The sequence below is a fragment of the Pseudopipra pipra genome, chromosome 3 (assembly GCF_036250125.1).
Source record: "Pseudopipra pipra isolate bDixPip1 chromosome 3, bDixPip1.hap1, whole genome shotgun sequence".
In the NCBI taxonomy this organism is placed as follows: Eukaryota; Metazoa; Chordata; class Aves; order Passeriformes; family Pipridae; genus Pseudopipra; species Pseudopipra pipra.
The window spans coordinates 100212331-100284419 of NC_087551.1; the positions used below are offsets into that span (position 1 = coordinate 100212331).

A 72089-nucleotide genomic window follows, 5' to 3' on the forward strand; every position below is an offset into this window, starting at 1 on the left:
CTTGTGGAAGACACCATCAAGATGGTTTCTACACACTTGATACGAGCAGAGTGTCATATAAGTTACATCTGTGGATTCACCGTGTGTTCTTCACCTACCCTTCAACATCATGACTTATGAAAGAGTAGTACTAAGATTCTGGATTACACTTTTTCCTGTTTAGTCGAAATCCTTCTTCCTACTTTAGCAAGTTCTCCTATAGACTTTAGCCTCACCCTTTTTTCCTCACAAACAATAGATTCCTTTCTCTCTATTCATATAGAAGGACATAATTTCTGGATTGCCCTATCACCTGACACTTAAAATACATAATGTGAATTTGTATTTATTCTCTCCCGGTTTCTTCACAAACAGCAGCAAAGAAAAGGAACTCAGATGTCCTGTTTCCTCTCCTTGCACTCTTTTTCCTCCACTTTCATAGAACACAGTACATCATATATCAACCAAGAAACATATACCAACATTCACAATTTGAGAGTCCTGGAGAAATGAGAGAGAATACTTTCTAATGTCCTGCTACATTTTTCTACCCCTGGCCAGGTGTTCTCTATTCACTGAGCTACATCTCTTTTCCTGGTTGGAGTGAAAAATAGGATCAGTACTGTGTGAAAAGCTTTTCTCCACAAAGGAACACTGGCATTTATGTATGGTAGAGAGTAAACTCATTTTTGCTACCTGACACAGTCAAAAGAACTGCCAAGTGTTAATAAATGCAGAATTTTCTTATTACCATCCAAAGAAAAATTATTTTTAAGTTGTCAAGTAAATACACTGCTTGCTATTTAACAAGTGAAATATACTGGCCCCATGGAGGGACTGCTGGGCAGGAAGATCTTAGCAGCTTGTACTGGAGATTGCCCAGCTGCATCACCTCTTACTGAAGGACAAGCTTACAGACCAATCTGTCCTACTGAAAGGAATTCAGGAGAGGAGCACTTCAGTCACAGTCTTTAGCTAACCTGCTTTACTGGGGTCCTATCAGCACAGCTGTAATTTATTTGGGTCATTTAGAACAGATTAAGTGCACACAGAAGCCCTTTCAAGGCCACAGATGGAGACAGATTACTCAAAGGAAGATAGGCATCTGACAAACAATGTAGTACTAATGGATATCCATAAAAGAAGAGCAAGCAAGGGAATCTCTACATTTCGGGCTGCCTTTCCATATGCTTGAAGAAATGTCTGAAGAGACAAAAAGGAAAACAAATAAACAATCGGGGAACAATTGGGACAATTGGGAATCCACCTAGGATTCCCAATTTGATCAAGGTTCAGGAAAAAAGATCCCTTATTCCTTCTAGCTTTTCTCACAAAAGTATCCCAAACTGAAGAAAATGTTATAAATTTTCAGTCCCACCTACTAGAATAATTTCCAGAAACTCTTTTACATGTCTGCTTTAGTACTAGACCAGCTGCAGATGGGTACCTATTGGTGACATTGAGAGTAGTGTGTTAATACTTCTGGTCTATCTTCAGCAGGTCCAGTCTACTTTGGCTTGGACATACAATAAAATCCCTGCTGAACTAGCTCTCTAGATGCCTATCACTGCAGAAATACCTGCCACCAAAAAAGGGGAGCTGTGGTAACATTGCAGAGTCATGAAAATCTGGCAAAGTCTTACCCAAAGAGTTGTTCACCATCAAAGATGAGTTTTATCACTGGTGTACCTCTCTCCATACCTAGTTGGAGTCCTAGAAAAAGACTGGATATTCCTCATGGAATTGTTGTCTGTCACTCCTCTCATCCTTGTCTTTCATGATTCGGATGGTGTTATCCCACAGCTTCTAGACGACAGACAAGTCTTGACAATGCAAAAATGTTTATCTGCTACCTGTTCCATTGCTGGAGCATAGCAACAAAGTGCTCCTACACTATTATAATGGGAAATACTGGCTGCTGAAGTGCCTGCTTCTTTTGCGGAAGTAAGATTTTGAAAAATTGCAACGATAAAGCCTTGTTAGATGGTGCTAAAAAACTGGGAACCTAGTAGAACTTCAGTACAAAACTTAGTCTATAAAAAAAACTGAAATAAACTGAACCTGAAATCCCACAAATACTTCCAGTACATTCATATTATATGGAAAAACTGAACAAAACTGAATAAAAGAGACCATCCTCAGAGATTCATAGGATGTTGAGAACTAAAACGATAAGAAAGATGGTATTCTATGTTCTATATCTCAAGTTCTTTTTCTCAAAGAACTGTCATCTGAACATTCCAGCAGGGGGCTGTATAGCAAAATAACTGCTTAATAGAAACAGCAGTAGTGATCCTAGAACCTGTTGAGGTCACTTTTGCACATGACTTGTTGCCAAGAAAACTGTAGAAATAGAAATCTTTTTTAAAAAATCATTTCAGAATTAGATTTTAAAGAATAAACTGAGATAGTTGAAGCAGATTATTTTCAAAAAGCAAAGTTGAGAATTTCATTGGCTGCATACAAGAAGGGAGGCCTGAAATTCTTCTGGAAGAGTCACTAATACTAATCTGAACTGGTGAAAACAAATCTGTGATTCAGTCCCAAGGAAAAAATTACTGATTGAGAATTATTAAAAATTATTAAAGTCCAGGGATTAGTTTCAGATAATTCTTGTATTCCATATGTATTAGTGCCACAAAAAGAACAAGGTGTAAACTCTTGTTTACTTCATGAAAAATGGTATTTATCAGCATAGATAAGGTGAATTTAGGGCCAGAGGGGACTGTTTTGATCCTGTAGTTTAACTTATATAAACAGGACAAAAAAATATAAAATTTCTGCTGCAAGGGAAATGCTCTTTGACTGTACATATTTTATTTAAAGACCTACAGAGTATTTAAATGTCAAAATTATTCTTCATGGCAATAATTATTTTTAATGATGTCCCGCTTCCTTCTGAAAGAAATAATAAATTAAGTTCCCAAGGATCTAGTGACTTTGAACCGTTAAATAGTGTAAGTTATTACACATTCTAAGGAACTGGGTTAAAACCAAGAAGGTTTGCATAAAAAGTTCATGGATTTGTGCTTTTCATGCTCGATCAGAGTTCGTTCAGACCATAAGTTTCCATGTAGCTCAATGCTAGCAAGAGCTCAGTGGGGCTTATCTGTCCTTTTTTACCATAAAACTGTAGGACAGGCAGCAGCACCGTGCAGTTTCAAACACTAAATTTGGAATTTGTTTTCCAAAGTTCTCTTTCAAGAAATTATGAGGAAGTTCTGTCACTCGCCATAAAGCAGTACAAAGAAACCCTTCTCTTGTGATCCTGTGTTAGGGCAAATAATTAGGGAGTCTTGTCATTTTAGTTTCAAAGTACCAGCTGCAGTTTGCTACCTCTGTTTGCAGAAACCATTCAGCCATACTAAACAGCAAAAATGAGAGGACTCATCCTGTGGTTTACCTTCATCTGTGGTTTTGCTCCTTTTCAGATAGGATGAGTCTTAAGAACAGACTGACCAGTCCTTTCTGACGAGGAGGGGTGTTTATTCTCAAAGCCCTGTTTAACCCCTTTTCCATACAAAATACTTCCTTCCACTGTCTTGTGAAGCACTCTGAAAATTCTAATGGGAATCTGTAGGCAAGATACTCTTTAGAAATAATGAAGTTATCTGCAAAGGAGAAAAAAAAGAAAGTCTTCTTATTTGTTTGCTGAAAGAGGAGCTGTTTATTCAGTACATTTTCTCTCTCCAGGAGAATTGAGATGGGATTACCTTCACCCCAGTTGTGCACAATTTCTGCCTCATGTAGGTTAGAGCCTAACTGCTGTAGATGGCATCTACAACTCTTCTCTTTGATGTCCGTTCATTGCGTGTCTCTTCTTACTGAAGATTTGCATCCTGATGCACTTTTGGCAGGATGAAGCGGCTCAGCTCTGTGATAGATCCACTATCTCAAGGCCAGGTAGAGATTCTTTGAAGTGGAGAGGTATAAATAGTGATGTTCATAACACAGAAGAATGGAGGATCAGATAAACAGCATATGTTCAATTGCTCACAGGCTCTGTCATACAGAGCTGGAGATGACATACTATTTGTTTTGAATTCTCGGAGTCAGGAGCTCTTTCTCTGACTAAGTCCTACCTAAGCTTCCTGTTCCTCACGCTTACTTCCTTTGTTAAATCAATTTGTAATACCTGAGAGGAATAAAGTTTTAGGGCTGAAAATACAGCCTTTTTTTTCTTTAAGAACTGTATAAAACCAGAATCATTTCTCACTTGTTGTCTGTCTAAATGCATTTAGTTTACATGTAAAGAAACATTAATTCAAATTATTATGTCTACAAACTCCAGCTGGACTTAGAAGATCATTGCCATTTGTTCCCTGTCAATATTAATGAGGGCTTCAGAGCTCCAATGAGCTTGGATACAATCAAGTTGGTTTTGATCGAGACGAGATTTTCCTCTGCTTGCCATAGATTTCTGCAGATATAATTGAATGGAATTAGCAAACAGTTCAGCTACGCTATTGCACAAGAATCCATCTCCATCTTTCTTAAGCATATTGTTTTGTCAAGACTAAGATAATGGTACACTGTTTGAAATGTATATGTCATCCTATAAGTGAATTTAAAAGATAAAAGCTGGTCAACTCAAGCTGATAAAACTAAATTGCTCCACACCACAGCTGGATCACAGTTTTCACTAAATGCAACCACAAGTTGTTTGTGTGTTACAATTAATACAAAAAATTATTTTGTGAAGTTGAAAATAAAACTGCCTTCTTCTTCTTGTTGGGGTCTTTTAGCATGGTAATGGGCTTCCTTACACTCTAAATTTAATTTTCTAATTCTAATTTTCTGAAAAATAGAAAAAATTTTAATGATAAAAAAATCAGATATAAAAGAGTAGCATAATGGTTCAACAAGTACATTTTACATAATTCAGGTTCTCAGCATATGAAGCCAGAGAGGTAACTCAATCTATCATGCTGAGACAAATGTCTAAACAATCCCATGCATTACTGAACAAGGTAAACAATTCTTGAGAGCAGACAGGAGGTGCAAAACCATAGCAACAGAATGCCTGGACAATGGGGTACAAATGCAAGCAGAACTCTCCATATATATTGTTTTGTCCTCTGCCTAATGTAAAATTCTACTTTAGCTCCAGAGTATTTAAAATTTAAATTATTTTGCTTGCACTTGCCATGTCATCTCTTCATTCTTCGCACGTGTTTCCTTCCCCCCTTCTGGTTTCGGTCAATATTTAGTGATGAGATGCTCTTCAATCTCGAAACCAGGACCTGAACTCAAACCTATTTCCCTACCAGAAAGCCCTACCACTGCTTTTTCTCCCATCAGACCTGCCACACACCACTGTGTACTTCCAGAGCAGGTGGCAGGCTGCTGCATTTTTATTCATGTGCCCCATTTAATCAACATAGAGTGAGAAGTGCCAGCAAAAGACTTTCAGAGGAAAATCTTGTCCTCCTCAGTTTGTCTAGTGAATTGATGATCTGGCAGATCTGAGAGATATGTGCTTTTCACCAATTCCATCAGGATTTTAGGCAGTTATGTCAAGAGGACTGTTTTGTTACAATGTTAAATTTTATATGCAAACTGTCTGTCTTAAGCTGCATTTACATTAACATATTGGTTCAGAGCAGTTGTGCAATCTTGAAATAACTCTCTCAGTCATCCCCATTTATTGCACACTGGCTGAGTTCACAGAGAGGTTTTAGTGTTTACAAACCCCCCTTCTAGGGCTGTGCTATAGATGCACACCAAATGGGCTGTGGTACTTTGGGGGGATATAGGAATCTCAACCAACAATTGGTTCTCTAGTGAACTTGGAAACATATTCATTGTTGGGTGTTTAGTTCAGGACACTACACTAAATCTAAGTGAGGTAAGATGCCAAAAGTATGTACAGTACAGATATAAAGATCTCATATTCATTGCTTTAATCTATATGTTCTGCTGAGTTAAATTATTTGCAAATATAGAAATATCTTTCTGCTAACTGAACTCAGACTTTCTTGCCCCCACCTATCATTTAACTACTTCTGCTTTTCTTCTGTTGCTTCAATCTAGCATGCAGCTCCCTTGATGTTACTTTTCCTGTAATAGCACTCTTTTATATTTTTCCCACCCAGAATCTTTCCATTTTAGTAATTTAATACATTAACAGTTACCCAGCACATTCTTGACTAGCAACAAAAGTGAATGTAGCTGTCTACAACTGGCCCATTGTCAAGGCTCTCCTTATAGTTAATAGAAAGAAATAGGTATTTTAGGGTATGATGCATCTTAACCTACAGTAGACACTGAATACGGGTCAGATGAATCCTGTCTCTAAAGTACCTACTTCTCCTTATTGAGTCTAAAGGAATCTTGATGTGACTAGATCAGATTTAGATCTCCACACTGCAGCCATCTAAGATCGGTAGTTTTCCAGGCTGTCTTTTATCTTTTCCAGCTTGTTTTTCATTTAATAGAGTGACAACAAAAGCCTGGCAATCTGGATGAAAGTAGATAAAACAAGGGAACTCAATTACATGCTTTTCTGGGGAAAGAGGAGACTTAGACCCTGAGGAATCAGTTTCTGAACATGTTTTCTGTAGTAGGAGAATGGGTGGATTCATTTCCAAGTGATGTATATTCTAGGTGATGTTTGTGTTAACTTCTTTTTCTTGATTCAGATTAAAGAAGGAACAGCTCATACTTACTTTTTACTGTTTTCAGATGAAGCAACAAGTAGTAACATTTATATCCCACCTAGATTCAGTACTGGCACCCTCTTAGATAAGCCAACTGTCCAACTGTGTGAATGGAAAAATAGATTAAATCAATTAAAGTAATCAGCAAACATTGCAATAATTAATCACTGAAAATCAGAGTATTCACCTCTTGAGGAAAAGAAATTACTTCAGATTTACCCAAAGGTGATCCAGGGCACTATTTAGATGCAACTATATGTCACTCTATGAAATGAGAATTGGGTAGAGTGTGGGGATTCGGTTTCACACGCAGATTGCATTTACAGGGCGTGTTGAGTACTTAAGTATTTAATAACAAAGCAATTAGTTATTTGCACAGAGGACAATAAGACTCCTTTGGAAATATCCATCTCATTGCCATTAAAAACAAATGAAGTGATTATGAACACTGTAACCACACAATTAACTGATTAAATCCACACTCTTCTCTATACTAAACCTGCTTTTCAATTTGACTTTTATGATTAAAAAAATAGGCTTGTACATGGTGACTCATACCTAAGCCTTCTGAGCATAAGTGAAATTTTTAATTAAAAATGTATGTTTCAAGATAAACAGCTTTCTCAAATATAGGATAATGAAAGAATAAGTATTCTGAAAGAGGTGTAGAGCTCACAAATATGGCTTTAGGAAGAAGGAGAGGTAATAAAATGCCAGACGATGCTTAAATATTTGAATATTACAAAAATAATTTATTTTAAAAATACTCTTTTTCCACAGATATGATTTAATTTTGTAAATACAGTCAACAATCTACAATTTATACAAAGTAGAAGGGAGAGAGGTTCTCAAGTTGTTAGCATAAGTTTCCATGTCATGCATTAAAAGTTATTTTTTTGTTCAAATGTATTTTGGTGTAAATAATTGAGATTCATTTTCCTGAAAAAAACACCTAAGGAGAAATATATTTTATGGTTGTTGCATAAAGGTAAAGAATTCCATTTTTAGTATTTAAAGATCACAATTTCCTCCCTCCCCGCCCAAAATATTTCTAAATATTTTATTTCTATACAAAATAGATGTTGACACATTGTTTATACAGAACAATGCCTGGATATATAAGGAGACTTGTTCATGCAGTAAAATACTTATTGTTTTCATGTCTTATGTTTTAGTATATGTTTTAGTATAGTGGATAATTTAAATAAAGACACAGTTTTGAAGGTGTTAAAACCTAGCAAGACACCAAATTTGTTGAGTGAATGAGAAACACATTCTAAGTCAGCTGCGGAGAAACTAAAATTTTAGAGGTAAGACTTTTTTCATATTGTATTCACTATAACAAAAAGAAGAGTCTTGTGATTGCTTTGCCTAAGAGCTTCAAGACTGATTATATTCATTTCACAGAAAATAATCATCAAATCTAGCAATGAAAGATGCAGGATATGAGAAAAACCTATCTCCTGACAGGGCAGGATATTCTTTGCTAGAAGTATATTTTTCATGCATCAGTTTTAAATTTTACAAGCAGCATTAATAGAGATTGCCTGAAACTTATAAGTTTAAAAAAATTTAAAAAAAAAATAAAATAGCCAATAGCAAATTGCTTGAGATATCTGATAAAATAATAAAATAGTTCAGGCTTCCTCTCTATGGAAAGCAGGTCTGAATTCCCAAACAAAGTGAAATACATAAGTGGATTTTCAAAATGTGTGTCAGAAGAATTGATATTGGTTGAGGAATGAGAGATTTAGAAATATTCAGCTGAAGAGCAGTTAGTCTTGTTTTCTGATAAGCTGTCAGAAAACAGCTTTATATTTTGAGCTTGGATGGGCCTAATAGTTTAGTCACCATGTCAAGCATCAGTAAAACTTCATTCTGTCAGCAGTAGACTTAGAGTGTGCCACTACATTTTAAAATGAAGAGTTGGCGTGAACTCTGTAAACCATAACCTCAGGCTCTTCCTGGAACTGTGATACACCCACGCCATGCAGCCTTCACTGAATATCATGTTAACACTCCTCCCCCTCGCACGGCTGTTGTACTGTATGTGAACAGCAACAGTCAAATATAAGACTAAGAACCAGCTGCACCCTATTATTCAGTTCACTTTCAGATTTGCATACTTACCAAGTATTGCCTCAGTGGGATATTCGTTATTTCTAGTATTTTACTTACCGCCAGTGCAAAATTTCTCACTGAAATAGGTTTTCATCAGAAAGGATGTTTATTCTTTGAAAAGGCATTGGATTGAAGATATATATTTCTTCCCATGAATTTAAACTGAAGCACAAGGGAATTTGGCCTGGAATTTCAGAGACTACAGTTTTAAGGCAGTTCTATCATGTGTACTACTTTAAGTTCAGGAATGTCAAGGCTTCCAGGGAACTTTCATACAGAACTAAGAATCTGCATCCTAGAAGCCCTACCTTTCTCTCTTTCACCTAAAGAGCGTGCTGGAGCTTAGGGACCAAAAGCTCATGTTAAATTAAAAAAAAAAATTCTGTTTCTTGAAAATCTGTGAAAATGTAGCTTTTTTTTTTTTTTTTCCTGGAAGTATAGTAGGCTTGGGACCTCATTCTCTGCTTCAGTAATGAAAATTCTTTGTTTGGAAGACCTCTACCTCTAGGCCAGGAAAAGATACATTTTTTGATTGGAAGGCCTTAAAATGAAACCAAAAATGTTACTAAAATCCCTCAGACTGTACCCGGGGAGCTACAAAGTTTGCTAGATTACATAGTTCACTACACTAAAGCAGTACTATAAGCTACATTATAAAGTCAAGACACTTCCTGTAGCAAAAGAACTTTTGTTGTTGTTGTTGTTGGGGGGTTTTTTGTCTATCAGAACAAGAGGAATCTGCAAACTCCTGGGACTTACAACTTTTAAGGCAGTGACCTATCTTTCAGCACTGAGACCAGTAGTAGCTGGGGTTACTTTTACTTGTTTCCTTTCTTTTGGGGGACTGCTAAAGATACTCATACACTGACAGACCTGGAGGTCTCCTATGTCACCATGACATCAGCTCTTAGAGCTACTGTTGCAGCTGGTAGGATTCACAACAGAACTAATCACCTTCAGTTTATATCTGCTCAAAACCCATGAGACTTAATTTGACCACTGATATAGTAATTTTTTTCTTAGAAAGACATTAGGCTGGGGATAAGTGAAAATTAAAAGAAAGCAACAGCAAGAAAAAAGTGAAGCCATGGAACAACTGAAGAAAAAAAGTGAGAGAAAAAGAGTAGGAGGAAGAGAAAACAGATCCCAGTGACACAATAAAATAGCACTGTTATAATGCCAATCCATTACCTGCGACTCCCTATTAGACAGGATAGTCACATCTATTCTTGCAGATGATGCCTTAGTTTTAAAAAGTGGAGTTGGGCTTGATAAAGTTAATCGCTCTAGAGGCTGAAATGAATGAAGGATATAGGTGGTTTAAGAGAAGTAAAAATAAGGATTCAGTATACTACAGCATATGTATAGAGGAGGGAAAGGTCAGGAGAAGACTGCAGTAGCATCTGTAAGGGATCATGCACTTCCCAAGTGATGCTAATGGGATAGCTGCAGTCTCCTTTGACTCCCTGCTAAGTCCAAACGTGGCAGAAATACAATAAAGGCACTGAGCTCTGATACATAGTCATTAGAATCATATCATAATAATATCGTCATATCAATACATCAGTTCTGTAAGATAATGCAAAGAAATAGGACAAGTAAAACAGGATTCCCTCGGGTTGCAAATGTAATGCTTCCATTGTTCATTCTGAAACAGTGTTAGAGGCCTGCAGTTTTGGTTTAATCATTTTAATCTGAATATGGCTCAAGATTTGTAGGTCACTTTAGACACACATGCATATATATAACACAGGTGACACACTGCTGAGAATTACATGGCCATGGGAGGCCAACTGGCTGCATGCAGAATAGGAAACAAATGCCAATAATAATACAAGAGCTCTCCTATATGTGGGAGTGACAGCTCACCAGATGCAACCCCCAAAGGGAAGACCCGGGAAGATGCCCAACCTGTTTGAGCTATGGTGCCTCTAAGCCAAGAGGTTGAGACTGGCCTTTCCAGAGCAAGAGTCAGACTTTCATGGGCCGACTCATCTTCTGAGATTGTCTGTCCCTCCTCATTGACTGCAGAGGGAGCCTATCATCTCACGCATAATTTTTGCCTTATTTCTGGTAAGCAGCAAAGGCTCCATAGAAGAACTAATCACAGAAGAAAGCTTGCATTAAGGATAAGCTGACTCAGTTTAAATGGAACAAATCTATGGATCCAATTTTAATTCAAGAAGAGGACTGTAGAAAATTAAGGTAATTAGTGAGTGATGTCAAGCGGACTGAAGAGCTCAAAGCCTCATGTGTGAGGCTTGGAATTTCTTTGTCAAATTCATGAATTTTCCTGTCATTCATTATCCAAACAAGGAGAAAACATGTTACATATAAATGGATAAATACCTGAAAAGGGATATTGGAGGAAAGCAAAGATTCTACAGTCAACTAAAAAAAAAGACTGAAGATACATATCTTGAGATATATACATATATATATATATAGAGAGAGAGAAAGTGAGAAAGTGAAGGGACAAAGTGAGAACTGTCATAGTATAGCTGAGTTACACATAACAGCAAAAATTAAGACAAATACCATATAAGCAAGAAGAGATAAAGAAAAAAAAGAGTTCCTCGTCACTGAGAGCAGAAGAGAAATTAAACAATCTAGATAAAGTCCAGGTAGCAAAGGAATATTTTGCCCCAGTTTTCAATGAAATTAATCCAGAATGGGAAGAGGTTCTAAGAAAAGAAGGCAAAGAAAAATGAAAGCATTGCAATTAAAATTATATTCAAGATAACACAGAACTCAGAGTTCAACCTGAAGACGGTATGGAAGGGAGGGGAAACAATACGAAATATCCAAAGACCTGACTTGTGTCAGTTTAATGTCTGGGATTTTTATAGAATTGTTCAAATCAGGTAATACATAAGGGAAGACCAGAAAATAAACCAGTAATATTTAAGAAGAAAAAACTAGAATTCCATCAGTGGGGCCTCAGAAATGTGTATTGTTTATATTGTAATCAGAAAGAAATAATAATTTTCCACAGAATTATATTGAAAATAGTATAAATGCAGTAACAGTTTACCAAGAAATATTTTTAAAAATAATGGCATATTTCTTCCTTAATTTTTTTAACAGAAAATTCAGAGTTAATCTACGATATAGCTGATTTAGCCCATCTCCCTAAGCTTTGCCAAGTCATTTAATCTTCTTTTATATCAGCAGTTAGTTAACAGAGAAGCTGAGTTTTAAGTAAAAAATGTACAGCAAAGAAAAAATGGAGCTAACTAGGAGAAGGCAACGGTTTGTACTGAGGGTGATTTGAGGTACAATATTCTTAAAGATTCTTAAAAACCTGTGAGAGAACAAATGATTGAAAACTTTCACAAATAACAGCACAAAAATGTGGGAACCTACAAGTTCAGTTTGGGTGCTGACATAAAACAGAGACACCATCAGTATGGAAGAGAACTGGAACACCACACATTAGATATGTTATATTGACCCTGAGGACTGAGCTAATAGAAATTCATGAATTAGCTAATTAATGAGACATATGGAAGCTCATGTTATTGCAGGTTCATAATAAGTATAATTCCCATAAGTCAGGAGCTCTTAGGTGTTAGTGATAGCAAAGAGGAAGGTCAGTGTGATCGTTTCAGTATTGATTGATCAGGGATTCATCTAACCTAACTTCAGATGTCTACAGTGTAGACATACTTCCCCTCACTGCTCCATCCAGACTGCTTTTGCAGTCAAAGGAGACAAACAGGCACTTCTAGACATTATTGATCTGACCTTTTTCAGATCTTTACTTCAGAATTAGATGAATCAGTTATTTCTCTCTATTGATTATGAGAGAAGTCTAGACAAGTGCATCAGTTTGGGATGTCTACATTGTCAATATGCTTGAAATGAACTAGGTAAGTAAAGCCAATATGGAAAAGACAAATGCAATTTTCTGATATGTTACTCAAAATCTTTCTCTGAAGCAAAGAATTTTTCTCCATCTACTAAGCACTATGAAAAACTTTGTCTGGAATACTACATAAAAGCTTAGAAATTCACATTCCAGGAAGATACATTAAAGCTTTTCAAAAAGAAGGGATAATGGGATGATCTGGGGAAAGGGAAGAATACTATATGACATGAGACTAAAGGAGCTTGTATCGTTTGTTTAGCAAACCACAGCCTAGGATGAAATATGATCGCTCTCTACAAAAAAATTGTAATGGCAAAAGCCAGCAAAGGAAATGATGCTGCCAAAGCTAAAGTCTGTGGGTACAAGTATCTGATATTTGATGGATATCTGAGTCTGTGCCTTTCTTCCTTTATGCTCGTTGCATCCTCGTCTGCTTATTCACTTCCAGGACCTCATTGGGAAGAAATCAACCAGTTCGCACCAAAACAGAATGCAGGAACCCTCAAGCATTCCCAGCACATACATGCTACAGTCCAGAGCATGCAACATCCACTCTCTATTTCATGCCATGGAAACGCCACTCTGTGGGCTGCAACACAGTCCTCACACGTTTAAATATGAAAAAACCAGTCATGTTTTAGATGTACGTGAGTACCATGTGGGCAATATGGTGTGGATTGGGTTCATCTGCTCCTCTGCTCTACAAAGGACTAGCCTTGAATATCAGCCAATCTATGCTACTTGGGCCAGGGAACTAGAGATCATTCTACGAGGTGGGTGTGCTTAGCAATGTCGCCATAGCTGGTGTTGAAAACAGATGGGTTTATCAGGACCATACTATACCATAGCAAGGACATGAAGAGATTCATGATGGAAATAAGATTGTTTCTAACCACCACAGGAATGAAGCCAAGAAAGAGTTTTCCCATTGCTGATGCGAGGATGAGAAATGAACCAGCTTCAAAAAGAAACTGATGTGTTTTGTGATGCCTCCCAAAGCAATGGATGATTTTTAGCCTGTCTCCAAGCTATCGTGTCCTTCTCCATGAAGCACCTATAGTTCCATCAGATAATACTTTTACCTTACTCATTAGTATTTGCCAAATATTGTCTCAGTGGAATTAGTCAAGTACAAAATGGAATCTGATTCACCTTTGCATCATTCCCTTTGCAATGTTGTGTGTCTTTGAGTTCTGTTTTCCTACATACTATGTTCCCACTTGCTAGGAAGTTTTACGAAGAGCAGCTTTTTGAGTTTTTTTATGTGAAGAGCAGTCTGAGAGGTTCAAAGAGCCTCAGATGCCAACAAATCAGCCCTCACCTAATTAAGAGCATGTTTACTCCAAACAGAATTGCTACAGTGATCTACAGACTGTTTCTGATCTGCTTGGAAAACATCTTTTCTGATGATACATACATAACATTTTTTTCGGGCACATATACTTGGTTCTCTTTTACGTCTAATGAAGATAAAAGCTCTGTCTGCACACAGGTTTTCTGAATATCTAACCATATGCACTTGTCTACATCTATATATACACAAAGACACATATATATGGGCTATATTAGCAGTCCATGAAGAAAGTAAGTAAAAAATATATGGTTTTCATCCTTTTTTTCTTTTGTTTCCCTTTTTTTATTTCCTTTTCACCATCCCTTTCCTCCCTGCTTTCTGAGCCATGTTTCCTGCAACCCCGGTGTAACGAAGTACTTAAGTATGTGCTTAACACGATAAACCTATTTAGCTTATATAGAGAGCACATACTTAGGCATGACTGCAGGTTCCTAAACACACACAGCATTTCACATTCTCCAGGGCAGGATAAGGAACAGTAGCCCTCTGCCCTTCCTCTTTTCACATCGTCTACGCTGTCCTTCACAGCATATTCCCATCAAGGCGTGTGATGTGGGTGCAGTAACACGAAAGTATGCCCTTCCCTGCTCACACTGCAGCTTGCTGAACATTCAGCTTGCCAGTTACAAGAATCATCTGAGGCTTTGGGCTGAAAGTGGTGTCAGAGCATCACAGTGCCTTGCATTTACTCTTCGTAATGAATAGTGTCTGGTATTTACTCGCAACTGTCACGGACAAGCTACTACTAATGAAACCTGAGCTAGTGTCAAAAAGGAGAGGACTCCCTTAGTTTATTTATCACCTCATTAGCAAAATTAATTAACAAAAACACTTCACCATGACAATCACAAATGAATCCCCAGGCTACCTATCTGTAGATTTTGGGATGAAACCTTTTCTGGAAGGACTATTTTCTCCAGAATCTGAAGTTAACTCAAGTACTAGCACCTTTAAGGCTTTAATTTTCTGTGTGTTCATGAGGATATAAGGAAGCTCTGAAAACAATTCCAAGGGCTTAGTGTGTTCACTGTCTGCAACACTTTGCAGATCTTCCTCAGAACTGTGCATTTCAAACACAAGGATAATGTTCAGCACTATAAAATCTTCAGGAACGATTAACTTCTAAATTTTGTAGTCAGAAAAATATTTATAATCCTCTACTGAATAAACGATAGCATGATCCTAAAACCACAAAAACAGAGAAGAAATTTATGGATTATGGATTCTCTGGGCATCCTTAAAAGCAAAGCTTAATTACATTAATAAAATAAAAAGGGAACTCGAAAGTAGAGTCAGGATTCACACAGTAAAACCAAACAAAAATGTGTTAATTAAATGCCAAATCAAACTAGTGCAATTTTTAACAAGATTTTAGGTTTTGCAATGATTTGCTTATTCTGCTTAACAAAAGGAAAGGAGTTTCACAGCATGGGAGCTGAGAAGAGAAACACCCTAAAACCGACATCATCTATTTAACAAACAGAGCTAGAAAACAGTTTTTATTCAGCTAATAAATAGGTTTGTTTTTTTTAACTACTGGTGAATGCACACCAGAAAGAAATCAAAAATATTTCAGTTTTACTGCCTTATTTCCAGCCCCTTGCCATTCTGTTCTGTTCCAAAAATTTTGGCAGCTGCTAAGCAGCCAGCAAATACAAGTGAGTGACGTTCCAGAGAACGGGATGACCTTGCCACCAGTAAATCCATGTGGACAGGTTGGAAGAAAGCTCATGTCTACAGGGCAAGACAGACAGATGACAGTTTTTTCCCAGGGTAAGACAACTCACTTGGTGGACACAACAGACAATCTGGCTACTGCATCTGTAATCCAGATGGTCATTAGTATTTGAGAATGGCTCACTATTACCGAGCCCAGTCTAGTTCATTTAATGTAGATGACCTTCTTTGCATCACCTCCAAACCAGACAGTCGCTTTTTGCCTAGAGGACCCCCAGCTTTAAATATGATGAGCATTAAAGAACACTACTGCATGCAGACCGGGCATTTAATTTGTGCTGGAATTTATGCAGTTTATAAAATGTACATCAGGAATAATATGCTGTATTCCTACGTGCATAATTTGGGTATAGAAAGGGGGTTTTTGTTTTGCTTTGTTTTTTTGTGAAACCATTTGAAGTTCAGATTTTCAAGAGATAAAAATGGGCAGGGTTTCTCTAAGATTATCAGCTGAAGAGCTGAATCTTAAAGCTCTACTTTAAAAAATATGCAGAGAGCGAGCTTTCAGAGGGCTGTAAGAATGAATATGAAAAGACTGTATTTCAAACAGGACCTGGTCTATTCTTGATTTTTAGATCATTACTATTTGAAATTAAAATATATATTATGTTTTGGGCAAATAACACATTGTTAGAAAATTTGGGAAGGAATTAAAACAAAATTTACCTCAACCTGTTCCCCTAATAGTTTTCTTTGTATGTAGGTAAAGTAGAAACAAAATTTGGAGACTAAAACTCTGAAATATTTTTCTTTGTTTTCCTCTGATTTTACAGTTCATCTGAGCATTTCAATATTTTAGCAGATTTGAGAGGGTACCCTCAAAATACTTTATATCTGTAAGTATTTGTGCATGTTTTTCTTCATGCTTGAAATGAGAGATTTTTTAAAAAGAAAAATAGTTGTAACTGGGTCAGTGTTTACAATTTACAGTGCAGATGTACCAGAGAGATGCTGCAGATGTCCAGAAGGTGACATCCATCTGAACAATTAGATGACACTTAAAGTGGCCTAGAATGGATACCCAAAACTTGACATCCTTGTGTTTGCCCATTATTTTAAAAGTGCTATTCATTGAATTTAGGTGAAATATAATTTTATGGTTAAAACTCTTGGGAAGAATATGTATAATTTCCTTCTATTTCTTATAGATTTCCAGGATGACTTGAGACAGGTGTCATAAAATATTGAAAGTTATTTTCATGACTAAGATTTACATTGGATTTACATAGGATTCAAGAGACCTAAACAACTAAGCTGTATCTCTCCAAGGATGTATTTAGGCTGCTCAGAAAGGTTTAACCATGATTTTAAGAACTGTAAAACTTCAACCATTTGGATTATATGAAAAGTGAGTAAATGCCACATCATTTGCATGAGAAGGGTATAAACTCTCACTTCTACCTCTAGCTGTGATGACTGCTCCACTGTGGTTCACTGAAAGGCAACAGCTATACACAGCTCTTTTAGCTGATCCTTCCATACCCTTGAAAATGACACAAATCATCAAATTCAGTCCAAAATCAAGCTAGTGGCAGTCTTCTTCATTTTAAACAATCGACTTTTATCCAGAAAATTGGTCACACTATCTTCAAACTACAGACTTACGAATTACTTCTGTCCCTACCCAGAAGAAATCTCACTTGATTATATATTAGTCTTACTCTGTCCTTCCTGTTGAAAGTGGGCCACTCTCCAAAGGAATAAAAGACTCATGGCACCGGAGAGAGGAAGAAGAAATGAAAAGAGTCTGAATTTATAGCTCGCTGCCAGCAAAACCCTGGAAATGAGGTGTCCTAAGTTCTGTTCCCTGCTTTAGGGATGGCAAATGTTTTTTCGATTAATAAGGCGATGTATGAAGTCTGAGTGCAGCTCCCCATCTCTACAAAGCAAGAAGACTTCCCTTCTCCTGCCTTTTACTCATTCTGACATTACATTAACCTTTTCAGGATGGGACTTTCCAGGGCAAGGACAGCTCTTTGTAAAAACCATGTGGAAAGAGCTCCATGTAATGAGGCCTGTTGTACACCAACAACGCCTTTTTCTCAGACTCATATATCTCTTCATTTGACGCCCAATAACAGAATCTCTCTTTATATCTAATATCTGTTCTAGAAAAAAACCAGAAAATACAGACTGTTGTTACCTCCTGTGTTGATAACCCTGTTCCCAGCAAAACCATGCAGAACTGCAGCACAGCTGCCACCTCCCCACGTCAGCTGGGCTCATTGTCGGGCGGGAATGCCCCAGGAGGCACAGCTGATGTTTGTGTCCTGCACAGATGGGCGCTTCCCTCCCTGCCCTGGTGTTTGCTGGAGTCCCCGAGTAGGGGCTGCTGCAGGGTGGAGCTGAACCATCATGTCCCATGTCCCCCAGCCATCCTTGTCCTCCACCATCCCTCTCCAGTGCCCTTCAGCTGGGGAGTTCTGCTGCCTTTCTCCATTGGACACTGGCACTAGGGTGATCTCCGCAGCCTTGAACTCCTTTGCAACAGATACCAAAACCCCTTTCTACATTCTTACAAGGTCAGTTCGGAAACCAGTGGTAGCAAGAAAAGGACATTCCCCAGCTGTCAGGGTTACATAAAAAAAAAAAAAAAAAAAAACAAAACAAAAAAAAACCACCAAAACACAACCATTATAAAAATGAGTGAACTCCAACACTGATGGATTTCTTTACATCCTGTGACTACCTGTCAAAGTTTCTGAAGTTTCAAGAGGGGGAGCTAGTTAGCTAACAGAGTCCAGGCTGTTAGGGAAACTTCCCTTGGCAGCTGTCCACAGCTTTCAGATTTTAAGTGAAGCAGAATGAAAACGGAGTTCACAGCTTCAGATGCATCCCTGAGAAGCACTTTGTATAGCATTGCTGCTCCTGCTTTCCCCATAAACCTGACTGATTATTGAAGATATCACATAGTCACAGCATGAAAGCTGATTATGTCTTGACAAGCGAAAAAACATAAACAGAATTTTTAATCATGAGATACACAAATGAGCTTGTAAAAAGCTTCGAAATGTATAATATATAGATCTAAATAACCAAGGGAATATAACCATACATACAGAATGACCTGTGATTGAAATTCTTGCATCAAAGATTTTAGCATAATACAGAATTTCACATAAGAAATGTCAGGGAAGAAAAGTCATTCATATCTGTGCAGACAAGAACTTTGCTCCTAGCAAAATGAAATGCATTCATTTGTCCTTAAGAAGCATGGAGAAATCCTGGGCCTTTGCAGAATCTTTTACCAGTTTGCTCATTACATGGAACAAGTAACTTTTACAGCTCTTGCTGTTTCTGTGTTTTCAGAACAAAGCTCAAACATAGTCCCTTTGTGTGGTTTATCTCTTCATTTGCTATTCTTCTTTCTTGGTTATACACTCCCTACCCACGCACACACCTGTGTGCTCATCTGCCTTTTGAGGTGCTGTCAGTGGCAGAGCCCTGGCTGCTGCTCCTCCCTGGGCAAACACTCACAGAAGTGTGCAGCATGGGCTAAGGGATGTTGTATCCCCTGTAAGAGCTCACTGTGAAACGTCATTCAAGGCTTTGTGCAAGATCACTGTTCTACTGTACCTTTTTTATTTTTTTCCTTAGATATACTCTTTTAATTGAAAACCATGTGGCGAAATTGCCAGTTATTACTTCAATGTCTGAAAGCGTTCAGCAGGCTACAAACATTATACTGCATTTGCCCCATCCAACTCTATCAAACTAGGCAGTTCAAATTGCCAATGACTTCTGTAACCCTTTTTCCCACCAAGCTCTTGCTCTAAACATTTAGACCTGGCAGCTGTGGAGATGTAGAAGGCCTGTGCTGTGCTGTGAAAGTCACACATGGTGACTCTTGTTCTAAACTCATGTTTATTTCTCATTCTTGCTACGAAACGATACCGTGACAGGTCAGGTCCCACCACATATAACTGCTGCCACTCTATTCCCCTTTATTCCATTTCTGACTCCAGCTTTTCTAAACATTATTTGATGGCCAAAACCATTTGCTGTGCTGAAGCAGGTAGGAAATCACACTGCTATTGTCAATGTCTCTCCACAGTTCTGCAAGGAAAATCTTCCACAGCTGATACATTAACTCTTGTTTTTGTAATACTACCCTCCATGAGGAGACAAATGTTCTGCTCCATGATAAAATTATTACATGTCTCTTGCTAAGAAGGAAATATTGAAATCAATGGAATCATTATCATTGGTTTCTTTTAAGTCTTGACTTTGAATTGTGAAGCTAGGGATTCTAGGAGTACAGGGAAAATCCCAGAAAACTCCATGATTTCATACTCTGGAAACACAAACTAACTTTTCTTTCATGTTTGCATTATTTTATGTTTTTCTTTCCATTCTATGTTTTGAACCTTATGATGTAACTTTCTTTCTGCTTTACATGTCAACTGCTTTACAGATCAGCCTTCGTCATTTAGACAGATGTCAAAAGAGAGTAAGAGCTGATTGTTACTCCCAAAAATGGTAATACTTTTTTACATGTCTACCAACAAATCCCACTCCTGATATACAAAGGTATAAGAAAAGTAGATCAGTTCAGAATAATCTGGCCAAGGGTAGCCACTGTATTCATTGCACCCTAAATGCCTTTGTGACTCTCAACTGAAAGCATAAAAGGTGATAAAGCTTCCATTACCCTTTAGCTCATTCACAAGTATTAGTCAGAAAGATTCTAAAAGGAAAGGTGGGGTAGAATGTTATATGACATCTGCAAAAACAACAGTAAAGTGAGAGTGATTTAAATAAATTACATTAGTAATGCAAAATATATGTTATTCATTTTTAAAGTATTCTACCATTTACACTTTATTCTTAGAGACAAAGAACTAAGAGTACTCAGTGATCAGCTCCTGTTAGGGTGATGATGGTTTGTTGCAGACTCAGAAGATGTAAAACCACTAATGCAATTTTATTCAGTCTTGATGTTTAAATTTAAGACTGCTTGGCTCTCCTAGTGGATGACTAAACACAATTCTGCTCTTCATCTGTTGGTCCAATGCATGGTTGTATTGCTGTCCATGGGCACTTGTGTAAGTGCTGAATAAGAGACAGGTGTCTACCTTCATCTGACAGACACTTACTTACCAGACAGCCAAGTGGATTGTATGACAGCCTTTTCAAGGGTATTACGAATGCAGAACCAGAGGGAAGCAGGTATCAGCCAAACCTTTGCAGATTATCTTGCAAACAGATATACTGCTTTTAATCCCTTTTTCATAGCAAATTGCATCACTGTGGTTGCACACTATGGCTCACAGTTGAGAAGCAAACTCTCCCTGAGCTCTTCATGAGTTTAAAATAGACAAGTGATCTGAGTCATCATATTGTCTTAAACTTTTCTGAAATAGAATTTAATATTGCTCTTACAAACACCAAGTTATTGGACTGAAACCAGTGTGTTATTTTCTTTGCTGTTAAGAGTTTCTTACTTTGGGAGAATAAAGTTCTCAATTTCAGCTGAATTGTTTCTTTCAAGATACAAGATAAGGCTCATCAAATCACATTGCTTTATAATTATTTGATAGTGTTTTCTGCTTTGATGGAGGTACTTGAAATACGAAGCTAGCTGTCAATGAGGGTAGAGACACAGCTCATCATTCACTGATGCCATGAATGAAGAGAAGCTGTATTTAGGTTCTGCAAATAAAGGGCACAATCCCTGCTCAGAACATGAAATCTCAGGTGAATTAGTTTGGTACCCAGGAGATAAAGATCTTTTGATCCTTTGGTATGGGAAAGGCATCTGAGTATCTGCTCCCAAGTCTCTCCTTCCAGGTCTCAAATCATTGTGCTTGCCAAACGCAGTAGTCACTGATACGAAAAGAGTGGTGTCCTTTGCTCACAATGTGGTGTTTCAAGGTGATGTCAGCCCTGGCTTCAGCAAATAAAATTGATGAACAAAGCAGGGGAAGCAAAACATGACATGTAGAAAGAAATAAACTTTTGGATAATTCTGTCTCCATCTTGCTATACCAAATTATTCTTTAATTAATTCTGAGCTTGCCTGGCAGTAGCACAGAGAAGATGGGTTTGACAATAAAATAAACCAGAAGGGCATCTTCTAAGGCCAGGTTGCTCCTTTCCAAGACTGCGTGCCTCAGGAAGACCTGTTTGGAGTCATGAAGAGAGGGCTGTAGTAGTCGCTCCAGGGGCGTCTCCTAGGACACACTGCTCCAGGGTTGTTTACCACCCCATTTCTCACTCCTACAGTACTCACCATGATCAAAGAACAGATGCCATACCACATAGTCCACTGAAGCTGATTCACTTCAGCAATTCCTAAATACTTATTCTATCTTGTATCTAGTTAAAGTTATCTTTTACCATCACATTATCATTTTCTTCTGTGATAAAAATAAAAATCTTAATAACAGCATTTGACTTGCCAATAGAATCTTTACTTCTTTATAGAGAATTTTATAACTCTTTTGTTTTCTTCCTTTTTTATTTAAATTCTGTGGCTTTTACAATTGTATCAGAATGGGATCCTCAGCTGAACAGCAGTGGACTTGATAGCTGAAGCCTACAAGCTTTGTGGGACTTGTTTACCAGGCATGTGAATTCTGGCAAAGAGGTAGCTGTAGAGTTTCAATTAAATTAGCAGATTTGCACAGAGCCCTAATACCTGACCTGAACTGCTCAGTACTAGGAAAATTACTGCATTCCTTTTTTAATTCCTTACTTTGCTTGGCTCTTAATATGAGCAGATAAGAAGAACTCATGGGCTACATTTGTTCCTCACGCACCCATCATAAGATTTCCATGGGGCAATTTAAAAGTCATTCTACAGAGCAGTTTACTTGACCATAGAAGGAGCACGTACAAAATCCAGTCTAGAAAATTCAATTGATTTATGGTGGAAATCTCAAACATCAGGGAGTTAGGTATCATATGTTTAGATATCCAAATTCCTCTGTTCGCAAGTTTGGGCTTCTGACAGCCACTTTCTGGCCTCTGGGAGTTGTGAATTCATCAGAACATCATGCAACTAAACTGTTTCAGTCAAGGAACTTTTTTGTATGCCAATTGTCTCCATGCAGTTCAGGGCTGCTTTCTTTAACTTGGGGATTTATGCTACTCTGGAAGAGTCATGATCCGTCACAACCTTAATTATCTCACTGACATATTTCCCCTATGCTTACCTAGCCTTTACCTATTAAAGAGATGGCTGAATACCCCAAACAACTCAAAAGCCTACTGGCATTTTGCAGTCTCCTTCCCACTGCAAAATCACTCTATAGGCTCAAATCATCATTTCGGTTTCAAGCTGAGCAGTCCTAAAGAGGATTGGGGGAATCACAGAGTCACAGAATCATCAAGGTTGGAAGAGACTTTTAAGATCATCTGGTCCAACCATCAAACCAGCAGCACCATAATCACCTCTAAACTATATTCCCAAGTACCTCATCTAGACACCTCTTGAACACTTCCAGAGATTGGGACTCCACTACCTCCTCGGGCAACTTATTCCAGTGTCTGACAACCCTTTCAGTGTTTTATTTTGGTTTTTTTCTCTAATATCTAATCTGAATCTTCCCTGTTGCAATTTAAGGCCATTTCCTCTCATCCTGTCACTTGGGACACAGCAGAAGACACCAACAACTTACCTGGATACAAGCTCCTTTCAGGTAGTTGTACAGAGCAATAAGGTTCCCCCTGAGCCTCCTCTTCTCCAGGCTAAACCACCCCAGTTCCCTCAGCCACTTCTCATAGTACATGTTTTCTAGAATCGCTATCAGCTTCATTGCCCTTCTTTGAACACACTCCAGCACCTCAATGTCCTTTTTGATGTGAGGGGAAAAAGTCAACTCTTCAGATGACACTGCCATGGTTACTATAAGATCAGTAGTCAGTCCTATAGCACATTCTGTATGCGGAGTATGAAAGGCAGTTGGCTGTTAAAGAAATGCCTCATGGAGCATGTTTGTAGGCACAGTACCACGTTTCCAGCTGCCTGGGTGGCATTGTGCTAATTGCCAGCTGGATATTGGACTATGTACACAAAAGGTGTCTTGTGACTGTCTGCCAATGATGTCACATCTACGTCAATAATATTCTGTAAATATACAAAGTTTGACTTTTATCCTTTCCCTTACAATTTCCATTACATAATACCTAAAAGACTCTCCAGGCATTGCATTTCTAAGGCGATTAGTGCATTTCTTGAGAAGCTAATGTCACTTGGGCTCTGGCTTTGTGCCTCAGAGTCCCAAAACTGTTGCAAGTGTTAACCCTGCAAATGGTACTGCTTGTTGTGCCCGCTGCGTAATCAAACTGCTACCTACATAAATGTCTTTCATGTAAATTTCTTTAGAGTCACTCTAAACTGAGAAAAATATTGTGGAATGATTAGAAAAAAAAGGATTTTCACCCTCTTGTCTCCTGGGAAAGAACATGGTTAACCTCCAAGTCAAAGTTAGTTTTGCTGAGAATTCACAATTAAAATCTTAAGTCTTCTCTGTGTGAAAAAATAATACTTATTTTCTTTTTCACAGAGTGGAATTAAATTGACCATGTTTACTATATATCCTTGTAGACCGTACAAGCAGACCAGAATCTGGAGCAGTAATAGTAAAACCTCAGAATAAAATAATGGGTTCACTAACGGAAGCACTGGATGACTCTCTGTGGTAGCAGAAAACACATATTCCAATTCACTTACTGCCAAAAATATGTACATAAAAACAATGAGACTAACATGCTGTTTCAGCTCAGTTATGGGGAAAAGATCTGCAGTTTCCTCATCCTCACAGCCACCTTTCTGCCCTGTCTTACTGCTTCAGCAAGCATTGGGTTTGCTGTGAGTTGCCTTGTCACAGGTGACAGGCTCTCCAGGGCAAGAGGTGCAAGATGAGCAGTTCTGAGGTAGAAGAAAACACAATGCATCATAACACCTCAGGTCTTTGTAAAGAGGCTTTGAATGTATTATAGTACAAGAAGGTAGCCAGGGAATTTATTAACCGTGATTTTAGAAAATTGCAACTCTGCTTTATAAGGTGATTTTTTTGGTTTTTGAAGAATAAGTCAGATCTGAGTTCAGTGCTCGATGACTGGATCCTCATTACAAACTAACAGTGCAACTTCATGTCATGAAAGAAACATTTTTCTCATTCTCCTCCCAAATCTCTCCTATCTCCTAAGCCTGAAGTTTGAGCCTGGAGGACACAAGGAGTTTAGATGTGGAGGAAAATAAATGAGCATTGATCTTGAAAGATTATTCCACACTATGTGTTCTGAAACATTGATGCTCTTTTTCCAATATTGTAATTTTATTCCTTTTATTTTTGGGGTGACAGTCTAAATTTTCACAATATGTCTTTCACAGTAAGTAAGTACATTTCAATTTTAAAAATATTAATCTTTTAGAACTACAATCAGCCAAACCAACTGCCATTTTGTTAGATAAAACTCTCATTTTAACAAAGAAACAGAAGCTGAATACTTTTACGTTCTCAGTGGTAACTTCCCAGGGTTCTGGTTTTCTTCAAACTCTTATAAAGCAGCACCATGTGCTTATTGTTGGATGCAATTCCATTGATTTTAACATATAGCATTACATGTAAGGATTACATCTGGTAGCAAAGGCTCAAAGGATTAGTCCTGGTGTTTAAAGAGGTGAACACTATTTATTTCAATATTTTTTACTGTATTGGGCTTGCATGGCAAGGTTTTAGTAGCAGGGGGCATACAGGCTTCTCCAAAAAGCTGCCAGAAGCTTCCTCCATGTCTGACAGAGCCAGTGCCAGACAGCTCCAAGACAGACCCACTGCTGTCCAAGGCTGAGCCCATCAGCAACGGTGGTAGCTCCTCAGGGATAAAGTAGTTAAGAAGAGGAAAAAGCTGTGCAGCAACAGTCAGAAGGGAGAAGTGAGAATATGTGGGAAGAACAAATCTGCAGATCCCAAGGTCAGGGAAGGAGGAGGGGGAGGAGGTGGTCCTGGAGCAGGACCTAAGATTTTCCTGCAGCCTGTGGTGCAGACCATTGTGAGGCACCTTTGCCCCTGCAGCCCATGGAGGTCCATAATGGAGCAGAGATCCACCTGCAGCCCATGGAGGACTCCACAACAGAGTAAGAGGATGCACAAAGGAGACTGAGACACCATGGGAAGCCCATGCTGGAACAGTCTGCTCTTGGCAACATCTGTACCCCCATGGAGAGAGGAGCCCAGGCTCAAGCAGGTTTGCTGAAAGGATTTACGACCACACAGGGGACCCACACTGGACTAACCTGTTCCTGAAGGGCTGCACTCTGTGGAAAGGGACCCACTTTGGAGCAGCTCATGAACAATTACAACCCATAGGAAGGACTCACATTGGATAAATTCATGAAGGACTCTCTCTTCTGGAAGGGATCTCAGGCTGGAGCAGTGGAAGAGTGTGTGGAGTGCTGTCCCTTCCAGGAAGGAGCAGTACAGATGTGTGATGAACTGACCACAGCCCCCATTCCCCATCTCCTTGTGCCCTTTGGGGGGAGGAAGGAGAGTAAATGGGAGTGAAGTTGAGCCCAGGAAGGTGTGGGGGGAAGGTGTTTTAAGATTTGGTTTTATTTCTCATTACTCTGATATGATTGGTAATAAATTAAATTAATTTCCCGAAGTGGAGTCTATTTTGCCCATGATGGTAATTGGTGATCTCTCCCTGCCCTTATCTTGACCCACGAGCCTTTCCTTATACTTTCTCTCCCCCATCCACCTGAGGGCAGTGATAAAGCAGCTTTGGTGGGTAGCTGGAGTCCAGCCAGGGTGAACCCACAATAGTTTCTTGGTCAATCACATTAAAGGAATCGTTAATTTGTATTTTATTTCCTTAATGCACTATTTAAAAATTATATTATATTCCAAGATAGTTCTAAGATAAACCAATTAAAGATAGTGAATCTAATTCTTCCCCTTATTTAGCTCCGCTTAATGCTCCTCTGCCAGAGATAATGCCATTTTGTAGGTGACAGCTATTAACTACAGATGTACAGGGATTTGGAGTAAAAAGAGCCTTCCCATTACTAGCTTCTGGTATTATTACTCTTCTGCCCTTCCCTCACACTTTTGCCATGCAGATCTCCTACGAAATGTACTTCAGGAGCACAGTGTTGCACTGGCAAATTTATCACTCTGTGTTCTGTACTAGATTTTTGTGGTTCAGTGCAAGTGGGTATCCCAGTAGTTGTAGATGCAGAGGTCATCCTGATATCCTGGCAGGCATGCAGCATTGCCATATTACAGACAATTCTAGTATTTTGAGGATAGCTAGAATGCACTCACAACTGTAAATTCCCACATATCCAAGAGGTTACTTCCATCCAAGGAAGGGTGGAAGGTTCAGCTGGCCAAAAAATTATGATCAAACATTTTTACTTTTAAATTTTCAACATCTCCTGTAAATAGTGGTCTTCAATATAATTCTGGTTGCCCTGCATCACCCAGACACCTCCATCATTTGTACCTCATATGCAGATTTATTCTATTAACAAACAAGTCCAAATCTCCCCTGAATCCCAGGGTAAACATCCAGACAAGCTGCCTTTAACACCAGTTGTTCAGGGCTTCCCAAGGTTCGGTAGGCCTGGTGCTCACATGAGGTCCAAAGTCCTAAAAGTCAGCCAACAAAGGTGCTTTGGTGCCAATTACACCAACCTCTTACCTGTTCTCTAGGCAGAGTCACTCTTCAAGAGTTTCTAAATCTGTGTCAGCCAGGAAAATGCAAATGTTTCATTCTTTTCCCTTCTCCTTTTTACTTTGTCAGCTCTATTACAGACAAAAAGCAAGCGAGATTCATTCTTGGTGGAAAATCTAATGATCACAACGTGCTATGTTTTGATAAAGAAATTAGTCTTGCTGGCCTAGTTTAGTTCATTTACTTTATACTCTCTTCCAATTTGCTACTTTACTGCAAATTAATATATAATCTAAGTATCCAAACATCCTTCAGTCTCCGTAATAGTCTATGCTGATAAACTGACATAAGAAGCTTCTTTCTGCATAACAGCTAAAATAAAGCAACTTCAAGCAGCAGTACATTTGTAAAAGTAATTCTCAGATCTGGTACCACTCGTTGCAGGAACTGCCAACACAATTTGCATAGAAATAGAAGGCATTATGTGTCCCTCATAATCCCAGTAATACACACCTCAGTAGCAGATTTCTAGGGAACATGGAGGAGTTTGTTCCATATAGATCATACTCTTTTCCATTTACACAGACCAGTTTCCTTATCAAACAACAGGCTTGATCAATGTGTGAAATCAGAGTGATCTGTATCCTAATTCCTCATGGTTTAGGTAAGGCAGTGCCTGCTTATTTTATTAATCAAGTTGGTTTTTTTCTCTGCTAACAGAGGTACTATATTGGATGCAAAGAGCAGAGGACAAATGTTAACTTCATGAGACGTAACAAACAGAAAATAACAGAGTGGGGCAGGAGTGAGGATATGTGACATACTTCTGCAACGTCCATGAGAGCAGCTGGCAGCTCATGCATTCAAGATTTTACAGCAGTTTCTGAACTGTACTAAGATGATCCCATATTTTTTACAATTTAGCTTTCAGAATTCATTTTCAAAATCAGATACAGGCAATGTATTGCCTTGAAAGCACATTACATAACTGTTTCAGTAATGACTGTAGGTAACTAAAGTGAGATCCACAGTGACTCAAAGCAGCTAACAAGGAATCCATTTAGAATACCATCTTTCCAGTTTCACAAGCATCCATGGAGCTATAAAAAATCTGTACTGTAATATGCTTGTCAGGTGACTAATGACCAGAATTAATTTGTTTTCACATCCCAAGATTCCTTTTCTGTTTTATCAACATTTAATTAAAACCATTCAAACCCCTTTGTAGAGTGCAAGTAGCTCCACAAATTCAACTACTATAAAGACTGTGAAAACAAGTAGTAATGAATCTGGTTATGCAGTGATATTTGTCACAGCACTGAGATCTGGTCTTGATTTGAGCTTCCAGCTTTGGACTTATCTTTGAAAACAGCAACACTTTTCAAGATAGACTTGAAACATAGGTGAATTATCTTGTTCAGCTCAAATGAAAAATGATTGCTAGCATCTCTGGCCTTACTTTCTGTTGTGAATTTCAAAATATTTTTTTTGTTTTATTTCTTTACAGGAAACAATTTCAGTTTAGATAGAAGAGTGAGAATAATAAACTGGTTAGGTGATGAAGGTCTCCTGGTTCCATTCAATAATCATCCATGTTATGAGGATTGTGATGTGATGCAAATGTTGTGACAAAAGGTTGCTGTCCAACTTTTTCTTGGTGGTAGCACTTAGGAAGGTAAATTTTCTCTCCAGAAAACAGTTTGATATAACAGCTCTCATAATGCTAACCTACTTGTCCCTGTGTGCTACCCATACTCTAGCAACATGGTCTGATCACAATGAGGATCCTGTTGTCTCAGTAACGTAGAAAGAAAGCCTTTGTTCCACTGATTTTGTGATACAGTGATCTAAATAGAAATCATTTTCAAGAGCATCTGAGTCAGAATAATGAAGATCTTTTTCCATATGTCAGCTTAAATAACTAAATTTAAATGACGACCTAATACTTAGAGAATATACCGGTTCAAAATGCTTTATTTGTTGCCATGCCATTAGCATACAATACCATTTTTGTACAATAATGTTAAAATTACCAACTTGTTAAGTACTCATCCAGTCATCTATTCACTTTTTAAGTTCCTTTCTGTACTTTTATGGGAAATGAGAGAGGTGAGCTTCAAGTCACATAGGTGTTTCGTAGGATGTTCCCCAAGGAGGACAAATTGAATATCATCACCTTCAATTCATAAAGAGGGATTTAAGGCAAGTACAGACTAAATCAGTTCTCAAAGTTCAAAGCAGAATATCTACAGCATAGATGGGATTTCACCAAATTTTTTGAGTTCTCATCCAAAATATCATTCTTCCATTGTATTTTAGTGATTTAATGTCTGGATTAAAAGATCTTGTAAACAAAAGTTGTTGTATTCCTGATCACATAATAACACACTGGAACCTTCTGCTTACAGCTTTAGGAAAAAGTCTTATAAATTTGAGGTCTTTATATAATATGGGAAGTTATATGATTTGATTCAGACAGCTACAGCCAACATTTATCTCATGGGATATTTACATCCCGTTTTTCTTGCACATTGTTGCAGCTCTGTACAAATATGCTTCCAACCAACAATGATGTAAAGTGTTAAAAGATGCCAAGTTATTGCTTAAAATGTTGCACCAATTCCCAACATTTGGTCTTCTAAATACAAACATCTTGAACAAATAGTCACAGGGAAGCACTATGATTATTGTGATGTCTGTGAAGCTATTATTACAACAGAATAATAGGATCTCCAAGTCCACAGGTTAGGGTTATATCAATCCAGTAAAGGTGAATGCAAAGAAAGATTCCTGCAACAGGACAAAACAGGGATTTGTTTTGGAGTACTCACATTTCTGTAAGTCACTGAAAGTCGAGTAAATTAACGGTTTCCCAAAATTGCCTCAGAAATGTTGAGTAATTTACAGCTTCTTGTCAAATTGGCAATTTCATATCTTCTCTAAGGAAGACCATGTAATTTTTTCTGAATTCTAGATCAAACAAAAAAATACCACTTAAGGATGCAATACATTTTACATTGCTAAAACAAATTTTTATCAGAAAAACTGAAGAATGCAATCTGATTTAAAATTTTTAGCTATTTAGCTAATTTTTAGCCACCTGATGAAATGACACAAAGAAAAAGCAGGGAAAAAATCTGACCATTTACACAAAATATGGGTTTTAATGTTGATCTGAACTTTATTTATGGTGCTCAATTTCTGCAGAAACAATCCACTCTACACTTCAAAAAAAAAAAAAAAAACAAACAAAAAAAAAAAAACCAAGAAAAAATCTTCCTAATCACAACCAATTTGGCCTCAAAAAAAATTGTAACAATTAACATAAAGTGCATTGTCTTCAAACAGAAGTTTTCCAAAAGTTTGACATATACAGACAATTGTCAACAGCTAATAATAATCATATTTTAAACAAAAAAAAATTTTGTTAAAAAGTTCAAATGTCTCACTGGAGTTAATGGAAAAGCTTTTTTTATATTTTCCACAATTTCCCTTGGAACTTTTAGCGATCTCTAACTTAAGAACCATTTGGTGAATTGCTTTCAAACACCAAAAAACATTTATCTTTAGATTTTACCTAGAGTAAACCCAGCAATTTGCAAACGAAGTATGTTTTCCCAGCCTAAACTAAAAAGATCAGGAGGGTTAAAATAAAACTTTTCATACGTTGCTTTGATGCATACCTTAATATTGGACAGATTTTTCCTCCTCCATGACCTACAGAAAAAAACTGTCACATCTTTCTTGGCAAATGTAGCACTTTGTTTAATGCAGCTATGTGACAGTGACAGCATTTCTACAAAGTACAGCTCTGACTGCCATCATCTACTGGACTCCCATTGTTATATCATGTTCATTTTCAGTGAAACCTCACACAGGTACCGAGTCTTTTCATGGCGAATTTCCTTTTTACTTCCTTTGCTCTTTTCAATTAATTTATTGTATTACTAAGACAGAACATATAGGGTTTGATTGCTAATAAATTATTAATCACAACGCATGAAATAGTTTGAAGCAAAATTGTGTCTGTCACTTGCAGACAGCACTGAAACAGAAATATTTTCTCTACCAAATATCATATCTAATGTTCCCACAATTTCCTTCCGAACTCATACATTATTCCGCTCCTGGAATATAAGTGCAATGCAATGAGAATATAAAACTGATTAAGGAATGCCTTGAATTGTTCCCTACAGAGTTCTGCAGAGCTGTCTTCACATGTAGGCTGTGTCATTTTATGCTTCCCTTTGTGTCTGCCGACTCGCTGTTCACAGGCCAGGCTGCTGTGGGGTGCCAGGTTCCTTGGGTGCCATAGAGCAGTGGCTGCTGCTCCCTCAAAGCCCTCCTATTATCCATGTAATTAGTTCATGCAGACTGATTAGGAACAACATCCCTAAGCCAGGGTAACTTGAGTTTGTTTTCACTCTAGTAGATAATAAATTCAGCCAGTTAGGACTTCTAGAAATTGGGATAGTTTTGATCCATGGGCTATGATATAAATACAGGAACTTAATCATTGACCTGTACATGGAATTGTTGCTTTAAGACTACAGCAATGCTATTATGAAAAGAATGAAGAAAGAAGTGAGTAATAAAACCATGGAGACATCATGATTTTCCCACAGTGAATTTTGTGACTTCTCATTACAGGTTTATGCAGAGGAGTGAAAAATTAAATCATTACATTTTAATGTTTTGTGTTCTTAATGTTCCAACATTAAGTACAGGGGCACAGATACAACAGAAACATCACTGAAGCTGGCACAGTGATTCAGTCAAACATCAAGGTACTTTTAGAAATAATACAACTTGTATAGAAATATGCCATAAGCATCTTTTGATCAAACAAAATTTACCTAGACATTTATCTAGTTACAAATACTTCTTTTTTTCAGAAATGAAATTTTAACAGAAATTGTAGGCATCAATTTTAATTCATTTCTTCAATATCCTTGTGTGGAAAGTTACTATCACTGGGGTTATTGATCAGTGATTTCTTTATCAGTCCACATGTTTGAAAAGAACTTGTTACAACATAGCAGAAAATACAAAAATACATGACATGGAAAACAATCAGGAGTAATGGTAACAACTTTGGCATCTTTTTCCAGACAGAGGTTTTTCTTCTGTATGAGACAGACTAGGAAGTTCTGACGGGTTTTAATATTCAGATTGATGCCTTAAGCCCCTAATGTTTTTTTTTATTATTTTTCTAATAGTTGTAAGACTGGTAAGAATTGTAGGTCTTAAAAAGCAGAAACCCTTTTGTCCCCTTGTTCCTTTCCCTTGTTTACCCATTCCCTAACCCTTTTACCCCATTCTATGCCTTCCATATCAACCTACCCCTGAATCCAGTAGCAGTGTTTAGTCTTTTGTCAAGGCAAAGGCCTAGACTGTTTGGAGAACAGCGTATCAGGGCCTAAACCACAGAGTACGGTCAAAAACTAGGTAACAATGTGCCCTTTGTACTCTGATGAAGCTGAAGATGATGAAGTAGGTGGTCCCAAAAAGACCCCAGACCCAATTCTCAGGGGGAGGGCCCGGGGCGGTCCAGAGGAAGGGCCAAAGGGTGGACACATCTGGGATTGGATGGATAATGTTATAAAAGGTAACCTTTCGGGCACGGCCGGCGCGCGTCTATATCACCTATTGCCTTGGCAAATAAACCCTTTCTTATCTCACCCCTAATTAACTGCTCCGGAGATTTTTTTCAGAACCAAAATACACCGGCAACAAGATCAATCAGCTTCCTGAGGGTTAGAGTTAACCAGGAAGCAGTTGCTGAGGAGAAACTGGGATGCCATTTGCCTGTCTGCATGGTTTCACGTGGGCCTCTGCAGCAGAAAGAATTTTGTAGCGCATGTGGCTATCAGAGGGTTGGACTGAGGCAGGTCCAGAGCAGCTTCCCAATGATCCTGGCTGGGAAAGAGGCTGGATGTCAGGATGAGATATCCTGTTTTGAGAGTAACAATAGGTCACAACTGCAGCTCTTATTAAAGAACACTGCTGAATTGATGAAAACTAAGCATTTTGCTTGTTCTTACAAAAAATCAAGGAGTGAAAGTAAAACTGCACTCATACACCATTCTATTGTTCTGTTTGGAAACCTTCCATTGCTTAACAACTCTTTTCAATAAGAGGTGAGAAATTATGAAATAGTACCCCTATCTGAGGATTTGATAACACTAATTTAAACCTCAGCTCCAAAAAATCTACTGCAAAAATCCAGGTGAAAATTTCTTTTGTGAGATCTTTAGTTCCACAATCATTATCACAATAGCTTTCAGCCCACCCACCTGGGATTCCTGAAAGAGCTACCAGTATTTTATGCTGAAAGTCCCTTTTATAGAGATCATTATAACTTACATATTAATGAACTAATTTAATAGAATTATTCTGCACAGTAAGTCATACCAAAGCTAACAGTCATATCAAAAGGTCTAACTTCTGTGTCTCTGATTATTTTTGCAAAATCCTTAATCTGTGCCTGACAGGTTCACTGTAATTTTGCTTCTCTGGGGAAACCTTTATCTCCTGTACAAGTTCAGGCTCCCCATTTTCATTATCTGTACAATGTGCTGACATACGATATAACCAGCAACCACACAGAATAGCAACACCGAATGGCGGGAGAACGTCTCCCTGTTTATATTACACAAAGGTTGATTTGATGGGCTGAAGCAATCGCCTCTGAGAGCAGACATAAGAGCAGCCTGACTCTTTCAAGTTGACACTTTGCAAATACCATGCAGGGCTTGCCACGGCTGCATGCTTTGTATCAGTTACGCCAGGAGATACAGTAAATGTCACTCCCTAAAGCTGCACATTACTAAATTAGTCCTGGTGTCAATTGTTATCTGGCAGCGGTCAGTTGCCAAGCCAGCGCTGTATTTTCAAGGGCTTGCTGTTTTGCAGTGAAACAGTACAGGCCCAAGAGGGCTGAGGAACTACAGATGCCGCCAGCGGCTGGAACACGTGAGGATTGCCAAGCGGCACTATTTCCTTTTGTGCTGCCTAATAAGGCAACTTATGTCATTCCCTGGGCACTTGCTTACAAACAGAGAACCAAATTTGTCCCTCTGTTGTACTCTTCTATAAGCACTGCTGAGTGTAACCAGTGGCAGAACCTGGTCTGAAGGGCACAACTGCAAAAGCAAGTACAGTGACACAGCCCAGACAGAAGACACACATTTCCCGATGAGGAGATTTCTGTAAAGTGCTGAAGCCCTACGTTTGTTGGTTGATGAACAAAGTGTGTTACGACTCAGGAGTTTCTTATTCTTCTGCACTTCAACTGTTGCAGAAAATAAACTTGTCTGGAACACGTACATAAAAGCATGGTTTATTATACATTTCATATATACAATATTGTTTGAAGGAGATCATAGGAAAAAATAGCACTGGCCATCTTTGAATGCTGTTTTCATAATATTTGCTTCCTGAGCATACAAAGCCATCCATATGACTAGAAAAGAAAAAGTACTGCTTCAAATGACTAGTGTTACTAGAGAATATTTCTTAGTTTATGTTTAAACTAACTAAACTAAAATTAATTCATAATTACATCTCATTTATTTGTCTCCATGTTGAGTCTTAATTTCTTCACTGCATCTTCATTCTCCCACATTCTAGTTAACTACGGCTTCAACTTAACATCTTAAGTTTTACAAGACAAATTCGGAAGATTTGCCCTCACCTCGTCTTCATTGAACACTTTTGCAACAACGTAGAAAAAGTCACAGACTCAGACTCCTCTCCTTCAGCATGATATAAAATACCTGTTGTAGGCCAGCACAGGATAATCTTCTCCCTGTATTAGGTCTCAGTCTTTATACTTACAATTAGGATTAAGTCTTCAAACTGTGAAGTTTGGAGACTTGTAAAGATATATTCAAACCCTATCTGTAACGCTGAGAGTGGGGAACTGTGTTTTCTGTAAAAGCCCTAGCCTTGGCAAAGAATCTTAGAGAAGACTTAGCTGCCAACTAGGAAATCACAGATGTACAATCTCACCCTCTCTGATTTAGACAGAAGATAATGGGTCTTAGAAATTCAAAGCCTCTCTTTAGCCACCGACCCTCTTCTGATTTCTTCTCCCCTTTTCCCCACTCTCATATATCCTTAGCATCTGTTTCATACAGTAGAGCTGTTGTTAGCAGCGCGCACAGATCTTCATGTCCAGATATGGCTTGTGGGTCTGGACCTTTTATGATTGCAAAATAGACCCCCACTACAATTCATATGTATTTTCCTGTCATAGCAAAGAGGAGCAAAAGGCTGGAAAAGGAACAGATTAACTGGTCTGGGAGAGAGGACTATGAGGCTGTGATGCTTGACACAGAATAATGGAAGGCAGCCTCAGAGCAGCACATTCCCACCTTCCACCTGGATGCTGCAGGCAGCTGACTGTAGAGTCTTGAAATGCTGATCTTCTCTGGGGGGCTTTATTGTCCACTTAGTGTTTCACTAGCAAATATGACAAAGATATATGAATTCTATTTCTTTCTTATATGGTGTAAAACTGAGTTTACTGATACCAAATGAGCTGCTCTGAATATACGTCAGTGCAACTGAGTCAACACAATGAAAGGAAAATATCGTGCACGTAGGTAGTTTGTTTGGTTTTTTTCAAGAGTGTTATAAAATAGCTCATAAAATATCTGACCTAAACAATAATATCTTTTGAGACATTTATGAAAAATAGAGAACCTTTGGCAGAATAAAACATCAGAGTGTTACAAATCTTCAGAGACACCCACTGCCTTCTTTCTGGAACTGTTCCTGCTGCTTTATCTCAGTGCTAGGATTTGTGACTGATACTTGCTAGGGTGCCAAATCTATCATGGGGATACCCTTGTCAGGGAGAAGAGATGGAATTAGTGGTATTATGAGAACTTGTGCCAAGATACAGATGTCCTAAACAAAAGGAGACTTCAAGAAGTAGTATAGACAGGTAAATGGCTTTGTCTGACTACACTACCATTCACTTTCTCTCCAGACACCTTCTCCTATATGTATTTTCAACTAACAATGCTTTGAAACACTACAAAATCTCATATTCTTTTGAAATATTATTTAATTTTAAATAGACCAAAGTAAATAATTTAATTGCAAACAGGCTGAAGGACATCTCTGCCACAAGCACCTACTGACAACTTCCTGAAGTTGTCAGGTTTTTCTGAGCTCTTATTGTACATAAATATGGAAGAGAATTAAAGACTTTGCCTATTGTTGAAGATAACGGAGTTTTGTAATAAGCATTAGTAGGCAATGGGCCATTAATTTCTTCTTACTTATTCTTAAAAGAGAATAGCATAGCCCTTTTATTATGGCACAGAGGATTAGGACGCTACTCCCACACCAAACTTCCATACTTTTATTAGCAAGTTGCATAATACACTCATTTCCTTGTGTTTTTCCAAGCAATGCAAAGAATAAATGTTTGGGGGGGGGGGGGAAGGATTTTTTTTGCTTATTTCAAACTATCTGGGTCATCTGGGCCTTCAAAATCTAAATTAAGTTCTCACAGATACAGTTTTTCAGAATGTTTCAGCATATCTGCGCTGAGACAGAGACTGAACTTCCAGCGCAGTAATTTTTGAAACTGGATCTCTGCTCAAGGAGACAGGAGAGATGGAGATGTCCCCTGACCACTCTTGGGGGAGGTCAGCTTTTAGGACCTCAGAAAAATTCAGAGATCTGTAAAGAAGATTACAGACTGGATTTCAGAAAGTTTGTCCTGCACTTATCCTAAGCCTCCAGAAAACTTGCTTCATAATTAATATTTGATAATAGGAACATTTATTAAAGGATTTCAAAACAAAATTTGCATTAATTAAAATGTGTGGATTTCTGTCATGTCTGTGAGATGATATCGGTCTAAAGCTGTAATGAGGAAAAAGGTGTGAACACGGGGGTTAAAATACTCGTGCCAGGTCAGAAACTAGGACTTAGTGGTAGAGCTTGGAATATAAACCAGACCTCTCAACAGCCAGCACTTCACTTTAGCCACATGTTGACTCGTACTGGGTGGCCAAAACAGCAGGCAATGTTTCTCTCTGCTTAATTCAGCAGTCAAGGCCTGTGGCAGGGAGTAAAGCAGAAATGGTTTTAATGGGCCAGATTCCCTCTCTAGTCAGTCTAAATCCATTTACTTCTAGAAGTTATCCTTAATTCATCCTGATGCAGCTAATAGAAGAATCAGACACAGTTAGGATAAGGATATTTCAAATAAACTTTTAAAGTCACTATAAACTACCCTTACACCTCATTTGTAGGGATTCCGTGCCTTTGAGAGATGAGAAGGGGTTGACATTTCTGGAGGGTTTTTTGGCAAAATTTCAGGCATTTTGGTTTGTTTTTTCAACTACACAACTTAAATCAAATCCAGTTTAGTTTTGCAGCTCTCAGTCTATAGTAATACAAACGTTTTTTACACTTTCCTAGTTTCCCTCCTCACTTCTGATATTATTAAACTAACAAAATAATATCCCATTTCCATTTCAATTATTCTTGTCTTGCCTAGCACTATGAAAGAATAGAACATGCAAAGAGGCCCAGTTTTACAAATCTACATACTATTTAGAAATATGAACTAAATCGACATGCCAAAAAATACATACAGTAGGAACAGGGAGCAAAGCAACTCCTGCATTGCCAAATGCAGCACAGCAGCACGCCATTTGTGAGTCATTCATCATTACCAACATGCATATACAAACATGCAGAAAACTGGCCTTCTTCCTTTGTAGTGATGTTTTGCTACCAAATTCCCACCTGTGGTGGGAATGTGTACTGAAACAGGCATATTTCTATCATAAGAAGCCTTCTTACATGTTGAGTGTATAACAAGACTACTTCCATGAACATGCAGTTTGGCTGATTTTAATAATCTTTCAAGGTGCAGACACTGATTCAGTGGTCAGTAACAGAAAGCCCCAGTGATGATGGAAAATGTGAAATTCTTCAATTTAGACATCTCCATACATCAAGAAACAAATAAGATTCGCGGTGTTTCTTCTCATTCACTTTTGGACGACATCATGCAGTAAATCCTTTTTTCTCCTCCAATACTTCTCTTTTTTATTTATTTTCATGAGTGATCACAGAGTAAGTGGCAATCTAACCCTTGAGATACTGGCAATCTAATCCAGTACTTTCATGATTTGTCGTCTATGTCAGATCAATACTGTGAATGTTATCTAAACCTATTAGACAAATAAACTCAATAAATGCTTCCTTAGTTCAAGCTATCAAAAACTTGCCCTCATTTCAATTATATTGTGTCATTAGTAATGTAGACCTTACCAATTCTTACTTTTTGGAAGGTAAGAATACCTTTTGGAAGGTAAGAAGTGTTGCCTCTGTGTTTTCTATGTTAACCTCCCAGAAGCTCATTCCTCAGCACTGAACAATGGTTGTGTCTCTGACTGGACATAATTTATCTGTCTCTCATAAATATGCATTTGAGTATGAATTTGAGAAGATTTGGGTTTCCTCCACACAGTTACACTAAGTCTGTGGATAGTTGAAAAAAAATCACAAAAATGGCAGAATGGTTCTAGAAATTTCCTTTCTTCCTGCCTGCCTGCCTTCCTGCCTTTCCTCCTTCTTTTTTCACTTCTTTTTTCAAAGGTGTCTTTTCACTGCAAAAGTTGCAGAACCTTACTCAAAGGATACAGCTGCATGAGCAATAAGAGAGAGGAATTACCAGCAGTCTTTCTGGCCTAATCGTGCTTCACTTATGAACTTTTTCTTTTATGATGCTGTCTTGGTGTAGGAATTGTATTCACCAATTTAGTGCTCCCACTGAAACACTCCAGATCAAATGCTACTTAGCCATTTCCCCTCTCATCTCTCCCTGTGACAGAATGGAGAGCAGAATTTGTACAAAAAGGTGAAGAGGTAAGAACAATTTACTGGAAACAGCAATGAAATAAGAAAAGAAACAGTTAACAACAACACCACTAATAACAGAATGTACAAGACAGGTGAATGATTCACACGCAATTTCTCACCGTGTGAAACCCAGCATCACCCAGCCACAAACGCCATCAAACCAGAAAAAACACTACCACCCTCCATCTCACTGCCCATGACATGGGATGGTATCAAATAAACCCAGAGTCCTGGCTGTGCCTCTGCTGGCTGCTGCAAAAGTTAACAAACAAGACATGGAAATACAAGAAAGACTCCAAAGGCAGAGATAAGGAAGTCTCTTTTTGCCACAGTAAGGACAAAGTGATTTAACCTGTGATATTTGCAAAGGGGAAACTGTTGGGATCTGAAATTCTACTATCAGCAGAAAAGGAACTGATAGGATTTTGTAGCAGGCCATGGACAGCAGGAGCTGGGAGAAACTCCTTATTCTGAGGAACCTCATTACAAGACTTGTTAACATTCAACTATGTTTGATTGTCCTGTCTCCTTCAGGAAGATATGGAAAGACTTTGTGATGATGTTGTCAGATGATGTAGAAACCCCTTTGTTCTCTCCCCTCCATGTAGTCCTTGCTACAGGAAAATATTAACCACTTTGTGTGATTGTAGCAGAGAATTGTGTAATCATCAAGTTAGTATAATTCGTCCCCTGATTAGCATAACCCATCCTCTTCATTAACATGCCTGCCTCTAAGACTTCATACTGCAAAGCAAGTGCTAAATAAAGAATTCCAGCTTCTACCCTCGATCTGGGATTGTTTAGTTTTTGACCTTCACAGGAAACAGATCTGACGAAAAGGGAAAGAAGCTGGCTGTCAAATTAAAACCTACAACAAGTAGTGGAGTACCTTCAAATTAGGCTGTTTAAAAAACTGAAAACACCACAAAAATGTACCCCTATTTGGAACTTTTTTTTTTTAATAGAAAAGACTTTGTTTCAAATACTGATTTTGCATGGAGGGGCTTTCAGTAGGGTGAAGTTCATCACAATTAATATCAACTACTTTAGTGTGTACATCCATATATATCATAAAAGGCCAACATTGCACATTTTTTCTGTTCACAATTAAAAATTTTTTTTGGCATCCAGGAATACAATCACCAGAGACTCTGCCCGTTACTCAGATTTAATCTAGTTTTATGAGAAACTCTGCAGACTGTACAAGCAGGACCCCAGCCCAGATGATGATAGCAATCTTTTCTGGACACAGAGGAAAGGGGTCTACAAAGCCAGTGTGAGCTAGAGTCTTTCTTCATTTCCTGGTCCATACTCAACGGGGCACAACTTTGCTGCTATATCTCTGTGTGGAGCAGATCCTTTAGCTCCAACCAGTAGGCACCCAGACTCTGAGATATCATGTTCAATCCCGAAAGACAACCCAACCAGAACTTTTAGTTCTGTAACTTGTCTTATTTTAGGCAGGTCTCCTGAGCTTCTATCTCAACAGGTGGCAGTATCTTTCAGATAATTCCCTGTTCCCAGAGGTGAAAAAAAAAAATGAATAAAGGGTAAAAATAGCAGTGAAGAAGAAGCACAAGCACTGAATAATGCAATGCTATGCAAGAAACTAATCTAATGTACTGGAAGCAATTTAGCAGTAACAGAAAACCAACATTCATGGGAATTTTTTTGCAACCCAAAGTTTCATTTAATATAATTTTGGAAGATATTCCATTTAGAAGGTTCAGAACTCATGAAAAATATATGAAATTGACTTAAAGGACAGATTTTATATCCAAAAGATGTCGTTTAAAAAGCTTACATACGCTCCATTTTATTGTTTTAACTTGTAAAAAAGGAGGAATTTGAATCTGTGGAATTATAATTGTTGTGAAAAAAAGCCTGTTTGGAGACTACTTTTTTAATGTTTAAACTTCTTTAAGCACTTCAAAGAATTTTAAGTCATATATCAAGAAATGCCCAAAGATAAATTAAGATTATTCATATTTCACTTTATTCTGGACAGAACAATCCCCTCAAATCCACAGGTCATTTATAGTTATTTCTGGAGCCAGTTTCTGTTATGCAGGAGATATTGTTTCATTTTTAGATGGAATAGTTTAAAAAGAAGAGTAATCATCTCTCAATCACTCTTTGTCATTGCTAATTGTCTCATTCCTTTTTGGTTTGTTTGGGGGGTATTTAGGGTTTTTTATTATTATTATTACTTTTAATTGCTCCTTAAATTTCTGAGATTAAGGACTAATATACAATGCTTTTCCATAAGTCAGAGAAAACCTTTGAATATGCATCAATTAATGCTTTGCAAGTTCATAATTTGATTTCACAGTACATACAAGTGAAAAATTGTAGACTAAAATTAGAGAAGTTTTTCGAACTGCAAAGGGTACAGTATTAAAAACTACACCAAGTGTGGTGGGTTAATCTTGGCTAAGAGCTAAACTCCCAATCAACCACTCACACACTCCCCACCTCATCCCTCACATCAGGACCAGGGAAAAAATAGAAAGAAGTGGAAGCACATGGGTTGAGATAAAGACAGGGAGATTCCTTAGTGGTTACTGTTGTGGTAAAACAGACTTGACTTGAGGAAAATTAGTGGCAATGCTGTGTTAATGCCTGGATGGGATGATCTTAGAAGTTTTCCTGACCTAAATGATTCTATGATTCTGTTTTTTCAGAAGTGTCTGATGGAATCAGCTGTGTTCTCTGGGGAGCCATTGGAGCTGGCTGGAACCAGCTGGAACTAGCTGTGTCTGGCATGTGGCACACCTGACCTCTCCTCACAGAAACTCCTGAGATCCCAACTGCACAGGAATTCAGCCTTTTCAAAATGAGAATGACCTGCCCTTCTGTGATTTAAGAATTCAACACAGATGATCCAACACGATTACTTTTGGCTACCCATAGATCAGTCACCACCATTTTCCATTCTTGCTTGTAGATATGTGTGTATGCATAATTATAGTATTAAAGCTGGTATTATTTGCATTTATTCCTACAGCAATTGCTTTGATTGCACTGCACCGCCAGAAGTAGGTCCTAATTCAGCAAAATGTAACTACTCCAGAATGGCAGTTACATATGTGTTTAAGCACACTAAAAAATCCCACTGAAGTGGGATGTGTTCAGATGTTGGCCTGATATGTGTCACTGGCTAAGGGAAGGTTGTCCTACTGGTCTAGTAGCCTCAGTTAATAATCCTAGTGCTGATTGAAAATAAAGAGGTCTTTTGTCCAGGTGGCTTATGCATCTAAGTTTTCTTCTTTCAACAGAGCTTTAGAATGTCTCAAGAGGCAAAAGCTTCCTCATTTCGCTCATGAGTGAAATTCTTCTGGCATATAAGGGTATAATAGCCACACTTTCACTTTACACAATGCAGAGTTAACACCATATCAAAAAAAGACTGCTGCGAAGAGCCATAATTTTATTCTTATTGCTGCCATTAAAGCATGCAAATTGGGTCTCAATGTGCTCATCAGGGGGTCACTCAAATTATTAGACCTATAACCTTTCAGCAGGAAAGAAGGTAACAGAGCAGCATTGATTTGTGAAGATCCAAACCACACAATGGCATTTAGCATGGTCATTACTGCAGGCAGACCTGTGGTGCTTGAAATGACTTTCTACTAGACCAACAGTGAAGGGAAACTGTCAGCCATCTAAGCCTGAAGGAAATGGGTAGAAAATGAGAAAATCAAGGTGAAATAAGATCGGTAATGGTGTGTATTTTCTCTTTGGTGAAAATGGTTACTCCTACTGACATTCATGAGAGATGCATGAGTATATATGTCCATGAATTAAGGTGTAAAATGTTTCCGGGCCTCATTATGCAGAATTACAGAATTGCTGGAGTTGGAAGGTACCTCTGGAGAATCTCAGAGCAGGTTGCACAGGATAGCATTCAGGTGTGTTTTGAATATCTCCAGAGAAGGAGACTTCACAGCATCTCTGGGCAGCCTGTTCCACTGCTATCAGACTCAGTATTTTTCCTTTGTATTAAGACGGAATTTCCTGTGCATCAGTTTGCATCCATTGCCCTTTGTCCTGACTCAGCATCACTGAAAGGAGTCTGGTCCACCTTCTTGACACCTGCCATTAAATATTGGTATGTATCGATAAGATCCCCTCTCAGTTGTCTCTTCTCCAGGCTAAACAGGCACTCTCAGCCTTTCCTCATAAGAGAGATGCTCCAGTTCCCACATTATCTTCGTAGCCCTTCTCTGGACCCTCTCTAGTAGCTTCTTACCTTTCTTGAACTGGGGAGCCCAGAACTGGACACAATACTCCAGATGTTGCCTCGCGAGGGCTGAGTACAGGGGCAGGATCACCTGTGACCTGCTGCAGTGCTCTTCTTAAAGCACTCCAGGATACCTTTGGCCTTCTTGGACACAAGGGGACACTGCTGGCTTATGGACAGCTTGTTGTCTGCTAGGACTCTGCAGTCCTTGTCTGCAGATCTGCTTTCCAGTTGGTCAGTCCACAGCCTGTACTGGTGCCTGGGGTTATTCTTCCCCAGGTGCAGGATCCTGCATTTGCCTTTGCTGAACTTCATTAGGTTCTTCTCTGCCCAAATCCCCAGCCTGTCCAGGTCTTGCTGAATGGTGACACAGCCTTCTGGTATATCGGTCACTCCTCCCAGTTTTCTATCATTAGCAAATTTACTGAGGGCACACTGTGTCCCCTCTTCCAACTTGACCCAGTACTGATACCTGGGGAACACAACTAGCTTCAGGCCTCCAGCTGTGCTCTGCACCTCTGGTCACAAGCCTTTGAGCTCTACCACTCAATCCACCTCACTGTCCACTCATCTAATGTGTATTTCCTATGAGGATTTTATGGTAAACGGTGTAAAAAACCTTGCTGTAGACAAGGTGAACAACCTTCACTGCTCTTCCCTCTTCTACCCAGCCAGTTATCCGTCATAGAAGGCTATCAGGTTGGTCAAGCATGATTTGCCCTTTGTGAATCCACGTTGACTACTCCTGATAACCTTTTCCTCCACACGCTTAGAGATGACATCCAGGACGAACTGCTCCATTATCTTTCCAGGAATGAAGGTGAGGCTGACTGGCCTGTAGTTTCCTGGTCCTCCTTTTTCTGCTTTTGAATACTGGAGTGACATTGGTTTTCCTCCACTCCTCAGGCACTTCTCCTGATCTCCATGATATTTCAAAGACAATGGAGAGTGGTTCAGCAATAACATCTGCCAGCTCCTTCAGCATGCATGGGTGCAACCCATCAGGGCCCATGGATTCGTAGGCATCATTTTTGCGTAAACGATTTCTACCTTGATCCTCCTAGACCAAGGGAAAGTCTTCCCTTTCTCCACTTTCTCTCTTACCTCCAGAGTCTGAGATTCCAGAAGGATGGTCTTAGCAGTGAAGACTGAAGCAAAGAAGGCATTCAGTAACGCCACCTTCTGTGTATCCTTTGTCACCAGGTTATCCACCTCATTCAGAAGCAGGCCCCAGTCTTCCTTTTGCTAGTGATTAATAGTGATGTACTTGAGAAGCCCATCTTCTTGTCCTTGACTTCCCCTGCTAGATTTAATTCTTAATAGACCTTAATCCTTCTTGTTGCATCCTTCCATACTCTGACAACATTCCTATATTCCTCCCAAGTGGCCTATCCTTTTTCCCATGTTCCATAAACTTCCTCCTTCTGTCTGAGTTTTGCCAGAAGCTCCTTGTGCATACATGCAGGTCTCCTGCTCCCTTTACTTGATTTCTTATTTATAAAAGATGAACTTTGTGCTTGGAGGAAGTGATACTTGAATCTTACCATCCTTTTTGGGTCCCTCTTCCCTCCAGGGGTTATCCCATGGCTATCCCATGGCAGTTTCCTGAAGAGGCCAAAGTCTGCTCCCCTGAAGTCCAGGGTAGTAGGAGCTTGCTTCACACTCCCCTTGCTGCCATAAGGATCTCAAACTCCACCATTTCATGGTCACTGCAGCCAAGGCTGCCCTCAAGCTTCACATTGCTCACTAGCCCTTCCTTGTTGGTGAGAACAGAGTCCAGCATAGCACCCCTCCTTGCTGACTTCTCTGTCACTTGGAGAAGGATGTTTTCATCAACACATTCCAGGATGGCTTATTCCCCGCTGTGCTGTCCCTCCAACAGACATCAGGATAGCTGAAGTCCGCCATGAGGACCAGGGCTTGTGAATGTGAGGCTGATCCTATCTGTCTAGAGGGCTGCCACCAATTCATTAGGAGCTTTTAAACTGTGCACAGGTGAAAATTTATCAGAGGGATACAAGAGTGACCACAGGCCTCCCTCATGAGCACAGACACCTAGGACACGCATTCCCTGAGATTTCCTCTGCAGCTTGAGTCATCGTTGCATTAACTCTTAATCATGAAACGTTCCTTTCACATTGCATTGGTGTGGCAGTCTATGAACTGAGGAGAATCAGGGACAAAAGTCAGATGTATCTGATTAAAGGAATTGTACATATTGCAAGTTTTTAAATGTATAGCGCTTCTCATCCTAAAGAGAGTATCCAAAATAAACTCAAAAATTTGTACTGCAAAGTATTTCTCACTGTTTTGATTACAAAGGGGGCTCAAAGAGATTGCTTCTGTTGTAGATCCATATGTTTTGTCAGACTATTATCAGCATTTAAAATGGTCAAATGTGTCTCATATGAGACTAAGGGCTCTTACCACTTCAGATACCAGCTCTGAGCTCTAATCCTTATGTTTTACTGCCATAAAAAATGTTACAGCTACATACTTAAAAATAACTATAGTTTTTTAGTAATTTTCAAATGCCCAAAGAAAATAATGACCCAGGAGAGGCAAGTCAGGATAAAAGTCCCATTTAAAGGTGATTATTTGGGAATATTATATTACTGAAGACAGGAATTATTAGTTACTGAGCAAGAATTAGCTACTGAACAGGAACGAAATTTACTAAGCAAGAGCAGTGATATGGAAGGGGAAATAAATATAAAATTAACAATGGCTTAAAGAAAGTTTACAAAGTGAGAGGAAAATTAAAAAGAAGGATAGATTAATAGCGGTCTTGTAGTACATTCCTCTCCAACCATTTCTGTATATAGTTTTGCATACATTCCCTATTTAGGCTTCAGTCCCACAGATAGATGTGAGAATAAAAGTTGACTCAACAGGAATGCATTTATGTTTACACTTCATTACAGCTTGAGGATCTGAAGAAGTGGGAGTGACCTACTTCTCACTGTTTGTAAATAGTTGAGGTTTGTGAGTGGTAAGACTCAAAAGGAAAATGTATGTTTACATGGATGGCAAGAATCTAGAGTCAGGACAGCTAATGCAGTTACTGAAATCATAGCAAATTACTTCTTCAGAGCCTTACTAATCTCTAACATTGATTAGAAGGCCTTAATACAGCACATAATATATTCTGACTGTCACTGTCTTGGAGTATGCTTAGAAGCAATTGCTTTCAAAGACAGGAGTTTTGGTCAATTACCACTAAAGTCAGAAGATTCAGCGTTTGGAGAGTCCACACCATATCAAACTAAACCAAAGCTAAGAAACAAAATGATACATGCAAAACCCAGGAATGTACTTCATTGTGTAGGCAACAAAAGTTCCATTCAACTGGGAAAGATCCTCAGTGGGTTATCTGTATTCCAATATGCTTTAAACCTTCCTTGTGTTTGGAAGAAGAGTTGGCAGTACGCTGCATCTGCAGTAGACTGTTGCTGAATGCTGAAAATCAAACACAGAAGTTATACCCTAGCCTAACATCCTAACATTTATTGTATCAGCTGCCCCATTTACAATTTTCCTGTTTTCTCCCAGAGCTGGGAAAACAGTCCTTCCTTGTCCTGTTATCTCACCACCTTCAAGATGTTCAACTCAGCAGGCAGGTGATGTAGAGGAGAGAATGAAGAGAGTGGGAGCCCAAGCATGTGTTATCACTGTTTGTAGCTATAGATCTGACACATTCCCTCTCAGAATTTCTCCACTTACCCACGCTCTTCCCAAGGAATCTTAAAATCCAAACTACTTCCAAACATAGGGAAGTATAGATGAGATATACAATCATATTCCCAACTTCACAACCTCGAGTGAAAGTACCATCTAGAGAAAGGGTGTTTACTAGGCAGAATCCTCCTTTGAACTGTCATGAGTACATAGATTTACTTGCTTGTAGTCAGGCTTTTAGTCTTCAAGACCAATCAAAACCACACTTTTTTAGTGTAAAAGTTAAGAAATGCACTTGGAAACAGGTAACAAAATGTATACCTTTGCCATCAAACTTGTTCTAGAAATCATCCCTCTTGAAGTTCTCTGCCACCACTGACCATACTGGTGTTTTGTAGGGAGGTTTAACTTTGAGAAATCAGCATCTTCGTGAGATTTTACACATTACTTCTCTTAACATTAATGCTGAGTTCTTTTGACAATGAAAACTAAGAGTGGAAGATCCTTCTGTTGATGCTTCAAAATAACAAAATTTACAGAGGTGATGTTGTACTTTATTGCAAGGCCACATTTTTAGATTTGAAGCTAAAAAAATCTTTCCTAAATGGGATGTTAAGTTTGATATCCTCTTACAGAAGTCAAATTCTTCCCATGTCCTCCCACAAATAGTCTTCACACCCACACGGGTATGTGACATGTACCCACACTCACTCAGCTTAGCAGTGCCAACATGCACCCTATTACCTCCTTCAATTTCTACATTTTTAACATTTTTTTGCACCTTCACAGAAGGATTTGACTGTTTTTCAAACACCAAAATAGCTTTAAAGTGGTGGGTTAGTGTGCATTCTCGTTAGGATTCAAATGCAATGCATGGCACTTTCTGCAGACCCAGATACTAAAGAAACATTATCAAAATAAATAAAATGGAAGAATTTTTACTTGTGAAGCAGAATTGTGTAAACTTGGCTGGATGCTATCTAATGAAAACGTTTCTCAACTCCTGCTTGTTTTTTTGTTGTCACTTCTAGAGCTGTGTCGTTGGTACTTCTACTCTGGAAAGATTTAACCTGTTCATTTATGTTTCTCTAAAGCTTTAAAGTTCAGAGTGGTGGATCACAAGACTGTGTGAGTTTTTCCATAATCCTCTCAATAAAAGCAGACTCCTTATAAGACCTGATGCCTCTGTGATCCTTGACTGATGAGTATTTGTACCTTAACATTTAACTAACTCACCAACTGCATGTCCTACCATTTATATTTTGTACTAGTAGTGAGAAAGGTGTAAATTCTCAAAGGTGCATTGAGGTTTTATATCTCACTCTGGCAGTTCCTATGTATATCACTTCATCTAGCTGAAGTGACCAAGTGCATGTTACACTGACTTCAAGGATACGGAAATTACCTCATTGAATGTATGTCAGCTGTGCTCCCTGATCTCTGAAGAAATACTGAATAAAATGTAAATATGCCTGCGGTGTCTGATGTCAGCCATGATCTGCTCTCCCTGATTTAGATTTCTATATTTCATTTGAATTTACACTGCATTAACCATATGTGAGGAGCGCATTATGTGAGGATTTAGGTGTTGCTTATCCTTCTTTTTTTTAACAGTGGAGTAATCCAATATTTTATATCACTAGTTTTTCTCCTGCACCGTGCTTGTTCCAAATTCATGCAGATGTGGAAAGCTGAATAATTGGTCAATGCCTGTACTGACATCCATGTCTCAGAACACAGACTCAACCTACCTCTCAAAAAATGGAGACAGAAATAGGAAATACGAGGGTGTCCCCATAGAGAGAAGAAAACCAGAAGGAATTTGGGCATTATACAAGTAGATGAGTGACATGAAATAATTTCAAAATTCTTTTATCAATTTGTTTTGTCTCCTTCAAAGGGAAAATAATTGTTTTGTGTTAACTACTTTCATTGTACTTCCTGCCAGATTGACTTCACTTAAAGATTTGAAGTAAAACAACAGTAGACAATTGAGTTCTGAAGCAGAGCTGACTTTAGTATTATTGGGACAATATGTCCATGTGGGTCTATTCAAGTACTTCTTGAAATTCGCCAGTATTTCATTTTCAGTAAGAAAAAGAAGGTGGCAAAAATTATGCCTATTTAAACAGTCCCATTCCTATATCCTTCCATGAAGGTTTCTTGTTTGTTTACTTTAAATATTTTTGTATGTTACACATTATAAAAAAAAGCTAAGACAAAATAGAACTATTTTAATGTTGTTTAAACAGAAGGCTTTGAAAGAAATAAAACAGCTTGTACTATTTCTTTCAAAAATAAATGAAATTGTCAGGGTTTGTGCTGATTCTTAACACAGCCAAGTTTTGAAATCATTAAATACAGCATTCCTACTCCTGGTACTGGATTTGTCATGAATTTCAGCTTGATTCTGCTTTTGTTGCTGCTGACCACAGAGGGCCATGTTGACCTCAACCTAATCCCCTTTAGCAAATTCTTCCACTGCAATATTTTTCTCTTTAACTTTGTAAATTCAAGTTCCTGCTCATTACTGTTCAGTTATTCTTTTGGCTGAGCATTACATAGAACTTAGAGAACAAGACTGTTTTAATTCCTTTTTCCTCTTTCCAGTCAGATGGCTGCCTTAAAGCAATCTGTTTTGATGAAAAACAGGATTGCTTTTAAGATATGAGTTTTTCTTCTTTTCCACTCCCATAATTTTTGATGGCACCTGGGGTAGGGAGGCCTGTTGCCTGCAAGAAGGAATGTTATATATGTGGTGCTTGTGAGAGAGGCAGCACACAGGAATGGAATGTGGAAAATTGTCTTGTCTTGCTTTTCCTTTTCCATTTACTTTTGCCTGCTTGTGTCTACAGCCCTTTCCTTCCCTCAGTTCTTTAGTTGGGTTTGGGGTTTTTTTCTTTCTTTTCTTCCTTCTTTTTTTTAGACTCTTTAGAAGAACTTTTAGGAAAGCTAGTGCAATTTATGCTAGCAATTATCCCAGAGGGGCAGGGACTAATTGTTCTAATTATTACTTGGGGTCATATGGGGAGATTTAAAGCCTGGAGCCAACTATAAATGAGCAGGTTAAAAATTAGCATTTTTGAATTTGAGAGGCGGCTGATAAACCCCTGTGTTGCAATGTTCTTTACTAGGAGAGAACCTGATAGAACAGGTGGAGCAAATGGAACAGAAATATGTTTCTATTCACCTGATTTTTCAATAGGAAAATAACCTAATGAGACATGGTTGCAAGGAGATTCTACTTTGTTTAGAGAAACCATTTTTGATAGTAAGACTGCCTCATGAGAACAACAATATACAGAAGATACAAAAGGACTACCATCACTGTAGCAACATGATTTGGCTCACTGGAGCAGAACTAATTGTAAAATCAGGATCAAACTCAGAAACAGGTAATAAAAGTAATCTGAATGTCCAAAATAGGGATCAGTAGTTACTGAAGTGACAATTCAGTCATTCATGTAAGGTTTTTGCTATAGTTCAGCAGCCATGTCCAGCAGTGAAAATTTGCTTTGGTAAAGTTTTAATACCTTTAGGTTGTTCTTAAACTTTTCTAAAGTCTTTGCAGAAGTCTTTCTAGATGTTGGCATAATATCTAGTACAAATGAAAACCTTTTTGAAGACTCTTGTGGCCATTTTATCATTAATACAAATACTCATAAACAATACAGACTGGAAATAAGTCCCTTGAGGGATCCCCATTCACCCTTCAGGAGTAAAACTTTAACAGTCTCAAACACTTAGGGAAAAAAAAAAAAAAGAAAAAAAGAAGGAAAAAGAAGGGGGAAAAAAACCCACAGAAATAAAGCAGGTAAGAACTCGTTTTAGTTATTTCTGTTCGGACATGATTTTTCTTTCTTGTCTGGACAAGGTCTAAAGGTAGGTTTACACCAGTTTTGATTAATAGATTAAAACACATCCTGGTTTTCATGCCAGAGTTTTCCCTTGTATTAAGTGACAGAATGCATCCTGACATGGCAATAGGTTGCATATGTGAAATGGGAAGGAAAATTTATCTTCCAATTTCTAATCCCTACTGTAAATCTTGTAAGCACATGTACTCACCAGAACTTTTTTTTTATATTAAGAGATAAAGAAGACTTAGCTGGTACCAGCAGGTACCAGTAAATGTAGCTCAGTTTACAGTCACCTCATTCATTAATAGCTGACTATAATGGTGGGCAGTGGGCATGAGATTCTAATGGGAAGGCAGATTGCCTGGTCTTGTCAAGGTTTAGGAAATGAGTGAGAACTTAGTCAAAAGTGTAACAGAAAAGCTGTTATGTAGGTTATGTATAATCACCAGGCTCTGTGAGGTGTTGATGTAGATTATCTCAAGCCTTCACCTCACATAAAATGGTGCTCACACATTTAATAAGGAGACTTGATTAAAATGCCATAAACACACAGTTCTGTAGGAAAACAGAGGTTAGAGCAGCAGGAGGCATTAGAAGCAGCCAACAGAAAACTATGGGGGTGTTTTCTAAAGGTTAGAAGAAATCACTCCTGAGTAACTCCATCTTCCCTATAAACATGGAAAGGATATTTTGATATTTTAACATTTCAGTTGAAACAGGCAAAAAACAAAACAACAACCAAACAAGACGACATCTGTCAGAAATGCAAGTGACAATTTCCTGTCAACAAAACATTATCTGAATTTTCATGCTTGGAGACTTTGAGACTGGTGATGTTTGAAAATAGTCTCACTCAGAGTTTCAATTGATTGTTTTCAAGCAGTCATAGAAAACCAGGCAGAAAAGGGCATGGTAGAGTCATCAGTTCTCCTTTCTCTGTCAAAAACAAAGAGCTGCTGTAGCTACATCGGCCCTGACAGGGACTTGCAGGAGCAACTGCTACATTGAGGCAGGAGAGTCCCAACCAGAACTTTGCAGCTCTCAGTAAAACCAACTGAGCCTCACCTGCTGTGGTGAGCACAAGTAGAACACGTGTTTGCTCCAGGCCTGTCACACCACAAAAGCACAGAGCAGTGAGCATCGTGCTGCCACGGCCCGAGGGGAAAGGGATAGGGGCACAGCACCACGCAAAGGATTCAGATGCAGCTGAGGGTGTGGGTGCAATACCAATTTATTAAGAGAACACAGGGACTTATATAGGGTAAGTCTGAGGGGAGGATTCATAACTAGGGAGGTGCATGGGACTGACAACCAAGGGTGAGACAGGATTGGGAGACAGGGAAAAGGTGGATGTGACTTGTGGGTATCCAGGGGAAGGGACCAAGGGGGGCTCACTCTGCACTGCGGCAACTCTCAGCCAACCAGTGACAGAGGAGTGGGAAAGCAGGGGAGAACAGGGGAGTAAACAACTTTTGGAGGGAAAATCTGAGGGACAAAGGTGAATAACATTAGGGTACGTTAAACTTAGTATGAAATCAATGATAAACTGGGGAATAACAGTCAGCCCAGTAAGATATCAGTCCATTCAAGCTCCATAAATGTCTCTCCATGCTTGAAATCTTCCCAATCGGATTTCTTATTCTCCTCAATGTGCCTTTGGGACAGCCCTTGGGGGAGATTTTAGTGGTTGTCCTCAGGCTTACAAAGACAGGCAAGTGTCACCTCGAGCTCTATGTAAGAAGCTGCACACAGGACAAATTCATAAGGTCCTTTACTAAGTATTTGTTTGATTTTAATGTTTTCAGTCATGTAACCACTAAATATTCTAATAATTAGTATTGTCTTGGTAATGAATAATCTAGGATGTTCTTGCTTTATAAGAATTTGTTCTCTTAAATCTCCATTTTGTGCATACATATACATGAGTTACTACACATACATAAGTCACTACAAAAATTTCAGCTGAGATCCCCAGCAACCAAAAAGCATTAAAAAGACCACTGAATTCATGTGCAAGCTCTTCTTAAAACCCACCAGTTTTAAAGATCACATAGCCCTGACAGTCAATTGAGTTTTTATTTCTCTTTCTTTAGTTTACCTGTTTTTCTTTCTGTTTTCCTATTCTGGCATCAAAATCCCGATACCTGCTTATTACAGATACATTGTGTCATTTGGACATTGAAAATTATATTAGTGCAAATTTGGGCCCATGCACAGGAAGCACCAATTGAGGGTACAGTCCAGCTCTCCCTGTAATTGCTGTATCATGTGGTAAGAGATTGTGCAATGCCCTGTGCAACAAATCTGCTACTAGTACAACTGCATTGGAGTGCATATTCTCCTCCTTCACTCACAGATGCCTTTGTTTCTTTTTCCAGAGCCAAGACATGGGTAGTAAATGGGCTGCACCATCTTGGGGGTTGGGATTTCTCTTAAAGAAGGAGAGGAGCATACTTCTGCCTTGGTCACAAAAAACACAGGTTTGCATGCTCATATCCCCAGAAAAGTTGGTGTCCTGTTAGTGAAAGATGGAGGAATAGGACAAGGGCATCTGAGGTTTGAGGGGTCCTATATGCTGTGATTCTCTGAAATGGTAAAGAAGCCCATAAGAACAGCAGATTCAGACAACTTTGGAGTGTGTGTTTTTCCAGGGAGTCGTTTTATTTATCTTTTTTGTAGGAGAAATCCCTGGGTGAGCCAAACCCATTCTGGACTATCTGATCTTTAATCTCATTAACTCCAGCCTTTCTCCAGCTGCATCAAAGAGGACTGAATTCAACAACAAAAAGCATTAGGCCCTCAGCGTCTTATTGTGCTCTACTACACAGAAGAGACTTAGATATGCACCCTGCACCATTACACCCATACCAATGGGAATACTCTCAGTAGGCTTTAATACATTTTCAAATGTTAATTCTTAAATTAAATATCAAAGTATTAAACATGAAATGAATAATTAAATAGGTTCTAGTATTTTAACAGAACAAGCCCATATAGACAAACAGCATACCGAACTAGAAAATATTCAGACACAGGTGGTCTCCTTTACAGATTTTTGTCAGATTTCACTGTTAATCTAGGTAGAACAGCCTTGAAGAATGAGCCATGCAATTCTGCCTTTAAACTCCTATATGGTATTGGAAACAAATTTGCCTGTTTCCCATCTTCAGTTGGTGTCTGTCTCATTTGTACACACAACAAGCTCTTCAAAGTACAAGTACTCTTACTGTGACTCGAAAAAAGTAGTCTCTGCCTATGAGATATAAGTATCTCATAGATCCAGGAAAAGTGAAGGATGGATAGCCAAGCCCATAATTTAATGTTAGATGATCTTTGGTTGTATGATTTCTTGCCACATTACAGTTGGATAGCAGAAAAGTGTATGACATGCCAAACCTGCTGGAGATGTGCTCTCCGCAAGAAAAACTTTTCTCATATGAGTTACAGAGATACCAACAGGAATTTATAAGCACATAATTCCACCCATCAGAAATATATGTTGGGATTGCCAGCATAGTGTGACCTGCCACACTATGCTTAAGGACAGAAAATGCTTAAGGACAGGGTGCACAGTAGCCTCAAAGTTAGTAAATTTGCAGAGAAAATTAAATTGTGTAAGGTTTAGATGAAGAGCCCATAAACACAAAACAGTACTAATACATTCCAGCTGGTCTAAGAATGCAGGCTGAATGCACGCAATAACAGGATAATTTTATTTTGAGATAAATTTCACTCCAGCCTTTACCACAGATTTGTGTGGGTTTGGCATATATGTTCCTAACTGTACTTTTAACTTCAAAAGTGGATAATGATCAATTATAGAATCCCATACTGCTGTGGGGAGGCAGGGACAAAGGGTTGGGGACAATGTACTGAGCAGTCCTGGCTTCAGCAGCCAGCATCAATGGCAGTCACAAGCACTGTGCTCTGCCTCTGTGGACTGAACCTGTGACATAGAAAAGACTAGTGAAAAAGTCCACAAGCCCATGGATCTTTATTAACATGGAGCTTATGTAAATTGCACATTAAATAGGTTACAATACTTCCACTTGGCAAGAAGAGAGCCAACCATCTGGACTGATGTGATTAGCAATGTTCATTCTAATATTCTTTGACTAAAAAGCACAGAGTTTTCTGGAAACAGATATACATGAGGAAAAAAATGGAGGATTTCTTTAAGCTGTATTAATATTGGAAGTTGTGCTGTGTAATTCCAATTCATTTGGGTAATGAGGTGTACTAATTTTTAGACTCAATCTAGTTTAGACACACAGCATGCATATGCCCTGTAATAGGAGTGTTTATTAATTATATTTAATTGTCATCGTTTTTCCTAATGATAGTTGTATTCACCCCTGTTCATTTTTGTTTCTGAAATGGCGATTAGTGAGAACAGGGGACATGGATGAATAGGTAGCTGGAACTAAGGAATTATGGGTATCTGCAGGAGAAAAATCAGCCCTTAGCAATCCAGCCGTCAGTACAGTCATCCGGGGCCATCATGCTCCAGTGATTGGGAAAGGAAAGCTTGTCCAAACCCATTGTTGCTCTCCTGGTGGCAAGCAGGCCAGTCATACGGACAAGCTGAGTGCCTTTCATATATGGATGTCTGCACCATGAGCACAGGCTTAATTGGAATTTTTCAATTAGCTGATTGAACATTTTTATGGGGTTAAGTAGTGACAACCTCCACAGCACTTACAGGAGGGGCATTACGGCTTACAGGCCTTAAAAATGCCACCAGTAGGTGGAGAACAAGTGCCATGAATCACACACACATGAGCACACATGCACTCGATCTTGGCACGTTGCTGTAACATGCAGAGTAGCATTTTGTCACTAGGATACCAATCCCATAGTCCTTTCCAGTTGCAACAGAAACATCACCAAGTGCCATGATGACTCTTCATGAAATTGTAGCTTGTATGTTTGCAAAAGCTGTGTTAGAGCCATGATGTAGCCTCCACACATGCTAATGCCCATCTGCAGTGGTTGTATATGTGTGTTCTTCAGCTTCTCTGAAGGTACACCATGTATGTTATGCCCAAATTCAAGACAGGAAAAGGAGGAGAGCTGACGAATGCTCCATGCATCTAATACATCTTTGCACATTCACTTGCATTTTCTGTTATATCATGATATAGTGAGAAATACTTCCCAATTTCATGAGATAAAACTGTGGTAGAGGGCAGATGTGAGGGCTCTTTGTTGAAGCCCTCTTTTTCTTCAGGCTGGACTTCATAAATTCAATACATATGTGAATACAATGATGAACAATTTAATTGCACAATAACCTATGGGAGAAAACTGTCTTGAAATCCAGCTAGTTCTGTTTACTTTTTTTGAAGTAGCAAACATTTTCCTGTCAGAATAACTGACACAGGCCACATCAAGACCTCTCCAATTCTGAGCCCACACAAAGTCCCTATTTTTCATTTTCTTTTCTTTTTTTTTTTTTCAACCCTGTGTTTCTGGGAGATTAAGCCCATTAAAAGGAGAAGTGCTGTAGACTACTTTCATTTTGTGTAAGGCTGGGTATTGTTTCCTGTTCTTCCGTCCTGTGGTAAAATGCAGTAACCATGACCATCTAGGACTGCATATTTCTATGTTGCAATTCATTCCCCTTTTGCTTTCTGAGTGTCTTCCATGACAGTGGAAAAAGTGCTGCATCTTGTGGTGCTGCAGCTTTTCTTCATAAGGCCTTCTTCCTGAGAGAAATTCCTGGGCCTTCCAGGAATGTATGTATATACAAAATATGTCATATTTGAAGACTAATAACTGGAACATGTCGGGTAGATAGATAAATAATTTTTAGTGAAAAGATATCTTTTACTGCAAAGATTTCAAAAGGGTTTGAAAAGTGACACATCCTTCTGACACAATGTGACACAGTATCTGTCCATCAGCATGTTCAGTCAGACCCACCAGCCAGGACAAAGGACCACTTGTGCCAGCATGGAATAATTTATCTTCCTCTCTAGATCAATGCTTGCATTTCTCTTGCCAACCTTAACTAGATACACAGCATTTTTCAACTGTTCCACAAATACTTTGAATCAGAAAGATGCTGGGTTGGAGGGGAATGAGCAATCGAATTTTGGCAATTGAAATGTACTCCCATCTTTGTTCCTCAGTCAGCAACATCCTGTTAACTGTAGTCATGATGACTTGTTTCACATTCCAGTTGGGATGTCTAGTCCCTTTGTTACAGCCTTTTGATGGAGTCTGAGACCACATGCCTCGTCATATGCAATTGGGAAGCTGTCACATATATCACCCAACAAAAGCATGGTGCCCCTGGGAGAGCTCCAGAAACACTGTACAGCCATGCTACCAAAAGCCTGCAGCACACTCCTGAAAGAGCAGCTCCACATTTCAGGAAGTAACAGATTACAGAATGATTCTTCCATTAAGATTTATGCTTAAAATAGAGGAGCCGCAACCCCGTGCATTGGCAGTTTTCATCAGCTGATTAAGCATGACAGATGAAGCAGACTTCTGACCTTTCTGAGGGGAAAAGGGGAAAAAAAAAGAAAAGAGTAATGGCCTCTTTTTCACCTCCATATTCAATTGTGCATTTCCTCAAACAAATAAAAAGACACTCTTGCAGCCGAACCAAGAGGCCACGCAGTTAGCCATGGCCACCTGAAATTGTTCAATCAAGAAGGAAGATGACATTTTGTGATTTGTCTGTTCATTGCTCCTGGGGTGGGCCATTGCTCCTAAGTGAAGAATAATAACTGTCAATTACATTCAGATCATGGAAAGGGCCCTGGCATTCTTAGGCAACCTGTTATTAAATTGTTAGCTTTCCGATGTCTACCTTATTACTTTAAACACACATACCAGACTGACTTTAAATATACACACTAAATCCAGTAATAAATCTTTCCTAACCCTAGGAACTTAATTTGCTGAGAGCAATCAAAAACTTAGGATGTATGCTCAGCCTTTAACTTTTAATTATTTTTTTTTCAACTTTGTGAAGAGTTCTGCATATGCAAGTTGCTTTCAGCAAAGTCCCCTACAAAATTGCTTTGTTGTGGAAGTCTCCCGGATCAAGGTATGATTTTTTAGAGGACAGGAACTAATATCTGGGGAGAAGAAATTGTTCTGATTTCTTAAAAAATATTAAAAAAAATGTATTGATAACATGGAATAAATATATTACATATATACTCTTTTAAATTTTTTGTCTACAATAGCATTTAAAGAGTTGGATAGAGGTTGGTTTACTTGTGACAGCACATGTAGCATAGCTCATTATTTCTGAATTTGCCTTTATTTCTTAGCATAATTTAGTCATAATCCTGTTATTTAAATTTTGCTAAATATGTTAGTTGATATTAGATTCCTTTTTAACAAGCTATACTCTGGTTGAAGGAGAAATTAATTCAGGGATGTCCTATGTCCAAAGTTAGGAAGTAAGTTACTCTAGACTATTACGGCAATTTCTTCAGAGTTTGCAATATAAAAATCTATGAATCTATGAATTTCTTACATTTAGAGAAGCAGTATTTAATTAGAATTATATATTACTCGTTAATTAGAGCTATATATTACTGCAAAGTGAAATAATAATCTACATTACAGCCTTCCTGATTTTATACTTGAAAAATTACTAAATGTTTAAAAAGAGATTGCAATCTTTGTCAGGTTACCTTCTTCCTTACTTGCATGCAGCAGAGCAATCTGCATACTGTTTCTGATTTTTGTGTGGATTCAAAGGTGTTTTGTAAAAGACTGATGATATGGTATGCCTTCTGAGATTTTGCTTGAAATGAAAATAAAAAGAAAAAATATTGTTGCTTAGATTAAAAATGCTCACTTTTATAGGTTTCCTAATCCCTTGTGAACTCAATAGCCTAAATCCAGCTCTGTGAAAACTTTTGTGTTCACCAGCTTGTTCTTAGGCAGGAGCAGCTTCTTCGGTGGAAAGTACCCATCAAGTTCGTTGATCACCCTGGGGGAGATGTAAACCCTCAGAAAGAGAAAAACCGCTCACAGGAAATTTTGACAACAGAAGGCAGAAACTTCGATTCAAATTTTGAAGTCCTAGGGAACTGGCATAGAATGAAGCAGGAAAGCAACATGTTCACACTGGCTCATGAATTACCTTTCACTAATTCCCAAATTGAAGGGTTTTTTAGTCGCAATGTGCATTTCAGAGCAGGGATTTGAACAAAAATACCTTACCTCTTGTTTCATTTTCTTTCCCTTCTCTTCTCCACCAAAGGACTTTATAAGGTCCCTGATCATCCCAGAGGGGAGTGAAAAATACACAAATATGTCTGCAGAGTTTAACTAGAACAGAACAGCAGCTCTACATTCAATTTTAGGCAGATGGCAATCTGGAATTGTTCATCTATGTGAAGGTTCCTATCTGAAACATCTGGATTAGGAGTGTAGTTACTTTGAGCTTTTCTGGAGGCAATGAAAAAGTCACCAGCAGAACAGAATACTTGCAAGTGCCTATACCTCTTCCATGCTTACATTGATTGAACATAGGGAGGAGATCATGCAATTAGGTTTGTACTTTCATTAAGGTATCCTGTGGTCTCCCTCTCAGGACAACTCAGCCCTCACTCTAGTTTGTCATTCTCTCTAGAGAACCAATGTCATCTACTGTTTATCTAGTGGGAAAGTAAGCACTTGGTTAGCCAAGTAAACACAGCACATTTACTCTTTGCCAGCCGATGTCAAGCTCTATTGAAAAATGCAATAATTCAGGTAAATATTTTCAGATGTTTTTTATGTGGGCTGGTTTATTCTATTAAGTAGAGTTTAATCGGGCTGACTGTTTCATTTTTAAATGCAATAAATTAATCTTGAAAAATCACAAGGTACATATAATTGTTGCCAGGTCTGCAACCGACAAATAGAAATGGGACTTTTTCTTCTGCGGAACATTTATCTTCATGTGATGGATAAAAATTACAAAAATTGCTCTTTAATGGAATGGAAATGGCATCCTTTAAAAACTGAAAATACAGTATAACAATATTGCTTTACTGAGATGTTTAAGTTCAGTTTATTGAACTGAATCATCATGTTACATTTTGGCTCCATTTAAGAATTTGCATTAGCTGGACTAGTTATTGCATTATCCGGTATTCTTCATGTTCTATTTTATGAAGTGAATGTCTAGATATTCCAAGATATCTGAAACAAAACTTTGAGGAGGTAACTTGGCAGGTCAATTGAACATAAACAAAAGTAAAACCTGGCCAGAATTAAATCTTGCAGTTCCAATTCAGATTGCTTAATCCCAAAATGTTTTGTTAGTTTTCCCTGATAAAAATCCCAAAATCTTTGCAAAGTCTGAATTTTCCCAAAAGATTTTCTGTCTGTGCTGTATGTAAACCTGAAACCAGTGAGAGATCCAAGGAGAAACTGAAGTGACAAGGACAGCGTTTTACTTACCTCTTAAGTCACCTTATTTGCTAAATAAACAGACTGAGTGGTCAGTTTTGAGACTCATATTGTGTAGGGATTCACCCAGTGTTGCCTTCTTTTTTTCCCCAGTGATCAGAGGTTTGGAGCTTTAGAGGCTTTAGGATACTCTCATCAAAGCCTATTGTTTTCAGAGGTCTCAAGTATTGACTGATGATTTTACTGTCCAGGAAGGACAGAGGTCAGAGTCACAGTTGGAGGCTTAGACATTAGCTCTGACAATGCTTTTGTGATGGTGTGGGAATGGGCTGACTAGCAAAAAGAGGACATTGTGTCTTTGTCTATTCTTAACTTTAAAAAAAAAAAAAAAAGGTGTCTTGTAGGGCTGTTTCAGATGTTTGTAAAATAAGACATTCATTGATTGTTTTGGAAAAAAATTATGCATGATCAGAGGCAACTTGAATTCATGAAGACACTTCAGATACAGAAATACTCTCCACAGTGTAACTTTACTCCTCCTTATAGCTGTGACAACCCAAAGTAAAGATCACCTTGCTTCCATCTTTCATTTGGGAGACGCAGGCTGTGTCTGCGTAGGCCTACACCTAGGCTGTTTAGGCCTGCCTGTTACCTGTTTTTTCTTCTTTCAGAAAGAAACAGTCCAACTTCACTAAGCAGTCTCATAAAAACTGATAATGTTTGAAACAATAGCTTTCCACTCCAAAAGAAATACCTCCTTCTATCTTCCCATCAGATAAAGAATCTGTACCTTCCTTCCAGGATACCCAATGAACTTTCGTTGCCTGAGAGAGGGGTAAAGAATTTTTCATAACAGGACACAGGGGGTTCCTCCTTGGTTACACCAGTTCACATCTGTACCATCATGTAAAATCGTATACATCCACAATCTGTTCTGAGTTGCATTTCAGTAGCAATGAAATGACCTTTCCCTCTCCTCTTCCCCTCATATCAAGAACCTAAATACCTGAGTGCACATTCTGTGTCCTGGACACCTCTTCATGGAAGATGATCTATATTGTTGCACTTTGAAGCTCAAGTATTTAGTGCATTATCAGCCTGAAAGGATGTTTAAGTTCTGTATGTTTAAGGCCCAGAACCCAGAAGATTTATTTTGGTCCCTATTCAACTTCAGTCTTCTTATGTGTCATTAGACAAGCCATAGAACCTTTCTTAGCTCTGGTTTACCACCTATGAAAGGAAATATTTGTACTTGCTCCTCTCAGAGAATTTAAAGATTTTGAGGCACTGATGTACTACAGCAACAGAGTGCATATTAACCCCTAACCCATGCATTTAGGGAGATAGATGGTCCCCCATTTTAGCTAGGTAGACCAGAGAATCTGGCCACCCATCAACACAATCAGAACGGGAGAAGACAAAGCTGGATGATGTATGAGGTTCTTCAGTGGTTCTGGAAATCACAAAAAACTACTTCACATATACCCAGTCCAGACAAACTTCAGGTGCCTATTTTAATGCCAGCCAAGGCAAATTAGCTGGTCAATAAACCTTTGCATTCATGATTATTCCTACTAGTAAGCCACAGATATTATACCAAATTAATCAGAAAGAAGCAAAGTTTGTCCCATCAGAATTCTCTATTTAACATAAAATGTAATCCTTATATGTCTTACCAGGTACAAAAACAGGAAAATTTGAATGCAAACAAGAACATTTGTTATCAGTTAATGACTGTAACTATTTGCTGCGCATCACTCTTCTGCCTCTCATGGAAGTTTCAGGCATATGATGAGAGAGTCAAAACGGCTCCAGAAACTTTAGCGATCTGTCACATACTGCAAGTGTGAACAGTCAAAATGATCAATGTTTGAACATGCCATGTGATGATAATTGACACAACAAGGAAAGTTTTACCCATACTGAATAATTGAGAATAATCAATATATTGGCAGGACTGATTCACTGCTGATCCACAAACAAGGAAAAAGCCATATTCCTTGAATCATTTATTTGCCATGACTAGATCTGTCATATCAGACTGCAACACTGTAATAGCACTTTATAAATGAGCATTGATTTCCATCAAGCATTTAGTAAAAGTTTACAGCACAGTTAGGCTGCTGACATGTGTTGCTTCAGAAACAAAGCCAAATGCCTATTTTTCAGACCCCAGTCACAGATCCCATCTTCCAACTGGAACAATGGAAGTAGGTATAGAAGCAATATGCCAAAGAGCACCAGTTTTTAAGGCAATACAAGAGACTGATGTGACTAGGCAGCTTGTATGCCTGCCTCTAAAGTTGGATTTTCTTGATTTATTACAAGTTCAGAGAAGATGAACAGCACATTTCACTATATTTCTTGTTAAAATATATAGTTAGCCATACATAATACAGCTATTTGGCAGAATATATTCATTATAAAACACAAGCCTGTCTATGGTTTCCTTACTTTCAGGTGTTCTGTTTTTCCTCCTTCCTGACCACTTTGACATTTCTCTCAGCTTTCTCCACATGTAATGTCACAAGCAGTGTTTGGTATCAATTAGGTAAACTACCTTTTATGTATGTTTTTCATAGATACATCACTGATTAAACAATTTGTTGTAAAAGTAGCTCCTTTCCCCTCTTCCTTTACACTGATGTATTCAGCACAATCCATTTCCTAATCACTGTTGTCATTTATCTTTTCGTTTTACCTTGTCACCTACTTAATTCCACTAGAGGCATTTCTAACATCTCTGTCTAATAATCTCCGCTAACAATGCAGAACACTATTAGCATAATAAGCATTTCCCATCTGCACAAATGAGACTCCTTCTCATCAGTCTAAAAACTAACCACTGTATGTAAAAATATCCAGGAATCATTAGAATTAAACAGAGAACACATTCCCCTGCTTCTTTCCTTTCTGCTCCTGGTGATAACTGCTTCAGCTGTCCTTGTAATAGTAAAGTCTGCAAGGATGTCCAGGCTCACTTTAGGGGTCTAGCACAAACCATGGACTCAGCTCAGTGAGCGGTGTAAAGAGCCACACTGTTCCATGGGTGAACACAGTTTTGCTGTCTGGACCATTGCCGTGGTTTAGGAATGGTAGTGCCCAGTTCACTGCACCCACCAAGACTCTTCAAACTACATGCCACTCTCCCTCCCTGCTCCAGCTGGAGGGACAATGGGCAAAGACTGTGGATTGAATAAGAAAGATTTATTGGAAATGAGATAAGAAAATGAACAGTAACAGCAACAATATTACTAAGAAAAGGTATAACAAAAGAAATTATTCACATGGACAAACATCCCTGATAATAGACAATACTGGGCAGCTCCCTCCACAGTGTTTTCTCATCTGGAAGGAACACCTTCTCCCCAGAAGAGAGAAAGTCCCTTCCCCGCGCCCCCCCCCTCCCCTCCCCCCCCCCCTGCACACCCCTCCCCCAATGACATGAGGTGGTATAGAATAACCTCTGGCTCCTGGCCATGTCCCCTCCTGGTTACTACAAAAAATTAACACTGTCCTGGCCGGAAACAGAACAATATATACCTTTATGCCACTCACTTGAGGATGACTCAAACCTGTAGGAGTTGAAGGGAGACTTGCCAGGGAATGTACTTGGACTTTGGACCTACCCTCCCATCTGCACAGGTACATAGAAAGATGCTCAGTGTTTGAATAAAATGAGGTGGCATATTACTGGGTTTATTATCTTTGGAAGCAGTTCCATCAAAAGCAGAGGCATAGGGGTTAGCAGAACCTTATATCTGTGTCATAAGCCAAATTAATTCCTTTCTTACGGCATCAAACTCGGGTGACAGTCATCAGACATCACTGGTCACATCTCAACCCACATTTCCCTGGATCTTTAGTGTGTCAAAGTCCTTGATCTCAGGAAAGAAATACATTGTATAAAAAAAGATTTGCCTATACTGGTAGACTAGATCTGGATAATGTAGACAAACCCTGACGTGTTCATCTCTTTTATTTTTGTCTACTCTCTGGTAAAGATCAGGCCCACCTGAGGAAAGAGTCTGTGCAAGGGTCTGTTGGCAGTCAGGGCGAGGCCACCCTACTATGGGGTAGACACTTCAGCCATGGGGTTACCACACCAGTCAATGACAGGCTTGTTTATTTGCTGGTACTGATGTAGCTATTGATGTGGGGGTACCTGAGCATACCTGCATTTGTGTCTAAGGTATGTTCCTCGTGCTTCCAGTGCACAAGGTGCAGGTAACAGAGACAAACTTGGCTCTGCCAGGCCTCTGGCCTTCTCTCCCCCCAGAACATGATGTCATTCAGCTGAGGAGACATTGCAATTCATCTCATCATGACAAGTGTCACTACATAATATTTGTGGATTATTAAGGCACTAGAAAATGTGACTGTTGATAAACTAAGGCTTTGTGTCATACGCCACATATTTTCAGACCGAAAGAACAAATTTTAACTAGAGAGACTCTTCAAACAGTAGGTGGAAAACACAAGCATTTAAATCAGGAATTGGATAATGCTAAGCAGCTTTCATCTACTTTAATTAGAGATAACAATTTTCTTAATCATAAAATTGAATTTATGGAAATCAATTTAAAAGTGTGATTTTTTTTAACACTTAGAGAAAAATAATTTTATTTTATGTATTCAGAACATTTTGATACTGTAAAACCTAAAAGCAAATTTTTTCATTACTATGTAATACTATATCTCATACCAAAATGACCCACACCTCAGGTTGGAAATAGCTGATTAATATAATTCTTAACAAGAAAAACCCAAACCTACTAATTAACAAGGATCAATCAATTATTTATTGGTATCAATAATTACCAATTTATAGATCATTTGTCATCAGATTTAAATATAAAGACAAAACATGAGATTTTCACACATCTGTTTATCTTCAACAAATGATGAAAAATATTATTTCCTTAAAATGTAAAATAAACACTACTAGATTGGTTGTTGGCATTGTACTTCAAACACCATGTCTTTATCAGTTTCCTTAAAGTGCCTCTTTATTTGAATATACCTGAACTCTAAGACACCAAAGAAAATATTTTTGTTTCTACAGGAACAGTATGTAGAAATAGTTCCAGCTTTTATACACATTGTCCTTATAGTCTGCTGTGTTTGTGATCAGGTACACAAACACAATGAGAATATATCTGTTTGTCTTATATATGACACTTGTGAAAATACTTGATATGATAAAGAAATATATTGTGTGTCTGTGTTTATGCATGCTTGTGTTGAATTCAGACATTGTTTTCTTCTTCACTTGTTTTGCTGTTCAAGTGCTGAGTTATTTGGATCCGGATCAAAGCCCTGCTTGACTGGCTGCAAGGGAGACAACTGCTTGGGCAATGAAGTCAACAGGACATTTTCAAATATTGTAAAGCGTTTGTGAAAAACATTCAATATACTTTTTCTTTAGTGTCCCCTGATAGAGATATATGACAAAATTATAAAAATATTCTGAGACTCAGTGGTATAATTCTTCTAAAGATATTCTTGTTAAATAGCCACTGATAATTGTTCCCACTTTTTAATCCCTTTCATTTTCCTACATACATATATCTATATGTTACAGCTATACACAATGTTTGCATATATGTATGCATGTATAATTTTAGGCCATCTATTACCACATCATATGGCATAGATTTAACTTTTCATGGGGTTTTACTTTGGAAAAGCACGAATCCAACGATTCTCAACTGGATATACAAAACAAATAGATGTCTAAGGACTTCTAGAAAAGATCTATAAATTAAATTGGGTGATGTGACAAATTCTCTGAATAAATGCGGGATTTAGTGTATTGAACAGTGTTATGTATTAAAACATTATCTTCTCTATAGGTTGCTGTTTGTATACATATAAGGGATTTTTTTGTTAGTTACATGTGCCTGAAAGAGGAGAATATTTTTATGGCTTTGCACAGTAGACCTCCACCCCCTCATTTACAATCACTGAGATGGAATGTGGAGATACTGACTTCAGTAATATTTGGATCAGGCCCTCCGACTGTAATTGGACACACTGAAATCTCTGCTAAAAAAAGTTTCTTAAGGCAAAAGATGCACTTCAGGGGACACGACCTAAATATGGCTTATAGGACTTTTAGGAAGGCAGAAGTTTGGATAAGAGAGCTTCTAAGACACATGCCTTTCTTGTTCTGAACAATGTGAACGTTTAATTTTTCCTACACATCTCCTCCTCTTCTACTGCCTGTCAGATAAAAAAAGGCTCACAGATGGTTTTGTGGGGGAGATAAAAGACCCTCTTTTAACCTCTACCCCACCCCCCAAATAACTGCATATCCAATGTGAATTTATCAGAAGCCTTATGTGAGTTTCAAAACTTTTGCCAAGTCCACATTTTCTGTTTTACCAAAAATCTAATTTCAGATTTCATTATTTTAATTAACAGATCACAGATACTACTTTAATTAATTATGCTCTAAAAAATTAAATCAGCTAGATGTGGGTGTTTGCTTTTCTGCTGAGCTCAGTTGAAATTACACTATCAGCACAAATGTTCACTGATGGAGAAGACCTGTACGCTCTTATGACAAATGGGATCATTCTTAGAGCATTGTGTTGGGTTTAGCTGACCATATCTCTTCCAGGCTTACACCAGGGCAAGAAAACTTCCCTTATGAATTCCACAGCTAAGTGCCTAATCCAACTCTACTAAATTCAAGCAATTTTAAGTTCTAAATATTACCACTGATTTCAGTTGAAAGTTGAAACAGATTTCAAACTCCCCTAACCACATTTCCCGTCTAGTGTGTGTACATTTTCTTTCAAGTAAACAGAACAGATGTCAAGTTCAAAATTCTGAAGGTGTTTGCCAAAATTTAGGCAACATACAATGTTACAGTGTTGCACTATATAAGGTACAGAGAACTCATCCCTCCATCAGGACACTCATCTTTGCATTTTTCTTGTATTACCCCAGATCTAGGCTGATGTGATTAATTTAATACATGGTTATTCAGAACTGCTTTTTTTTTTCATGACCTAATGAAAACATTAACATTTAATCTTGTTCTGTGCTCATTTATCTCGCTCCCAACTGTGTGTTTTACAGTAAGGCTCAAAAACCAGAGACAATGGGTATCCTGAACTAAGGATGTCAACAGTTGAAATAATTCTTGGCCCACAGCAAATTAATAGAAAAGCATGTGAGCACTTCAATTCATACAGAAGTTCTGCAGTTGAGAACAATAAAAGAACCTTAGTATAATAAAAGCAGTTCAGGTTGGGAGGGACCTCTCGAGGTCATCTAGTCCAACCTGTCACTCACAGCAGGGCCAGCCAGACCAAACTGACCAGGGTCTTGTCTAGTCCAGCTTTGAATCTCCAAGGAAAGCAATCTGACAGCCTTCCCATGGAAAGTGGGCTTTCTAGCACCACATTCACAGAACTACAGTGGAAGAATCTAGGACACTGGTAATATCTCACCTTTTACTTTTCATGTGGCCTATCACAGTCTGTCATGTCATGTGATATTTAACCTAAAGGTTACCCATTCTGTGGCCGAGTGCACCAAACAGAGGTTTTATGAAGTCATTTGGACTATATATGTAATGACTGCACTTATGGCAACTGGATCTGATGACTCGGATGGTCTCCTGCAGGTCTCTCTTCCTAGCTGAATCTGCAAATATTAACTGCACAAGTAAACCACTATTTGCATGAATGATGGCTTATTTTTCATAATCTACAACAGTATATTTTTGCATGTGAAATTACCTGCTTGTAACAACATAGGCATGTTTTGCATACATATTTTATGAGAGTTGCCTTTGAAAGATGGTCTTTGGATAATCTACACAGTCCTCCTGGAAATCCATATAAATTACTTCTGTTTCAAGGGTAAATATGTGCAAGTGAAATAAAGAGATCCTACCCTTCCTACAATATTTCAGCTTCGCACATGTCAATCCAAAACATGCATTTTGCACATCTGCTTATTAGAGAAACCACACAAAAAATGAAAGCAATGATATGCATATCCTGTCAGCCTATTCTCTATGTAGGCATGCAAGAGACAGGCCTTCACTGACCATTAAGAGTTGAGAGGATTAGGCCACACCTAATTTGCAGATTTGTTTCCACCCACAGTTCCATTCTCTACCATACATTATTCAGATTGGGAAGGAATTGAGAAACAGTGTAAAAGAGGAATGTGCAAGAAATTAAGGAAGATAAATCAAGGGGAAGTTGCAGAATAAGCATAGTATTTACCAAGACCTGGGCTGCTTAACCTGCTCCCCAGGCTCCTTCATTTCAGTATGACTTTGCAGCCACTGCTGACAGTTTTTGGTTTAGTGTGGACCATGTAGATAGTAAGTGGGAATGTATAGGAGATACTACCAAGTGATGGAGGAAGTCAGCAGAAAGAGGAAAGCAGTAAAAGATAACATGTTCTTACATTCCTCTGCCCCACACTGAGATACTTTATAGTTTCTGAATTTTGCATAAAATATTTTTTCAGGTTTTCAAAGAAATCTTTCAGAATCTATCTGCCAAGCGAAGGTAAATGGCAAGACCAGGAATGTCCATAAAGCCTATTGCCTTGCAGCCACTCACTGTCTGACAAGGGTCATAGCCCTTCAGCACTATTATTGCTTCATGAACAAGTAGGTGGCCAGAAAAAAGTCACTCAGGCCTTCCACTCTCCAGTTCTGCACCTGCAAGATAATAATACCTCACTGAGAACAGTAAAGAAAAAAAAAAAATGATTACAATGAAAGTTCTCTTTTACTTTTTTCTGCAGGGAAAAAAAAGAAGGTATGGTAGACAAATGTCCTTGGCCCTGAGTAAAAGTTGAAAGAAAAGGAAAATCCTTTTTTCATGAAAGATTAAAACTGTGAATAGCATTTCTCCCTGTCTTTCCACCACCACATTGAACATACCTTTCATACTCTTAACAACTTTGTGGTGACAGGCAAGTCTTACCTTTGTCTGTCCAGGGAGTGAATTCTGAGCACCACTTCCTCAGTGACCTCCACAGCAGGCCCTGCTATTTGTCACTTCTCTCAGCAGAAGAGAAATAGAAAATGAAGTTCCAGCATAAGATTTCAACGAACTGTTGCTTTAGTGTCCAAAGAAATTCCATAGCATGTCTCAGCTGCAGGAAAGTGTTTCCTACAATCCAAGATACAGGAAAGGAAGGAAAAGAGACTTCCTCTCTTCACACATATAGCAACCTGCATTTGCACAAGCAAATTGTGAGTCCCATTGACTCTGTGAGATAGTGCAGATGACTGAGTTTTCCAGAAGCCTCCTGCCCTTTTTTCACGATGTAGGATCCAATATTATTACTCTAATCAAACTGTTTACGAACATCCTGCTAGTGGTTGTATTCCAGAAGCCTTGACTTTATCTCTTTCATGGCCCAAACCAACACCCACTAAAGTAAATGAAATAATTCTCTTTAGACAGGAATGCTAACAGCACTGAAGGTACCAAGAAGACAGCGTGAAGGTGGCTCCCCTCACTCCATAACACTTGCGTGGCAATGCTGTGTTAAACTTAGCATGCTTTGCCATTTCAATTTCTATAATTCAAGCTATGTTTATGGTATACCTCCTCAGGAACAATAAGATCAAACTAAAGTTTATGTTCAACATAGGAAATATTTCATATTGCACATAAGTGTTCAAAACATGATTGTGCTCTTATATAGCTTCTTTCCCTGCAGTTTTAACCTCAGATAAATGTGTGACTACAAAGTAACAGGGAAATCATGCGCTAATATTTTGATTCTGAAGATGTATAAGGAAAACTGGGGGGGGGGGGGGGGGGAACTGTGTAATTTGGAAGGAAAGTGCTGCTTAATAGGAAAATAATCAAGCAGAATCAAGTCCTACAATTCTGCAACAGTTTTTCTAACCGTATGAATGTCCAGAAAGATATTAAGATATTTATCTTTCTCTCCTCGTTATTCAAGGTTGGGCTAGTCTTTTGATTCTTAATATCCAAAATATCTGTTCCTTGTTACTTTCTGATCCCTAATATTTTTGAAGTATGAAATAAAGCTGAATTATGAAAACATCTAGAGACATCAAGCTAATCAGTACTCTGTAATGAGGGCTGAAATATCTTTCTTCAATTGTTTCAAAAATTAACAAGAAGCCTCTAAAACAAGCTGCCTTGATTTCTTTTTTAAAAAGTAAGAAAAAAAGGGATGTAGAAAGATCTTATTTAGCCCATGCTCTTTCCTCAAGGATTTTTCATAAATTATTACTCGAAGAATAGAAATGCCAGTATACTTTTCAGAAATCCCACAGAGAGTTGCAGTATCTTTTATTGATACACCTGCTGTCTTAAACTATAATCTGCAATTTAAAACATCCAAGATTTAGTCTGTAACAGCGTGATATTTTCTGAAGTAATTGTGTAATGTGAACTGTCTTATTTTGGACCCCCAATGAGGGACAATGAACTGATGAAGGGACTGGACCATCTGACTGAGTCAGTTCATCTTGGAGAAAAAAAGCCTCGGGAATCTTGTCAATGTATATATCTGACAGGTGGGTAGCAAAGAAGAAAGAGGCCAAGAAGTCTCATTGATGCACAGTGAAAGAGGAAATCAGCACAAACAGAAATCCGAGAAATTCCCTAGCCAACTTGCAGCAGTGCTCAGTCACCCTCATAGTAATAAAGCATTTATTGATGTTCAGATGATACCTCCTGTGTTTTAGTTTGTGCCCACTGCCTCTGGTCCTGTCTCTGGGCACCACTGAAAAGAGCCTAGCTCCTTCTTCTTTGCACCTTCTTTCAAGTATTCCCACACAATGATGAGATCCACCAAGCCTTCTCTTTTCCAAGCTAAACCAGTCCCAGCTCTCTCAACTTTTCCCTGTAGGAGAGATGAACTTGTCTCTTCATCATCTTTGTCACTCTTAATCAGACTCTCTCTGGTATTTCCACATTTCCTCCCCTCGTAGAGCAGAACTAAGATCTCAACACAGTACTCCAAGTGTGGCCTCACCAGCACTGTATAAAGGGGAAGGATCACTCCCCTCAACCTGCTAACAACACTCCTCCTAATGCAACATGGGATACAAATGCTGGCATGAAACTGCAAAAGCTTGCTCAGTTCTATGTCATGTTCAACTTCATGTCCACCAGGACACCCAGATCCTTTTCTCCTGTGCTGCATTCAAGACAGTTGATCCTTAGCACATACTGGTGCGTGGGGCTTCCCCTTCCCAGTTGCAGTCCTGTTAATGCATGATACATAGTCAAAACACATTAATAAGCAGAGAGTAGTGAACTAAAGGCGGTCTGAATGCCATTTCCTTAAATCGACACTCCAGAGAAATCGCGTGTATAAGGTTTTCCCAGAACATACTACAAAGGTAAAAAAAACACTCTTGCTTACTAATTCAAGCTGACACTACAAAAACCAGTTCTCTCTGTAATCTGCAGCAGCAATTGTGTAAGCCAAGCAACACTAAACATGCTTTAGCTGTAAGTATTTGTGTTTCATAGCACTACAGGTAACTTGAGGAAAGCCAGCACATTTATTTAATTATGCTAACAAAGAATCTGGGCAGTGATGATATAAATATAAGCCTTGTTCCAGGCTAAGGTTTATTTAGAATGGTTGAATATAGAGCTTTCCTTGATTACTGATTTTTAAGAAAAACAAAAATATCTGTGGCTACGACTACTATTCA

At 38.5% G+C, this 72089-nt stretch overlaps 1 long non-coding RNA gene across 1 annotated transcript; it reads right to left on the reverse strand.

Annotated features, from left to right (window-relative positions):
- Nucleotides 1-33087: 33087 nt before the first annotated feature.
- Nucleotides 33088-52236, reverse strand: LOC135412080 (uncharacterized). The gene is made up of 3 exons (XR_010429493.1): nucleotides 52091-52236; nucleotides 34578-34662; nucleotides 33088-33299 (listed from the first exon to the last, which is right to left on the reverse strand). It is a non-coding gene; the product is annotated as an uncharacterized LOC135412080 (long non-coding RNA).
- Between the last annotated feature and the right edge of the window lie 19853 nt (nucleotides 52237-72089).